At 35.9% G+C, this 72,089-nt stretch overlaps 4 protein-coding genes, 1 long non-coding RNA gene and 1 other non-coding gene across 6 annotated transcripts; 4 read left to right on the top strand and 2 right to left on the bottom strand.

The window, feature by feature from the left end:
- The first annotated feature begins 32,186 nt into the window (after positions 1-32,186).
- Positions 32,187-35,370, top strand: LOC142610392 (small ribosomal subunit protein uS11x). The gene is made up of 6 exons (XM_075782203.1): positions 32,187-32,316; positions 33,289-33,408; positions 33,539-33,584; positions 34,122-34,207; positions 34,509-34,638; positions 35,013-35,370. The coding sequence occupies exons 1-6, from the start codon at positions 32,314-32,316 to the stop codon at positions 35,078-35,080; spliced, it is 453 nt and encodes a 150-aa protein (XP_075638318.1). The 5' UTR covers positions 32,187-32,313; the 3' UTR covers positions 35,081-35,370.
- Positions 35,371-37,998: 2,628 nt separating this feature from the next.
- LOC142610652 (ubiquitin-ribosomal protein eL40 fusion protein) lies at positions 37,999-42,500 on the top strand. Its single transcript, XM_075782527.1, has 5 exons — positions 37,999-38,245; positions 38,327-38,413; positions 38,518-38,620; positions 42,092-42,158; positions 42,280-42,500. Exons 1-5 carry the CDS (start codon positions 38,143-38,145, stop codon positions 42,304-42,306), a joined length of 387 nt encoding a protein of 128 aa, XP_075638642.1. The 5' UTR covers positions 37,999-38,142; the 3' UTR covers positions 42,307-42,500.
- Positions 38,887-38,988, top strand: LOC142611475 (small nucleolar RNA snoR99). Its single transcript, XR_012840058.1, has one exon. It is a non-coding gene; the product is annotated as a small nucleolar RNA snoR99 (small nucleolar RNA).
- A 5,966-nt stretch (positions 42,501-48,466) lies between the features above and the next one.
- Positions 48,467-49,347, top strand: LOC142608737 (uncharacterized). Its single transcript, XM_075780422.1, has 2 exons — positions 48,467-48,787; positions 48,952-49,347. Exons 1-2 carry the CDS (start codon positions 48,467-48,469, stop codon positions 49,345-49,347), a joined length of 717 nt encoding a protein of 238 aa, XP_075636537.1.
- Positions 49,348-53,713: 4,366 nt separating this feature from the next.
- LOC142611329 (1-aminocyclopropane-1-carboxylate oxidase homolog 11-like) lies at positions 53,714-58,266 on the bottom strand. The gene is made up of 3 exons (XM_075783443.1): positions 57,669-58,266; positions 55,748-56,095; positions 53,714-54,304 (listed from the first exon to the last, which is right to left on the bottom strand). The coding sequence occupies exons 1-3, from the start codon at positions 58,170-58,172 to the stop codon at positions 54,044-54,046; spliced, it is 1,113 nt and encodes a 370-aa protein (XP_075639558.1). The 5' UTR covers positions 58,173-58,266; the 3' UTR covers positions 53,714-54,043.
- A 5,711-nt stretch (positions 58,267-63,977) lies between these two features.
- On the bottom strand, positions 63,978-71,343 carry LOC142608573 (uncharacterized). The gene is made up of 9 exons (XR_012839545.1): positions 71,082-71,343; positions 70,889-70,964; positions 70,732-70,808; positions 70,207-70,266; positions 68,951-69,074; positions 67,174-67,231; positions 66,160-66,344; positions 65,972-66,029; positions 63,978-64,449 (listed from the first exon to the last, which is right to left on the bottom strand). It is a non-coding gene; the product is annotated as an uncharacterized LOC142608573 (long non-coding RNA).
- Positions 71,344-72,089: the final 746 nt, after the last annotated feature.

Here is a 72,089-nt window from a genome sequence, read left to right as displayed (position 1 = left end):
AAGCAAGATCACTTCTAGCTTTCAAGTTGTTTCCAGTTAAAATGCTGGTTCCTTCATCTACAAGACTGTGTTTGTGAGTTGATATTTTTGGGGGCGGCAAGGAAAAATGGTTAACATGGTAGTGCTTGGTTTTAGTTTGACTTATTTGTTTCTATAACTTGAAAGAGCACATTAAAAAAAAGTTTGTGATATCTCTATCAAACCGGTTGAGAGAGACGATCAAAGTTACAAAGTTTGTGATATTTACAAGAATCTTGCACGTGTTTTAAGTAATTCAGTTGATAGGATGTTTTAAAAAAACAAAAAATCTTGTAGCTCAATTGATATCTCTTATGGCTTATTTAGATTATAGAGGGAGGGAGAGTGAAGTAGAGTTGCCAAAAATTAGTGCAAGTTCTGGCTAACTCTACTTTGGTCCCCCTGCAAATTTTGGTGAACTCTATTTTACTCCCCTTTGAAATTTTTGGCCAACTTCCATCTACTCCCTCTCCCTCCCCTCAATCCAAACAAGCTATTAATGTTTCAAATGGAGATTTTCATAGTTCAAACCTCTTTTTCTCTTATGTAACTATTTAATTATTGAAAAAAAAAAAGTCCCAGAAGAAGTTGATAAACATTTTACATAAAATCATTATATGGTATTCTTCAACTAACTGACTAACTATCGTTATTAAAAGCGTCATGCACATAGGCATTTTGAAGCTTGGTGCAAAGTTTGTGCCTAACTGAAGTAAATAATACATTTTAAAGATATTATACATTATAGTATATAATAAAAAAGGCAATACAATAAAAATGGTAATATACTTTACCTGTTTGCTAATATGGTTTCAATTGTACAAAGTTTGTAAGTGGAAATTTTATATTTTAACTTCTTAATACGGTTTCAATTGTACACAGTTTGTAAGTTGAAATTTTATATTTTAACTTCTTAAAAGTTTTGTATATATAGTAATTTGAAAACAAATATATGTGAAAAATATTATAGTAATCTACTCATAGAAACATAACCTTTTTATATAGTTTTCTTATGCTATATAAAAATATATAATTGAGATTAAATGAGATATGGTTCAATCAAGATATATATGTCAAAAGCCAAAGACCAAAACACACCAGAATAGTAAATTATTCTTGTTCATGTTTTTTGATTTGTAAAACAAAAAACTTTTTTTTATATGTAAAAATATATATATTATTTGTTTAGCACAACACCTTAAGAATATTTTTGTATGCCAAATCGATGTCCATGTCATTCTTCAAGATTAATTGAGTTGTAAATTTTAATGATTCATATTTTTTTTAGCAAAAATAAAATAAAAACATGTGGCAAGGCATGCATTTTGCTTCTTCAAAAAGAACTAGAGAAATAAGAGCCTGAGGCACACTTCATTAGATGAGCTTCACTTCGGCCAACCGAAAGGCTTAGACCTTGTTTTGAGCTTTAAGTTTTATTACTTTAACAACTCTGCAACCAACACTTCAAGCAATCTTTTGAAACAATATCTTTTTACTCAAATAGGCAAATTATTGAAATATTCTTATATGTCATATTAATTAGCTTGTATCCCATCCTAGCAAACATAACTACTAAACAATAATAATAAAAAAAGAAAAAAATTTCAAGAATTTTGCTAATATTCTGTATGATTATGTAAATTATAATCTATTATTATTTTTATTATTCTTGAAAAAAGTATTGATTATTATTGATGGTAATATTATTTTTGTTAACATTTGTATAATGAATATGATACTATGAAACTCTATGATTAACAACAATATTTTTATATTCTAAAAAATGACAAAATTTCATTATTTTTTTATTAATTGGAATTAAAGACAAAAAAATTTTGAAATCATATTTAGAATGACTATATAAGTTATATATTGCAAACATCTTTTGCGCAATTTAAATGTACCAGCTTGCTTGCTTTTTAATTTTGCATGAACTTCATAATGTTAATAAGAAACTGTAATATTCATTGTGATGAATAAAAATAGTACTCAAAATTTTGAACAATTATAATAAGACCATTTTTTTGGGCTGTAATTAAATTAAATGATAATAAGATCATATTATATAGATAGTTTAAATAAATGCAAAATGATCAACTTTGGTCACGTTTCTCTAACTTGTAATTGTGAATGCAAAATAAAATAGACACCATGTATGTGCATGTGCAATGCACGGATATGCCCTAGTTAAAAATAATAATAATAAGAGAGAGAAAAAGTCGCATGCCTGTGTATGTTAGAAACAACTAGTCTCTTGGCATTATAGAAACATTACCTAGGGTTTGATATTACATTTAGGGTAACTGAATGATTGCACAACTAAATTGCGGGGCAAAACTCCTTAGGCAGTGAACATCTCCGCAGCCCTAGCTCTTTTTTTGTACTAAGATTAAAACAAATTCATCATGTTTTGATTGCTAAAGAACATTGGAAACTAAGAGACGGGCTGGTTTTTGGGGTATGAACTTGATTCCAAATGAAAAGTTTAATTCTCCATAGCCTTTTCAATCTTCTGTATATAATATTATAATTGTTTCTGCTTGCGGGGAGAGCTAACTCTGAGAACTAGAGGACATTATGTAAGTTAGAAGGTTGCAACCACCTTGAAGTTCAAGATTTCTAAAAACTATCAGGTTCTCATTGGTTGCAGTCTCATTATTTACTTAGAAATTGATAGGCTCCAAAACAACCCATTTCATTTATTACCCTTTTACTACAAGCCACAAACTATTTTACAATATTTTTACAAAATGTTGATGTGACCAACATTTTATTGGTTCACCATTAATATTACTTTTTTATTTACCAATAATCACTCACTACATCAGCAGTTTGTAAAAAATTTTATAAATTAGTTTGTATTTCTAGCATTATTCTTGCTACAATGAATTGTGTAAAGTTGTAATTTACAATTATTTTGTGTTGGCTTTATTTCCATGCCCAATTTGATTATAATTTTGTTCTATCTTTTGTACCCTGTATTTTATGTGGGATTTATTTGTAAGGGTTGTGTAAGAGGGAAAGAGTGTGTGAAGACTCAAGGCATTTATTGAAGTCAAAATAAGTTTTCGCAGGTAGCTCGCGACTAGGCATCCTGCGAAGTGATGCATGCGCCCAGCATATGACTGGAATGCAAAGAGTCAGGACAAGATGGAGACAGCTGGTTTTCGAGAGTGTCTCGCGGGTAAGGCCTTCCCGTGAGATACTTAGAAAACAGTCTATTTTGCTATTTTGTCCTATCTGCTCCACTTCATCCTCATACACACTATATATACCATCATTACCTATATATTGAGTAGAGAGCTTTTCTAAGAGAAAACCCTAGCCACAAACCCTTGAGAGTGTGAGATTGTCATACCCACAATTCTCTACACCATCCATTGTGGTTTTCTACTACTCCTACCTCTCCATTTCCAAATCCTTGAGAGGTTGATAACCCAAACACTTACCACACCCATACTGAGTGTCCAGTGAGTTTTTGGTGCTGCTAGAAAGCATTGGAAGAAGCCAAGCTTTGGAGGATGCAATCGGGCGCATTGTGGGATCCGAAAAACTAGACAAGACACGGTTCTGAGAAACCTTGTTGGAATAGGAGCTTGGAGGGCTTAGGTGCACTGGGTAGACTAGGATTGGAGGGTCTCTTGCTATTCGTGTATCCCAACTTATTGTCTAGTGGATCAATTTACCGCTTGGAGAGCAGCGGAAAGGTTTTTCGCCGAGTTCTTCTGCTTCCTCTTCGATAGCACATCGGCGTGTTATCTTGTGTTTGCATCTCTCTTCCCTACTCTTTTAGCTTTTATGTTACTGCTGTGATTTGTTGAATATGGCTTAGAGTAGTTGTATTGTTTGTTCGCTAGCATTTACTCTATTCCGCACTTAGTTTAAGTTAGAGTAAAATCAATCGAGCTGTATTTTATTAATTTGGGGTTTAAACAGCTCTTATATTTTTAACACAAATCCGAGCTTTCAAATTGCAATCGTTAAACATAGAAATTAATGTTTTAATTAAAAAGGTTCAATCACGCAAGAAAATGCTAACTTCATTTGCACACAAGAATTCAACTTAATTAGTTGCAACCTTATTACTATTTACCAATGCTGTCTTGCTATATTATTTTCTCCTAATGGCCTATGGAAGCCTAGACGGAACAAAAAACTACCCAAGACAGCACTCCTTTTACTCCGTTATTGCTAGAATTGTAGGCAACACCCCAATCATTTCCAATAGTAAGTAAACTAGAGCTCATTCTCATAAATTGCATTCTCATTGTCAAGGTGAGAGTGGGCTTATTAATTAAAATTTTTTACAGCATCACTTTTTTCCCCCTTATTAATAGCTTATTCATATTGGGGAATTATTATAGTTTGGAAGTGTAAAGTTAAATTTATTCAACTATGTGTTGGCTTTATTCCATGCCAAATTTGCTTGTAATTCAGCATTTAGAAATCCTGTATTTAGGTAAGAATAATGTAAGGGTTGTGTGTGAAAGAGTTTGAAGATTTGATCAAGTGTGTACAATAAGAAGTGACTCACGATTGGAACTCGTGAGTGGCAACTTGCCAAAATGTAGCACATGTGCGAAGCATGTAGGAAGTTGAAGAATTAGGACAGCTGGATCACTATAGGACAAAAAGTACAATTTGACCAGTCTGGTAACTAGCGACTGGAACTCGCAACTCATCACAGTCGCGAAGTGAGTCACCAGTGCACCCTGTTTTGCTGAAAACTGACTTTTCACATTCCATCCATACCCTACTATAAATATTCTTATACCCACGAAATGTATAGAGCTTCCAGAGAGAATTTTGAGAGAGAAAACCTAGAGAAAAACAAGATTAATTTATCCACAATCTTATATATTTGATTCTCCAAATTCTTCTACTCTCACTCTCTCCATTGTCATACCCATGAAAGGATTATAAACCAAATCCTTACTTAACCAAATTCAGAATAGTGAGAAGGTTCTTGGTGTTTGGGAAGCAATTCAAGAGAGAACCAATTTATATTAGTTGATGCAATGGGCTAATTGCGGGATTCGGTAAGTTAGAGAAGACATGGTTCGGTATAACCTTGTTGGAGCAAGAAACTTGAAGGGCTTAGGTGCATCGGGTCGATTAGGATTGGAGGGTCTATTGCTATTCATGTATCCCAACTAATTTTTTAGTGGATCATTTACTGCGTGGAAGGCGGCGGAGAGGTTTTTCGCCGAGTTCTTCGGTTTCCTCTTCGATAACACATGCCGGTATTACCTTGTGTTTGCATCCCTCTTTCCCTTACTCTTAGCCTTTAATTTCTGCTGGTTGTGATTAATTAATGGCTCTGAGTAGTTTGATAATTTGAGTATTGCTTATATTTCATATTCTGCACATGTATTGTTTGAATATAAGCTTGCTTTCGAAATGTTGTTTTTTGGGGGTCTAAACATTCACAAGTGTTTTATACACTAATGAGTTTTTCGGAAGCAATGCTCTCTCCTCTCACATGAGGGGTAGGCCCTATGATGGGACTAGGGACGGATTTAGAGAGAGGGCCAAGGGGGCCCACCCCCCAGCCTAAAGAAAAAAAAAAGGAAAAAAAAAAATTGGGCCCCCTAGCTTGAAATCCTAAGTCTGCCCTTGGGTGAGACCCACCCCCTCATATGAGAGGAGGAAACATTACTGTCAGACTATCTAATAATTATCCATTCAAATTATGAATGAAAATGGATCAAATTATTGTTTTTTGTTTTATTTTGTGTCAAGTTAACTTAAAATTTAAACATCAAAAATATATTTATTATTTAAATTTACACATTAGAAAATACTTTTACCCTAAACTAAACAATAATTATTTAAGACTGAAATATAGGTGCACTTACTTTTATTATATATAAAAACCCTAGTTTTTGTGTAGATAAATTTAATTATAGATGGAGATATTTTAGTAATTTAAGTAAATAAATAGGTCAAATTTAGGGAAAATTTAAAAACCAAACCCAATTAGCATAAACCCATTTAAAAAATCTCAAACCCTTATTGAATGATTTTAGTTTGATTAATTTATTATTCGAACCTCACTTATGAAAGCTCTAAACAAGCACCACTTTTAGAAATAGACCAAACAAATACTTAAATCAGTAATGCCAAAATTTATGCTCTACCAAACAAATACTTAAATTAGTAATGCCCAAATTATTTTTTGAACCTAAGATTTATTTAAGAGCCCAAAGTTCCAACACCAATCTCATTGTAGCACGACAAGAGCTAGCCGTTACTATAACATGGTTTATCGAAAGTTTGAAGTTTCAACATAACCACTACCAGAATTGTTATTTAAACAATGGTGTGATATAGGAGGCGGTATATGGTGTACCCGGCATATATGCCGGGTCACTCACACAGGGGTGGGTCCCATACACTGTGGGGCCCGCCCCTGTGTGAGACACTCGGCATATATGCCGGGTACAAGATATATTTTTCGGTGATATAGACCATTCGTTGCCACTAATGTGTACTGTCATATGAAATCTTTGAAATGATGAGGAAAATTAGGGAAGCATAGGCACTAGACTCAATGGTGATTGATGGGTGACATATGGATGGAAGGGTAAGAAAGAAAAAAACAAATAAGAGAGTACCACACTCGTCTCAAAGAGAGAGAGAGAGAGAGAGATTTTTGACCAAGAGAGTGTGGTGCATATGAAAAGTAGTGCCACACAAAAAATATCACAATTTTTATTACAACTCGCTACATATGATAGAAACGTGAGTCTATTGAGCTTCATCTCTACCATTTACAACTTGCCACATAGTGAGCTACGGCAAAAAATGTGATGCTTTTAGTGTTGCAATAGCATTTTTTTAAAAAAAAATGAAAAAAAGAAGAAGAAGGAAGAAATAAATATATACCCTGACATCAATCTAGTCCCACCTGCCATGCTATACACTTTTTTGTTCTAAAAAATTAACACCACAAACCGTTAAACATAATAAATAAATATTCTTTTCCATAGAAAACCAATAAACATAATAAATAAGTATTTGTCTGTGTATGAGAGTTTTAGGATATAGTTTTTTAACTATTTGTTGGTGTATGAAAGTTTGAAGATTTATTTTTTCAGGTTGAGATTGAGTGGCTCACAAAGCTTGAGTACCCAAACATCATTCGTTTGACTGGACATTGCCAAACAAACACCAACTACTCTCTACTTTACGAGTTGGTTGAGATGAGGTCGGTTGAAAAGCATTTGAAGGGTAACATATCTCTAATGCTAGCAAGTTATTGTAATGCTTGTTGTAATTTATGTGGTTGAGACAAACGGCCCACGGAAAGGTTTTGGTGTATATTCATTTATTAATTATTTTTTTAATATTTTGTTACATGTTTATAACATGATTTAACATGTAATTGTAATTGATTAACTGAATCGGCCCAAATTTGACTGTATTTGGCTGAATTGGTAAACAAAAAGAAAAGAAAAAAATCGTTTTGGACACGCGTCCAGCCGCGTCCACAGCCGCACAGTGCATCCGCACATATCAAACTCAGGTGCATCGACCCAATCGGCGCACTTGTACTTTCCAGGTAATAGCTGCCATTAATTACATGCACATATTTCCTGGGCATGTTGTTCATGGAGAAATTAAACCCGGAAACATATTATTAGTATTGGTACTTAAAAAAAGTTTTCTTAAGTTTTAAAATGTACTTTAACGGTATTCTAAATTTTATTTAACATACAATTCTTTTTCCCTTAGGATTATGAATCCAAACTTGGTGACTTTGGTTGTACAAGACTTGAAAGAGTTGAAGGATATTTCATCCCATTCCAGACTGATAGTAAGTTATTAACTTACATTATGAGTTTCTTTTCAATTTATTTTTACAACTCTCTTGGGAAGAATTAACCCACTATTCCAAAAAGGTGAATATTAAATCGGATAGACTGGAACACTTGCAATCACCCAGCAAAATATAGTATTTTATTCATTTATTTACTATGTAGTAGGTGCAAAGTTTTAATTATGTAGCCAGAGGAGAGAATTTAATATTTTATTTTGTGTAGAGATAAGGGACAAGGCAAACAATAGAGTATTGTTTTTGAATTAATTCAGTTTCATTTCGTTTCTCTTTTTATTGTTCTGCTGTTAGATTTCATGGCTTATATAGAAATTTTTGGTTTTTCTTTGAATGACATCTAGCATGAGAGGTTTATATGTATGCTTGAATTGGTTTGGTTCTTTTTAGTTGAATTGGTTTGGTTTTTTCTTGTCCTAACCCCTTGGCACCCATAGATTGAATTCTCCTTCAAATCCAGAGTAACTTTTGTTATATGTACTTTGTTATCTATCTCTCAATCTTTTAATCTTTTTTTTTTATAGATAAGATAATGTCAAACAAAAGAATGACACTTACAGATAAGATAATGTCTTTTTGAAACTTCTACTGTAAATTGGTATCAAATAGTGTGCTCTCTCTATTTCAGCTAACTACAATACTTTAAAAAAATTGTGATATTTTTAGTATTGCATTAGCATTTCAAAAAAAAAAAAAAGAAGAAGAAGAAGAAGTAAATATATACCCCGACATCGATCTAGTCACACCTATCATACTTTACACCTTTTTGTTCTAAAAAATTGACACTACAAACCGTCAAACATAATAAATAAATATTTTTTTCCATAGAAGACCAATAAAATCCATTCCTTTTTTTTTTTTTTTATAATGAATCTCCATTCCTTTTGATACACCCTATTTCTAAAAGAAAGAAGAAACATACTAACGATACTAGTACATAGGTCCAAATTAAACATGACCCAAATTATATAAATAGATTGGAGTAGGCTAGTCATATGATTTTTATTAATGGAAGATATAATAGGCCAAGCGAAAAATCCACACAAAATCACAAATGTTATCATTGAGTCTTTATTCCCTTGGACTTAAATGAGTAAATAAATAAAAAGATGCATTTATTATCTTCAAACACAATTTAATTCTACTTCAAGTCCGCTATCACACTTTGTGTCATTTTTTTGTCTTTCTTTCACTCCGCCATGGCAACCCTCTCACTTTCTTCCAAACCTCCCCGATAAGCTTATTCCACCTCTCACACTTATAATCCTTTTTTGTCTTTCTTCCACCACTTATTTTCATTGTTTTTCTTTCTTCCACAAACTCTAGTAATCTTAAGTCCAAGTTCCACTTATTTTTGCACTGGTTCTCACAATACCATTAAACCTAAGCCTAGCTCTCACTTTAGAACAACAAAATGGCTCCTATCTCCTACAATAAAGATGATATTACTAGTTTTCTTTCAAACTTTAATGAAGACAATAGATTAGAAACTCGGTTTAGCTCGTTTGGCCATGTCTACAAAGGATCCATTCCTGAAAACAATAGGTACTCTCTTCTTGAGCAACCTGTTGCTATCAAAAGGTCCTTCGACTTGAAACTAGAAAAACAATTTAAGGTATGATAAAAATGATCAAATGTATGTCTTAATCTTCATTAGCTGACTGATCAAGTATTTGACTGTGTATGAGAGTTTTAGGGTTTAGTTTTTTAACTATTTTTTGGTGTATGAAAGTTTGATGGTTTTATTTTTTTCAAGCTGAGATTGAGTAGCTCACAAAGCTTGAGCACCAAAACATCATTCATTTGATTGGACATTGCCAAAAAAAAAAAACACCAACTATTCGTTTGAGTGTTTCATATTTTTATTACAATAGATTATAAAATAATTGGTATTAGATAATTGTAATAATATATTAATTGCAACTTCATGTTTGTCATTGCAATAGATTGTAAAACAGTTGAAATATAGTTATTGCAATGATATATTGCTGTAATAAGCTGTCTTTTTGAAATTTCTACTGTAATATATTGCAAAATAACTTGTATCAAATTATTACAACAATTTCTTCAATTTAAGTTATTGCAAAAAAATTTTCTAAATTCAATTTAGTATTAAAGCCTCTATTGCAACTGAAAATTATAAATTATTGCAACTAATTATTATTAATATAATAATTTATCACTTTTAAGTACTATTCCAACAACTTTTAATTTGTAGATGTGATATTATGTTTAATACCACTATACTAATTTTGTTATATCAACACTTGATGTAATAGACTTATTTTAATGTAGTGTAATTGCAAGAAGAAACATGGAGAAAGACCTAAAGAATTGGTATTGAAGAGTCTTCCAACTGTATATATGGCAGATTATGAATTTACAACTTCAGGGGAGTGGAGCTTATTAGTAAATTCACTAAATATGGACACATTGAACAAATTTAAGGACCTAATTAAAAAAAAATCACTAAACATGGACACAATTAAAATCACAGTTTGAATTTAGGTTATATGTAATATGTTTCTCTTAGCATAGGATTGTCTCATGGACTTGCTCTCTATTTTAAACTTTTTTTTTCTGTCCTTTCCCTTTTGTTTTGTTTCAAAGCAAGCTAAATTGGGCAATCTAGGGAGGTTCATGACAGTGTATTCATCTGTGTAAGAATTTGGCTTGTTCTAGTTAACCCATAAAGTTAAAAAATTGATCTTCCTTTTATTTGTCTGTTTTTTTTTTCTTTTCTTTTTTCATTCCTTTTTAGTTATGTGATTTGTGTGGATATCAAACAGTTGGTAATGACATTTTAATAGTAGCATATAAGCATATTTCAATTATACATGAAATTAGTGTTAGAAAATGGCTTGAAGTGATTGTAGCCACTATGGAATTGATGATTGGAAAAGTGCTATAAGCCAAATAGTACTTGCATGTGATCACTTCTCTCATTTGCATGCATTGTCAACCAGTGTAGTCGATACTGTACCAATACTGGCCGTACTGGTACGTATACCGGTATTGAAATACCAACATTTCGTACCGGTTTAAATACCGGCTGTATTGGCCATGTACCGGCCGATTTCGGGCAGTATTGGCTGGTACAGAAAAAAAACTTTTTTTTTTTTAAAGTTTTGTAATTTTTGAATTTTTGTAAAGGCAGAATGATAACTTATTTACATAATTCATTAGTATTATTTGTTTTCTTAGTATGCAATGAACAATTAAGCTTTCTATTTTTTATATTGTGTTTTTTTCCTTTTAATTGATGCTAAAGCCTAAAACCATGAATAATTTGTTTTGAATTGAGGTAATGTTTTATTGTAAACTTTTATATTTATTATAATACACACACACACACACACACACACACACACATATACATATATATATATATATATATATATATATATATATATTTATTTAAAAATTTAAAAAATAACGGTAAACCCGAAACGGTACACTAGTATTGACTGATACCGAAATATATCGTTCCATTAGTCAAACTGGTACAACTTCTGGTACGAAATTGACTCCCTTGATCTCAACCAACTACCTAACTAACGGGATTACAACAATTATTTCATATTTTTAACATTTCCCTCCCCTTGAAAACACCTTGCCCACAAGGTGTTGTTGTGAAATGACACCTTCATTAAAGGAGATCTTCCAATGGACCAATACCTTAGTGACATTTTGATCACCATATTCATACATTTCTCTTTGACAAGTGGTCCCATGCACATGAAGGTTTCTTCTTTGAAGATCTTCAAACTTTGGTCGAATTCTTGAGCCTTCAATGGTTCTTCAATCTTCAAGGTCTCATTGGTTGTTTGAACCTTGGAATGTTTTTGTGTCCTTAAGACTTTATTTGATTCTAGAACCATTAAAATTTTTGGTGCTTGCATCTTGGATTCTTGGACAGACACTTGGATTGCCAATTCTTGAATCATAGACTCTTGAATGGAAGCCTCCATTGGTGCATCAAGAATTGATTCTTGGAAGATCATCATCATCTTCTTCATTGGTTCTTTGGACTAAACTTCAAGGGCAGCATGTACATGGATATCATCATCCACTTTGACACAAAAATCAACGTCCCAACTTGCAACAACAATAACATATTCTTGGAACTTTATTTGTTCTTCGAGTTCCATCGAATCAAGAGATTGTAACTCATCTTTCGTCATATTCTTAAGATCTTCTTGCAATCTTGAGAGCTTTTCTTTCATGACATTTTTAGATTCAGTCAAGGCCTTGACTATCTTTGAAATATCATTGACATCCTCTGAGGCTTTATTCAACATTTGTTATATTTTTTTCAAAAGTTTTCTTTGGTCACAATTGCTTGTCTTAAGATCGAAGGCTCTGATACCAAATATTAGGAATCCGGTAGTTGCTAATGGAAATGGATAGGAATTATAGAGGGGTTGATGGAAATCGTAGGGAAATTGACTTAATTCGAGGTAGTCACCTTCCATAGATTAAGAAAGAGAGAGAGAGAGAGAGAGAGAGAGAGAGAGAGATATATATATATATATATATATATACTAATGCACTAAGAAGTTGGTATATTCTTCAATTGATATCTAATGTTGAATTACAATCATATATTTATAGGAGACTAGCTCTAATGTCATTCCTCCGCCCTTCACCTCCCCCTTGCGCACGTATTTAGCCCAATATCTGATTCAATTCATATTAGCCCATTAATCACCACAGTTAAAAAGAATAATATAGTCTCTCTCCTTTTCAATGTGGGATTAAACATTTTCATTAATTCCATATCTTCCATATTCACTCTCACATCTTTACATTTATGTTGTAATATTTATTCATTTTAATTAATTAATATTAAAATGCTCCAACAATCCCCCACTCATTTTAATATTAATTTTTTTTAGTTAAAGAGAGATTACCGGGCAAAGATGGGTCACTATGCATCATGAAGGTGTGCTCTGCATTGAACATTCACTTAGTTAAACAGCGATGTCAACTCCAGAGTCGTAGTGGTCTCTGACTTGAATTATGATTGCTTTAGGGAAATTAAGCATCATAACAACCCAGGTGTTGACATGAGCTTTTATAGCTAGCACTTTACGGTCGTGTGCTGATCCCAGTTTCATGAGTGTATTTGAGATTAAGTCCAAATCTCATAGAGAGCAGCCCCACCCCCACACTCACATAGATGAAATTTTGTTAAGGGTGCTCATGTAATTCTAACACCCCACTTGTGGGGAGTAAAAGAACCCAAGTGAGCATACGGGCCATTAGGCTGCGATATAGAGGGCCGACCTGCTCCAGGATTAGGCTCTATGATTTGGCCCATACGCCGAGGGTCCGGGGATACAGCCGAGGACGAGTCTTCTCCTCGGAAAAGCCCTAGAGAATTCAAAGTTTCATTATGAAGGTCAAAGCACAACTCTGGAAAGACCAGTGGTTAAAAGGGGACATCCTGAATCTTCTAGATGCACCAGTATTAAAGAAAATATCAAGAGTAAAGGCTGCCACCTTCGCATTAAAGGCTCTGCACCTACCTCCCTGGCCGCATTTATGGGGAGGTGACCCCTGAACAGTGAGGGGGAAACTTCTAGTCACTGTTCAAAAAGTATCATGGAAGGAAGTATAAAAAGGGGGTAAAGGCCAAAGAAAAAGGGGCGGTAACTAAGAAAGAAATTGAGAAAGTGTAATCTTTAAGGAAGAAATAGAAATAATAAAGAAGTAGTCCTCGGCTCGAGTCTAAGGAGATTCATTTGCCTTTATCGTTCGTTATTTACTTGTGTTTATTTATAAAAGTTTGTTATCAAGCTCCCAGTACTTCTAACCTAGGTTTCAAGCCCACACTCTACAAATTTTTATTGTTTAAGGCTCATTGGGCCTGAGCCCGTGATTGTCTTTGGGTCCAGGTGCAATTGTGCACTTACACCACTCATACGAGTTACAAATTTCATTAAGAATTTTTTACTCAACCTCTCCACATTACAGGATAAATGCACTTACATCATAGGGATGAACAATTATAAAAATTCTTTTAACAGCATAAATAATTAAAAAAAAATAGTGCATTTCTTACAACAATTGTATGATCATTTTTCCCATTGAACCCAATTCTCAAGATCTCTGGTCCTTAGGTTAGGTATCCTCATACATGGCTTATGATTCTATGGACTTTAGTCTCATCCTCCTCGATGTATTCCAAACCTTATCTTTTGCCAAGGCCTTAGTAAATGGATTTGCAATATTATCATTAGATTTAATATAATCCATAGTTATGATGCTACTACTCAAATAAGATTGCATGGTATTGTGCTATCACAATGAATTAATGTAGGTGAAATTGGTTTTTTCCAAAGTAGAATCTCATATAACAAGTCTCTAATAAGCCAATTTGCCTTTTCACTAGTTGAAGTTAATGCTATTAATTCAGTTTCCATTATTGAATTAGCAATTATTATTTGCTTTATAGATTTTCAACAAATAGCACCACTACCTAAGGTAAAAATATAACCAATGGTAAAAATATAACCAATGGTAGAGAGATACTCATCTGACAAAGTATTCCAATCAACATCACTAAAAGTTTCAATCACAGTAGGGTACTTTTTATAAAATAAGCCATAATTTTTTGTACCAATTAAATATCTCATGACTAGCTCAATAGCTACCTAATGATCTTTATTAGGCTTGCTAGTAAATCCGCTTAGCACTCCTACTGCATATGACTAGCTCAATAGCTACCTAATGATCTTTATTAGGCTTGCTAGTAAATCCGCTTAGCACTCCTACTGCATATGTAATGTCAGGTCTAATACAATCAGTAGCATAACGCAAACTACCAATGATACTAGCATAATCTTTTTGATTAAAAATCTCATGATCACTATTCACAGGAAATAAATGAACTCTAGAATCAAAAGGAGTAGCTACACTTTTGTGATCATGAAAATTATATTTTCTCAATATAATGTGATTGATCAAGAAATATTTCATCACATGTTTTTGTAATTTTCATGCCCAAAATAAAATTAGCCTCACTAAGAACTTTCATATTGAAATGACTTTTAAGCATATTTTCTATCTCATTTATAACATGCATATTTGAGCCAAAATCAACCTATCATCCACATAGAAGCTAATAACAACATGTAAATTATTCCATGATTTAGAATAAATACATTTATTACATTCATTTGATTTATAGTCATTTTAAATCAAGCAGGAATCAAACTTTTCATGTCACTGCTTAGGTGCTTGTTTTAAGCCATATAAGGGATCTAGTTAGCTTACATACCTTGTTTTCTTGTCCAGACTCTACAAAGCCTTCGGGTTGATTCATATAAATCTCTTCCTCTAGGTCCCCATTTAGAAAAACAGTTTTTACATCCATTTGATGAATTTTCAAATAAAAAATTGTAGTAATAGCAATTAACAATCTAATAGATGCAATTCTTATTACCGGAGAAAAGGTATCAAAGAAATCAAGATCAGCTTTTTGTTTATAGCATTTTGTAACAAGTCTAGCTTTAAACTTATCTATTGATCCGTCCAGTTTCAATTTTTTTCTAAGGACCTATTTATAATCTATGGTCTTACAACCTGGTGGAAGATCTACTAATTTCCAAGTTCTATTAGAAATTAGATATTTCATTTCATCATTTACAGTTTCTTTCTAAAATATAGCATCAGGAGATGTTAAAACATCTTTTAAATTTTGGGGATTTTTCTCAATATTAAAAACATAATAATCAGGACCAAAATCCTTTTCAACTCTAGCTCTTTTACTCCTTCTAAGTTCCATTTCAAAATTTTCTTGATTTTGTAGATGTCAACTAGAAGAACTAGGTTGTTACAAAATATTTTCTTCACCCCCACTATTTTACAATTTAAAATGAAAATTTTCTTCATGAAAAATTGCATCACCAGATTCAAAAATTATTATGTTTTCAAGATTAAAAAATCTATAGGCTGCACTATTAATCGCATAACTAAGAAAAGCACAGGTAGTAACTCTTATACCTAATTTAGGTATTTTAGGGTCAGTACGCCCTAAATAAGCAAGACAACCCCATACTCTCAAATATCTCAAATTTGGCTTATGTACTTTTCACATCTTAAAAGGTATTGTATGTGACTTTTTATGTGACATCTTATTCAAAATATGACATGCAATTAAAATAGCTTCACCCGAAAAATGTAAAGGTGTACTAGATTCAATTAACATGGCATTTGTTAACTCAATTAGGGTTCTATTTTTCCTTTCAGCCACACCATTAGAAGCAGATGAATATGGTGCAGTAGTTTCAAGGATAATTCCCAAAGATTGAACAAATGAGTTGAATGCACTTGATTCATATTCACAGCCTCTATCACTTCTTATTCTTTTTATTTTCCTACCAAATTGATTTTCAACTTCTTTTAAAAAATCTCAAAAATCTTGAAATTTTTCAAAAGTATCACTTTTATTTTTCAACAAATAAATAGTTGTATATATTGAGAAATCATCAATAAAATTGATAATATATCTATTTCCTCCACGAGTTAAAAGTTCCTCAAATTCACATAAATCGGAGTGAATTAACTCAAGCAATTCGGTATTTCTTATAAGATTTTATAAGGCCTTTTTATAATCTTAGCTTGACTACAAGTTTCAATTTTTTCAAAACCTTTTGACAGTCTTGAAATTAATCCTAAACTATTCATGATTCCCACATATCTATTATTTATATGACACAAACGAGCATGCCAAAAATTAATAGAAGAAAACATATAAACTGAACTGGTAGATACTTTATTATTCTCAACATTCAATTTAAACATTCTATCACAAGCATAACCCCTTGTCCACAACTAATCCATTTTTAGTAATTACATAATTATCAAATTCCATAATTTGCTTAAAGCCAGCCTTGTTAAGCAAAAAATTTTACATCAAATTCTTCCTTATGTACGGAATGTAAAGTACATCTTTCAATGTTAGCACAAGTCTAGAAGTGAATTTCAAATCAACCTTACCACTCCCAAGAACCTTGGTTTTGCTAGAGTCACCAAGCATAACCGTTTTTTCTACTTCAAAATGAGTGTACAACTTGAACTAATTTTTGTCATAGCAGATGTGCATATTAACACCAGAATCTGCCCACCACCCTTCAACATATTGCACCATATTGATGTCTATAATCATAGTCACTACAGACTTTTCGGTTACGTTAGCCTGTGGGACAAATTCACATTTCCGAAATTTGCAAAATCGAGTAATTTGCCCACTCTTGCCACAAACAAAACAAGATCTATTATATTGATCTTGTGAAGGGGATCTTTGGTTCTTATTGTAATTTTTATTCGGTTTCCCCTTCCTTGAGGTCTATTATTATTTTTAAAGGCTCTTTTTTTAGGCTTCAATTGACCATTTCTAGGAAAATGATTTTTGGGCATATTATTATTAGCTGAAATAAGGTTTACCTTTGTGGTGATATTACCATTACTCTCTTGTGTCATGAGTGCATCTTGTCCTCTAGCCTCCTCCTCCACACGGATGCGTGGGATCAAAGTCTCCAAGGATGTCTCATTTTGTTTGTACTGCAAAATCTTTTGGAACTCCCTCCAAGATTGTGGTAGTTTATCAATCATGCCAGCTGATGGGGTACTGATTTTGCCTATCTCCATGTCGTCCATAAAGGTCGTCCATGGCCAGTTTGGAATTGTGTACACCTTTCTTGACCTACCTTCAGCTACCTCGTCCAGGTAGGAAGAACTCTGGACGAGGTAAGCACCACCAGTGATGCACTCGTCCATAGTGCCGACAGCCTCGTCTTGAAGGAATTTTCCCGATAGATGAAACAGCCCCCGCGCGCGTAACAAAGCACACCCAACTGAGGAACTCCAAGATGAGGGTATCACACTTAGGAAAATTTCCGAGTAAGATGTGATAATCCCTTATCCCACGCATAACCGCCAGGTATCCGTTGTGGAACAAGAGCATAACTTCCAAGCGGTTATGCAAGTTACGTTTGATTCCTATCTCTCCTCGTCGAGAAGTTCCAATTTTGGTAACCACCCATGCGAGAACCCTATGAAATGTTTTCGTACAAACCCAAGGTATGTTTTTATTTTCTTTCTACTTAAAAGTTGGAACTCGTATAATATAGGAAAAACTAACTTTGCCATCGGAGGATTTTGGCCGTCATCCCGTCGCCTTTGCTTCGCTTTTCTTCCTTTTCCGTGCCGCAGAAAAAAAGCGGGTCCTTTGAAGTCCGGAAGCATCCAGCCGCTACTGATCTTCTTGGCATCATCCGGTTGGCGCCGTCCGTGGGAAAAAATGTTATTCTATCCCAAACAAAAGGCGGAATGGTTCGAACAACATCAAGTGGCTACCCCACCACGGGAGAGTAGGGATGCTTCCCAAAGTGATCCCCTTCCCGATCGCAGATCGGCACTCGTAATGCAACCGCCTTCTATTCAAAGACATACAATCCATGGCCGCCGCTATGCGGCGTAACCGACACGTCAGAACCAGGAGTTGAATAGGGAGATCAACCTCAGGAGGCAGCGTCAAGGACACATGGAGGGAAGGGCCCCAAGTCAGGAAGGAGGAGGGGAAAATGTAGAGTCCGAAGATCAAACACGGGGTACCGCTTCGAGAAGGGTGCCGCACTTGGAAAAAGAAATGGACCAGATGAGAAAAGCCATGGATGAAATGAGGGAAAACATGAGGCGAGGCGAGCAAACCCGCCGATGATATGGTCCATCGAACTCGACTCCCTTTCACACAGCTTCCATCAACAGTCACCCTCTACCCCCGAAATTCAAAATGCCTTCTTTAGACTCGTACGATGGAAATCGCGACCCTTGCGATCATATTGCAACTTTCAAGACGACCATGCACCTGCAGGGGGTCCCAGACGAGATCATGTACAGAGCTTTTCCCACCACACTCAAGGGACCAATGCGAGTGTGGTTCAGTAAGATTCCCCCAAACTCAGTGGGATCATTTGAAGAACTGAGTAAGCTGTTTGTCAACAACTTCATTGGAGGACAGCGTCACAAACGTTCCTCCTCTAGCCTGCTGACCATAGAGCAAGGGGAGAATGAAAGTTTGCGATCTTTTATCACCTGGTTTAACAGGGAAGCCTTAACGGTGGACGAGATGGATGACAAGCTATTGCTGGCCGCTTTCCACAATGGGGTCAATTCTGACTTGTTCATTCATAAGCTCTACGAGCAGGAACCACAGACTATGGCCGAGCTTGTCCATTCGGCCCAGAATTTTATGAATGTTGAAGACGCCATCATAGCTAAGAAAAGAAAAAGGGCAGAGCGCTCGGAAATAGGCCACCATCGTTACCCGGACCAGGGACCTCGTCCGAAGAAAGTTCGGGTAGACGAGAGAAAAGATAAGGATGGTAAGAAGGCCAGTTCCTCTGCAAGGAATCAGCAATACACACCCCTGACTATGCCATTAGAGCAGGTTCTTATGTAGATCAAGAATGATCCGTCCTTGAAGTGGCCGGACAAATTGAAGGGAGACCCCAACAAGCGTAATAGGAGCAAGTACTGCCGTTTTCACAGGGACCATGGGCATAATACGGACGAGTGCTTTGACTTGAAGCAGCAGATAGAAAATCTCATTAGACAGGGAAAATTGAGGAACTTCCTTGGACGAGACCGTAGAGATGAGAAAATGAAGGCCAAGGTGGAAGAATCGTCACGCCCCCACTAGGAGAAATAAGGGTAATTATGGAGGAAGCTCGACGCGCATAGCCGTCCAAGTCAAGGAAGACATACCTCGAAGGTAAGTGCAACATCCAACAGTGACGACCTCCTAGGACAACGGAGGTGACCAACAGCCGTTACCTTCACGGACGAGGAGCGGGACGAATTCACCACCCACACGATGACGCGATAGTCATCACCCTACTCATCTCCTCGATTACACGACCGGGAGGGTACCGATAGACAATGGCGCCCTGCAGACATTCTCTACTACCCCGCATTCCAACAAACGAGGCTAGGACGAGACCGGCTTCGACCGGAACTCGTCGTTGGTAGGATTCGGAGGAATGAAGGTGCACGCTGTGGGCACCATCACGTTGCCAAGTGGTCGTCGGGAACATATCCGCAAGCAGAGCAACCAAGGAGTTGAATTTCCTTGTTGTTGATTGTGCATCGTCATACAATGCGATTATTGGAAGGCCAACTTTGAACACCGGAAAGCGGTAACCTCTACCTACCACTCGTCCATCAAATTCCCGACCGAGCATGGAGTAGGCCAGGGGTCCAAGGAGACCACGGCTGCCGCAGAATGCTACTTAGCTATGCTCGGCCATGGACGAGCACATGTGCGATGAGTATAGACGGGAAGAAGGGTCGTGGCCGAGTCCACCGAAGCATTGTAGGACGTCCCTTTCGGACGATAACCAGCAAGACGAGAAGTCTACCAGAGTTGGGGCGAGCATGGAAGAGGGGGCAAAGCACGCTTTGATTCGGTTTCTGAAGAAAAACCTCGATGTCTTTGCATGGAGTCATGAGGACATGCCTGGCATCGATCCGAGCGTCATTACCCATAGCCTGAACGTGTGTCCCTATTCGAAACTAGTGCGTCAGAAGAGAAGAGTTTTTGCTCTCGAGCGAGACAATGCCATTAAAGAAGAGGTGCAGAAGTTGGTTGCCGCAAAGTTTATCCGAGAAGTTCATTACCCAGACTGGTTGGCGAACGTGGTCATGGTCAAGAAAGCCAATGGCAAGTGGCGGATGTGCGTGGACTTCACTGATCTAAACAAAGCTTGCCCCAAGGATAGCTACCCGTTGCCGCGCATTAACCAGTTAGTGGACTTGATGGCAGGTCACAGGATACTTAGCTTCATGGACGCTTTCTCGGGGTATAACCAGATTCAGATGAATGAAGCGGATCAGGAGAAGACCTCATTCATCACGAGCCAAGGGTTGTATTGCTACAAGGTTATGCCCTTCGGTTTGAAGAACGCGGGGGCGACCTACCAAAGGCTGGTTAACCATATGTTCCGTCCTCAAATCGGGCGAAATGTGGAAGTCTACGAGGACGACATGCTGGTGAAGAGCCAGGACGAGGATAAACATCTTGACGACCTTCAAGAGACTTTTGATACATTGCGACGGTACCACATGAAATTAAATCCGAGCAAGTGTGCTTTCGGGGTTTCATCGGGTAAATTCTTGGGGTTTATGGTGTCGCACAGAGGAATTGAGGCGAATCCGGATAAAACTGTGCGATATTGAACATGGAGCCTCCGAAAAATATCAAGGAAGTCCAAATTTCCGGACGAGTCGCCGCCCTCAACAGGTTCGTATCGAAAGCTACTTACAAATGTTTACCATTCTTTAAAATCCTTAGGAAGGCTTTTGAATGGACGGACGAGTGTCAGAAGGCCTTCCAAGACTTGAAGACATATCTAATGACGGCACCACTGTTGAGTCCGTCTGTACCTGGGGAAGAGTTGTACTTGTACTTGGCAGTGTCCCCACACGCAGTAAGCTCAACGCTAGTCAGGGAAGAAGGGAGAGTCCAGAAGCCGGTCTATTACACAAGCCACGCGATGAGAGGGGCAGAAGGACGATACCCGATGATGGAGAAACTAGCCTTCGCATTAATCATGGCTTCCAGGAAGCTAAGACATTATTTTCATGCACACATCATCAACGTCCTGACAGACCATCCCATAAAAAAGGCGATGAGCAAGTTGGAAGCTGCTGGACGGCTAGTACAGTGGGCCGTTGAGCTCAGCGAGTTCGATGTCAGGTACCTCCCAAGGACCACGATAAAAGCGCATGTGCGTTGGTAGATTTCATTGCAGATTCACCCCCCCCAGACGACACCGAACAAGGACGAAGGAAATGAATGTGGGTGGTTAATGAGACGGTCGTCCACACCGTATGCGTGTGAGGGGTTGGAATTGTACTGAAGTCCCCTGAGGGTGACAAGCTGGAGTATGCAGCCCGTTTGCAGTATCCAACTACCAACAACGAGGCTGAGTACGAGGCTCTACTCAAGGGGTTGGAATTGGACAAGTCCTTAGGGGCGTAGTCGTTAACAATCGTAGGAGACTCTCAACCGGTCATTAACCAAGTAAATGGGATGTGTGATGTCAAAGAGGATCGGATGAAGAAGTACCTTAATAAAGTGAAACGCCTTGCCCGGAAATTTTCAGCCATAAGTTTTATTCAACTTCCCAGGGAGGAGAATGCTGAAGCAGACGCCTTGGCAAAAGCCGCCTCGGCGAGAGCCATACGAGTTCGGCGACATCCAAGACATGCCGAGCATAGACATCCCCGACATACGCATATAGGAGGAGGAGAAAATTGGATGAGTCCGATAATAATCTACCTCAAAGATGGGAGGCTTCCGAAGACAAGGATGAAGCGAGAAAGTTGGTGGTCGTCGCCAAGTATGTCCTCATAAATGAGGTGTTGTACAAGCGAGGCTTTTCCCAACCCTACCTAAGATGCCTGGCTCCTGACGAGTCCAACTATGTTCTGAGGGAAATTCATGAAGGATCGTGCGGAAATCATTCAGGGGCGAGGTCCCTTGTCCATAAGATCGTCCGTGCCGGCTACCATTGGCCAATAATGCAGGCAGACGCCAAAGCCTATGTCAAGGTATGTGACCAATGCCGCCGTTATAGCAATGTGCCCGTCGAGTATCGGGGATCTCAATGACAAATTTCCACGACCCTTCGCACAGCCGGGGATCGGATATCCCGGGTCCTTTTCCCATAGGAGTCCCAAATGAAGTTTTTGGTGGTAGGGATAGATTACTTTACCAAGCAAGCCGAGCTCTTGCAACAATCACTCAACAGAACGTGAAGAATTTTGTATGGAAGAATATCCTATGCAAATGTTCGAGTACCCAAGTGGTATTAGTATCTAACAACGGACGTCAATTTGACAACGCACCCTTCGTGGACTTCGCAATCATTTTGGCATCAAGAATCACTATTCTTCACCCTCCCATCCACAGCAAATGGGCAAGCAAGTAGCAAACCGATCCCTCGCCGAAAATCATCAAGACTCGGCTTGAGGGGGCAAAAGGGATATGGCCAGACGAACTGCCAGGTGTTCTTTGGGCCTATAGGACGACTACACGAACTCCGACAGGAGAGACCCTTTTAAACTAGCCTATGGGAGTGAAGCTGTTATACCAGCGGAGGTCCATATGGCAAGTCACCGAGTGATGAAGTACCAGGAGAAAGACAACGGGGAACAACTTCGCCTTGACCTCGATCTTATTGATGAGGTAAGAATGGATGCGGAGCAAAGGACGGCAAGGTACGAAAATCTCATGGCCAGACAGCATGACGCCATGGTAAAACCCAGACGGTTCAGTCTCGGGGACCTGGTCCTCAAAAGGGTCTCCTTGGCGACTAGGCACCCAGCTCATGGAAAACTGGGACCCAATTGGGAAGGACCCTACAGGGTAATCAACTGCAAAAGGCAGGGGTCCTACTACCTGGAAGCCCTAGACAGACGGAAGTTAGAGCATCCTTGGAACGTGGAACATCTACGAAGGTACTATCAGTAATGAGCAGGGACGAGGGAAGTCAGTGGCAAAATTACAGTTGTGATTTGCGGGTTTGTTTATATTTACTTTTGCTTTTACTACTGTTATGGTGTGTTATGAATAAAAGTGCACTAGTTCTTAAACTTTTGCACTACTTACAGACTAGCTTATGAAAGACGATGCTATGTACTTGAGTATTTTAATAAGGCACTAGCTTGTAAGCATGTGCCAAGTTTGTGAACAATGTTCATGTAATAATATGGTTTGGATCTCTTATGTATTTGAATTCCAGTTTCCTTGATAATACCCATGGACGAGGCAAAAGCCTTAGACAAGTAAAATCTCTGGACGAAGACAAACTCGTCTAAGATTTCCTTTAAACGAGGATAAAGCAGAGAAAAAATGCCAAGGCATGCTCGTCCAAGCTTTCCTTAGAAAAGAATGAGGATAAAGCAAAGAAAAAATGCTAAAACATGCTCGTCCAAGCTTTCCTTAGAAAAGAATGAGGATAAAGCAAAGAAAAAATGTTAAGGCATGCTCGTCCAAGCTTTCCTTAGCCAAAACCCACTCGTCTAAAAAGGAAAGTAGGCATTAACGCATGACATCCCAACGACGAGCATATGGTCAAGACGATTACAAACTCGTGAAAATACGAGTAATAATAGCCTAAAGGGCAGGCAAAATGATCATCATCGTCCTAAACGAGTCGTCCATGGGGGAATTGTGTGAACGATCACCCAACACTTGGGAATATTGCTTAAAAGGCAATGGAATAAAACATAAAAATGCATAAACTCGTCCATGGAACAACAATAATAATCGAAAATAAACATTCATTAAACGTTAAAGGGTGGACGACCATCGTCCAAAAACCCTTAAGAAATAAGCCTTGAAAGGAAATTGTTTATAAACTCGCTAAAAGTACTCTAGACGAGATAAATGTATTATACATCTTTAAAAAAAAAAAAAGAAAAAAAAAAAGAAGAAGAAGAAAAGAGACAAGCAAAACACTTGGACAAATAGTAATAAAATCTTTCAACAACAAAGGGCATCAGGCATCAGGGTCGTCTTGAGCAGGCTTGGTTGAGGCATCGTCTTCAACATTGACATCTTCAGAGCTAGTCTGAAGAAAAGAACTGGTAGCACCTCCCATTGAAGGATGGGGCCGAAATCAACTTCTCGGAAATTTTTCTTTTCGCCTCCATGCGAAAATCTTCAAATCCAACCGCATAGTTGGCGTCCGAAGGTCGAATTGCTTCGAAGCCCTAAATTCCTCCACGGCCTCGTCTTTAGCCCTCACAAGGGAATTGCTTTTAGCTCGTCGATCTTCCCCTCGAAAGTGGTCAAGACGAGAGTCTTTTTCCACTATATCGGCCTTTAGTTCCTCGACGAGGTTCAAACTCCTTGGCCGCGTCCTTAGCCCGCGGCACTGCCTCAAATGCCTTTGCACTCATCTTTGACCTCCTCGATCCTCCTCTCCAACATCGCCTCGTCCCGTCCAGCTCGCAGCCCGCCCGGATGCAACCTATAAACTTGGACATGGCCTCGCACAAACAAATAAGAATTTTTGTATCAAGCAAAGTAAACAAGCATAAAAAACTAATGACGAGAACGTATTTGTATCGCTTACCTTGAAAAGATCGTGGACACCCGAGTGCTCAAAATCTTTCGTGGACATGTTATAGCATGCAGCCACGTCCTCGTCGACACACTGCTGGAACCTCTCCCAAGCCAAGCCCTCACTCTCGAAGGTTGGGCACAACGTCAACGGGAGGTCGGGACGAGGCAGAACGCCGGTCTTGGACGCGGGGTGGGAGCAGCTCGTACGACTCCACGTCAAAGATCCGGACGGACGTGTGGGAAGAGGAGGAACGGGGAACGGAGAGAGACGACCCCAAGTGCTTGGACGACTTTCTCGTGCTTGGCTCTCCGCCGGGGAGGTTTTCAAGATCGATGGCCTTTGGATGTGCTCCTCTTATCGCCCACAGCAGGACGAGCCCTAGCCTCTGTGTCTTGCTTGCCACGTTCGTCCGCGACCCCTTTGCCTTTGTTTTCCTTCAGGGTAGCCATCCCTAAAATAAACAGCGATAGTAATGAATGTAGGTAAGTCAACAAATGCGTCTAAGACGACAAAAAAAAAAAAAAAAAAAAGAGAGAGAAGAAGAAGGGGGAAATGCAAGACGAGAACTCACGACGACGAACTGTGATCTCGTGGGCTAAGGCTTCCGGAGAGGGCTCTAGGCCAAGTCCCCAAGTTGCAAGACGCTGGAGGGTAACCAAGGAATGGAAGTCCCTCTCTAGATGAAGACGAGCCTTCTGAACGCGTCCTAGATAAAATTTGCTCAGGGACGGCCTTCTAACACCTGCGACAAGGACGAAGAGATTAGCTCAGAAAGATATGTAATAAAGGTGATGCGGTAACGGTGAGCATACCTTCAGGACGAAGGTTCCCTAACTCCCCTATATATGGAGGAAATGAATCCCTGCTCACATCAACAGGGCGTCCTGCCCAAAAACCTGAGACGAAGAAGAACTCTGTCTTCCAACTCCTATCTGAGGTAACCAGAGATTTTATTATCCTACAGTCTTTTCTCCTGGCCGTGAATTGATAAAAGCCACGAGATTGACTAATTTCGGAGGGTTTATAACAAAAAAGGAATTCGTCCACGGTAAGAGGACAATCCCCTTCGAAAACCTCTCTCCACAAAACTTGCATAGAAACAACTAGTCTCTATGCATTAGGATTTAGTTGACATAAACCTATACCTAACCTAGTAAGTAACTCCCTAGCAAAAGCGTTAAGAGGAAGCCTAAGACCCCCAAGGAGATAGGCTTCGTAAACCCCAATACCAAAATGAGGTTGGCAACACCATTCATAACGGACGGCCAATCTAGGATTTAGCTCGTCTAGAATTTGGTACCAGCTTCGAAGAGATGCTAATTTTCTCTCGTCCGTCCTAGCCGGGACCCCTACAGCACAGCTGTATACAGTCTCAATCTTGTCCTTCTAAGTGGACGAGGGAGCACTAGAAGGGCCAGCCTTGGACCCTGACATCACTCTCGTCCTAAACTCTTCCTGGAAAACTTCTAAGGGAACCCCAGGAACCCCAGAAATATACTCGTCCGTAGTATTGCCACCGCTACTACTGTTATCACTACTAGAACCACTATAGCTAGTTGTGTTGCAATACTCGTCTATCTCCCTATTAACACTATTGCTAGACGAAGAAAAAACCTCGGACATTGTGGAAATGTAAGGGAAACCTAAAGACGAGCGTAGAGAAAATACCTGGTTCTAGACGACGGAAACTAGGGACGCTAGAATACTCCTAGACGAGGCAACGGACGAGAGATGTCAAACAAGGAAATTTGAAAAATGGAGAGGGTATGGGAGGAAATCCACTATTTATAGGCGTTGAAAAGTAAGGCCTGAAATGAAATATCCAATCAGGGAGAGCCGCGTGGCAACTTCCTCAAAAACTCAAATCGACATGACGGTTATCCAAGTAAATGATGACACATGGCACAATGTGGTGGCCGTTAAAGCCCCACCCTCTACCTTGAGGCACGTGGGATAATATGTTGAAGTGTGTCCAAAAACCGAAGAACTTTGGACGACCCTTAAACAAGGGGGCAACTGATGGGGTACTGATTTTGCCTATCTCCATGTCGTCCATAAAGGTCGTCCATGGCCAGTTTGGAATTGTGTACACCCTTCTTGACCTACCTTCAGCTACCTCGTCCAGGTAGGAAGAACTCTGGACGAGGTAAGCACCACCAGTGATGCACTCGTCCAGAGTGCCGACAGCCTCGTCTTGAAGGAATTTGCCCGATAGATGAAACAGCCCCCGCGCGCGTAACAAAGCACACCCAACTGAGGAACTCCAAGACGGGGGTATCACACTTAGGAAAATCTCCGAGTAAGATGTGATAATCCCTTATCCCACGCATAACCGCCAGGTATCCGTTGTGGAACAAGAGCATAACTTCCAAGCGGTTATGCAAGTTACGTTTGATTCCTATCTCTCCTTGAAGCCAGGAGAAGTTCCAATTTTGGTAACCGCCTATGAGAACACTATATAAAGGCTGTTTCAGACAAACCCAGGGTATGTTTTTATTTTCTTTCTACTCCAGAAAAGTTGGAACTCAAATAATATAGAGGGAAAAACTAACTTTACCATTGGAGGATTTTTGGCCGGCAGCCCCGGTCGCCTTTGATTCGCTTTTCTTCCTTTTCCAGGCCGCAGAAAGAACCAGTGGTCCTTTGAAGTCCGAAGCATCCAGCCTACTAATCTTCTTGGCATCATCACCAGCTACCACCAAATTGTCTCTAATCTTTATGCCTTCGGATCTCAATTTTGCTACAATCATTTGGAAGTCTTGTGCTTGATCCACCGCCGATTTTCCATCCACCATTTGGTAATGAAAAAATCTACTAGCAACATACTTCTTTCAACCAACCTCCTTGGTATCATACTTGCTTTGTAAAGCTTTTCAAATTTTCTTGGCAGAATTATAAGTTGTATTATAATAATTATAGAAATGATCGGCAAGACAATTCAAAAGATAAGAGCAACAATTATATTCATCTTTTGTATACTTATTTATTTTTTCTTGATGGAGACTAAATTCTTCCTCACTCATCTCATCGGTATAAACTTTTGATGGAATCTTGTCAGTGAGGATGTAGGCGACTTTGAGAAGACTCAAGCAGAAGAGGACATTTCCTTTCCACCTCTTGAAGTGGGCTCCCTTAAAGCGAAATGGCTTGTTGAGATCTCCAACTAGCTTATTTGATTTCTCTTCTGTAGGCTCCATGTATTGAATCTCCTTAAAATTGTTGGTGCAAACACAATAATAATGAAAATAATATAACGAGAAACTAAAAAATACTTCTGAATATTATTAATTTAAATAGAAAAAATTACACAACACTATTCGAACTGAGGTGCGGCACTCGCTCTCTTTAAGGAGATTCAAGCCTTTGGTTGATTAAACTTTGTAACTGGTGCAAACCTTCTCTGACTTGTTTCCCCCAAGATACAACAGCCCAACAAGAGTCGTATGGCTAGAACAACCTCTGCACAAAGTGTTCAAGCCTAAAGCTCCACTAGAAAAAGCACCATTCCTTGCCAAGAACCTCTCTATTTTTTTGTCTGTGTATATTACTGTAACATGGATTGAGTCTGAAATAGTCTATCTATAGGCTCAATGGGTCTCACGAAATTACTACCGAAATTAATCTGATTAATTAGGTCTATTATTATGATGTAGTGGGTGTTACAAGATTAATTACTGGATATTAATCTGATTCATTTCCATTTTTGATACCTCCACTATTCATCTCTCCCTTGCGCACGTATCTAGCCCAATATCTGATTCAATTCATATTAACCCATTAATCACCACAATTAAAATGAATAAAATAGTATCTCTCCTTTTCAATGTGGGATTAAACATTTTCACTAACTCCTAATCTTCCATATTCACTCCCATATCTTTACATTTATGTTGTAATATTTATTCATTTTAATTAATTAATATTAAAATGCTCCAATAGTTAGTTAGAATTTGAGTATATGTAGCTCATATAACACATGACTTAATTCATAGAGCATATGTTGAATTAACTAACCAATTATCTTGAGCCATGTGGGCCAATGATATTAGAACTAGTCTCCTATAAATACATTATTGTAATTCAACATTAGATATCAATGAAAAACAAACCAATTTCTTAGTGCATTAGTGCATCTCTCTCTCTCTCTCTCTCTCTCTCTCTCTCTCTTTTAATCTCTCTATTTCTTTATGGAGGGTAACTACTTCAAATTAAGTCAATTTCCCTACAATTTCCACCAATCCCCCTACAATTTATACCCATTCCCGTTAGAAACCTCAGGTTCCTAACAAGTGGTATCAGAGCTGTCAATCTTAAGACAAGTGATTATGATTGAAGAAAACTTTGGAAAGAAGTACTGCAAATGTTGAACAAAGTTTCAAAGTATGTTAAGGATATTTCAAAGATGGTCAAGGCCTTGGCTGAATCTAAAAAGGCCATGAAAGAAGAGCTCTCAAGATTGCAAGAGGATCTTGAAAACATGACGGAAGATGAGTTACAATCTCTTGATTCAATGGAATTTGAAGAGCAGATCAAGTTCCAAGAATCTACTGCTATTATTGCAAGCCGGGATATTGATTTTTGTGTCAAAGTGGATGATGATATATATGAAGACACAACCCTTAAAGTTCAGTCCAAAGAACCAACAAAAAAGGAGATGATGACTTTCCAAAAACCAATTCTTGATGCACCAATGGAGGCTGCCATTCAAGAGTCTATGATTCAAGAATTGGCAATCCAAGTGTCGGTGATCCAAGAATCTAAGATGCAAGCGCCAACAATTTTAATGGTTCTAAAATCAATTGAGATCTTGAGGATACAAGAACATTCTAAGGTTCAAAGAACTAATGAGACCTTAAAGATTGAAGAACCATTGAAGGCTCAAGAATTTGAGCAAAGTTTGAAGATTTACAAAGAAGAAACCTTCAGGTGCACGAGATTTCTTGTCAAAAAGAAATGCATGAATATGACGATCAAAATGTCACTAAGGTTTTGGTCCATTGGAAGATCTCCTTTAATGAAGGTGTCATTTCACAACAAAACCTTGTGGGTAAAGTGTTTTCAAGGGGAGGGAAATGTTAGGAATATGAAAGAATTGTTGTAATCCCTTTAGTTAGGTAGTTAGGTAGTTGGTTGAGATTAGGATTAAGATGAGTTAGTTACGATTTGAGCACATGTAGCTTATTTAACACATGGTTTAATTCATAGAGCACATGTTGAATTAACTAGCCAATTATCTTGAGCCATGTGGGTCAATGATATTAGAGCTAGTCTCCTATAAATACATGATTGTAATGCAACATTAGATATCAATGAAGAATAAGCTAATTTCTTAGTGCATTAGTACATCTCTCTCTCTTTTAATCTTTCTATTTCTCTATGGAGGTTGATTACCTCGAATTAAGTTAATTTCCCTACAATTCCCACCAACCCCCCTACAATTTATACCCATCCCCATTAGGAACCTCTCTAGGTTCCTAACATGGTTCACTTTGGTCCAATCGGTATAATTCGGTCCATTTGGGTCTATTTGGTCTATTTCAGTCCCTTCGGTCATTTTGGGTCCATTCAGTACTTTCAAAGTCTACTTCAATACATTTTGGTCCATTCAATCCATTCTGGACTTATTGGGATTTAAATTGGTTATTTTTGTAGGTTGTCTTTTTAGTTTTAGACTAAAAAATTTAGTTTTTTCCCTTTAATATTGGGTTTAAAAAGTATGAAATTTTATTCTAGTTAGGCTTAAAAATTCAAATAAAATAGGCATTAAAAATTAGATATATGAACTCTAACAAAACAATAAAATTATAAAAATGATAAATTTAAGCAGTCGGAAAATAAAAGCCCAAGCCCACTAAGAACAATAGTGCATTATCTTATAAACTAAGCCCAAACAATAGAGTTTCTTGAAAGAGAGTGAGAAAACACTTCAATTGCAATCTCATACTAAGTCTTGGTGTACAACCAATCAAACGAGAGTGATAAAAAAACGAAATACAAGTGATGATTGAGAAAAACACTCTCCTCGGGGAAGTCCAAAGATTGATTTCTTATATGAATGTTAATGGTAGTACACTACTTAATTCCTCGTTCTTTTTCCTTTCCAAAAAAAGTCCCCCTCCTTCTAGGAGGTTCCATCCCTTTTATATTCTCCCTTCTTGCATCATAATTCTCCATTTGTATGCCTCTAAGCATTCCTCAAGGTACTTGTCCAATCACAGCTCTGCTGAAAGTGGTAGAAAGGACTGCTAACTGTGAAGTTAGTGTTCATGTGTCATTTCCATATTAATACAGCTGATATGGTTGGCATGAAAAATTCAATGTGGAAATAAGGAGCATATCTTTTAGGAAATCTCTTGCCACGTCCCTTATTCCCTCCATGGTCCCTTTTTCCTTTCCTAGACATTCATAAGAGATTAACTACCCTATTTTTGCTTTCATCCTAGAACAAGAGGGTTCCTTGGACCTTACTCATCTCCTCGAGCTAGCTTATACAAGCTTTTCGTCGATCTGATCCTTTTCGTTCCTTGGACCCCCCACAATAAAGATTCATAAGATTACTTAAAATTCAAGTTTTAATAACATAGGCATTATTCTTATATTTGAAAAGCAAAAAAAAAATATTACAATTCTAAACTTATATAATTATTTAAATTTAATATAACATGTTACATGTGTTCCATGGAATGAGGTGTGCACTTAAAAAAAACCAAAATTTTGGATGTGTTCAAATTAGTCAAAAAATATTGTATATTAAAAAAAAAGAAATTTTAATAACATTTTCTCCATCTATATAAAACAATATTATAATTATGTAATTTAAATGTTTTTATTAAATTTTATATGTATATACGTATGTATGTATGTATATCATTATTTATTTTTATTGAATACAAAACACATTATATGTTCCATTACATAAAAATATAAAATAATTTTAAATAACACATGCACTATTTAATATACAAAATTTTTACTTGTTGCATTGGTTTGCACCTAGTTAAAATAAAAGTGCAACACTAAATTTTACTTTTAACCAATTCTTAAAAAAAGAAAAGAAAATGTAGTGTTCAAATTTTTTTTTGTTTTTGTTTTTGTTTTTTGTTTTTGTTTTTGTTTTGGACTCTCAAGCTTATAAATACAAGTTACAGAAGAAATAGGGGCATTTACGTTATTTCACATGCGCTTCCCATTCAAAACCCTAGCTATAAAACGGCAACGAAAACGTCTTCTTTAACCTGCTAGTGATTTTCGAAGGCCGAGTCTAGCTCTCATTTGCTCTCTGCACTCGAACTCGCTTTTGCACTCGCAGCAGCCATGGTAAGAGACTCTGATCCTAGATCTCATCTCCCTCTTTTGATATCCATTCTCCAAATCTGAAACCAGCATTTGTTCGAAATATCAGTTTGTGTTTTGCTTAACGATCCGAAAATTAATTAATTAATTTTTTGTTTGAATGTGCTTAAACGATTGGTTAGTTTCTGTTACATACTGAGAATTTTTGAGAAAAGAGAAGAACTTGTGAAAATCGAAAATTATTCAACTCAATGATGCATCATATGGTCATGTATGGTTTATAGGATTAGACAAGGTTGGTTTGATTTATTTTTGTTTGTCTGTGGATTATGTAAAATAAAATGAAAGTCATTTGGGTTTTTTTATTTTTTATTTTTTATTTTTAATATTAGTTTCTGGGTTTCGAAATGGATTTTTATGTATAATGTGATATATTTTTGTAAGCTAATTGCTAGTTTAGATTAAAGTAGAGATGCATTGTGTTTAATCTAAGTCTAGCTACCCTTTAAACCAACAAGTCTGGATTCAAATTTAAAGAGCTATCTCCAATGACATACATTTTTTTTCAAATATTATGGAGAGAAAAGGAAATGGGTCAATTATTTTTTGAAGATATCCAAGAAAAGTAGATATTTTTACCCATTTGTAGTCTTTAGCTTTGTGTGATATTTTCTGAAAACAAAATGGATCAGAACTCGAATTTATTGTGAGGAAGAGCATTATGGTCAAATGCATGAATTAGACTTAAAACTTTCTAAGTGGGGTCTGCATGTGAGACCTAACATGTGATTAGGGGAATGTGTCTTAATTCACATATTGGATATATAAGAATGATAGAAAAAAGGGGGCACATTGTAGCTTTCTCCTTTCAAATTTGAGTTAATTAATGTGTATGAATATGCTTTCCATTTATGCATCTGCTATCTTTTGCATTAATTATTTCTTGCTCTTCAGAATTTTATATTAGTAACACTTATGAACTTGTATAATTTGTAGTCTAGAAGGAAAACTAGGGAGCCCAAGGAGGAGAATGTTACCCTAGGACCTGCTACACGCGAAGGAGAGCAGGTTTTTGGTGTGGCCCATATTTTTGCATCGTTCAATGACACATTCATTGTAAGTATAACTACTCAATTTATATATGCATTTTTGGTAGTTCCATCCTATGACTTAGTTGATTAACATTCTTCTGGTTCAATTAAGTATTTTTTTTACTTTTCTAACTTTTTTTTTGTTTGATTTGCAGCATGTAACTGATTTGTCTGGAAGGGAAACACTTGTTCGCATTACTGGTATGATACAGGCTTTCTCTTTGTCCCGTGTTTTTTTTTTTTCCTGTACTTGCATCATACACAAGCATATTAACAATCCTTTTAACTTTAAAGTTTGGAACTTGCTTAAATAGTGCTTACCAAGGAATAAAACTGCTTAAATAGTCTTGATGTTCGCTGGTTATCTCTGCCTGGTTGAGACTCTCTTGGGAATTTGGTTAATCCATGTATCTTTTATATTTGAGGTTCTAAGATCAGTTTGTCTAAGTGACTCTTTAACCTGGGTTTAGGATATTTTAGGAAGTTCTGGCTTTTTTGAATCCTACCACGCATTTCAACATATATACATCTTAGCTCTACTATAATTCGATTCTTTGAATCTTTGTTGTCCTACTTTCTTTACATTTTCATTTAGATAGCAACAGATTAACTATTTGATGGTTGGGTTTTTGCGCCACTTAGTATGTATTTTCAATCTGCTTTATTTAGAGTGCCAGTGTTTTTTAGTCTTGTCTTTTATTTTTTCTGTGACACGATTATCTCCTTTCCGAATTACAGGGGGCATGAAGGTGAAAGCTGATAGGGATGAATCATCACCATATGCAGCCATGCTTGCAGCTCAAGATGTTTCTCAAAGATGCAAGGTTTACTCTCTTCTTTGGTTCTTCCATAAGTCATTAATTGCTGCGCAGCTACAGAATTATAATTTATGTGAATTTGGTGGTCCTGGTTTTCTTTTTTCCAATTTTACGTACAGTTTGGCTTATGTCATGTGTGTAAGTTTTATTAAAAGAAAATTATACATGCATACATACATGTGTGTGTGTGTGTGATCTCAAGATTGTGTATTTTTGTAATTACTTGTCTTTTAATCAAATTTTTTGGTGATTAATTTTGTTCTTTTGGTCTTGAAATGCTTCCTGATTCTTTAGTGCCTGTATGCAGGAGCTTGGCATCACTGCTCTGCACATAAAACTGCGTGCTACTGGAGGGAACAAGACTAAGACTCCTGGTCCAGGTGCCCAGTCAGCACTCAGAGCCCTTGCACGTTCAGGCATGAAAATTGGTCGCATAGGTAAGGTTTTTTATCTTTACATTGCTTCAGTCTTATTCTCTGGTCTCAGTCCCACTTTTTTTCACCTCCTCATAAGCTTGTCATCTAAAATTTACTATGATTTCTGTCAGTCTTTTTCACGTATTCATTAAGACACCCCTTTTCTTCAGTTTTATGTTTTATGCCACTCTTGATTTATACCTCCTATAAAGCCAATTTTTGAATATAAGTTGGAAGTTCAGCTTTGTCTCTTTGATATCTATTTGATTTAAGATTCCATTATCCTCCTGATTTATTGTAACTTTTGCATACATTTCTTGGTTTAAAATCCGGTGGCTCCTGTTTTTTTATGGCTTAATGTGAGAATGCTTATAATGTTCCTTTCTTTCTGTCAGAGGATGTGACCCCAATTCCCAGTGACAGTACTCGCAGAAAGGGTGGCAGAAGGGGTAGAAGGCTGTGATTCCTTGTCATATCAGATCAAGTTGATTCAGCCTCTATGTTTGCTTGGACTATGTTAGTCTAAATGCAACCATATTCTTGACTTCCTTAGACAACACTTTGAAGTTTTGAATTTTGATTTGTTTGCATCTTATCATTTAGTTGAAGCAAAAGAGATTTTTTCTCAAGTTCCATTTAATATTTTACCATATGATTTTGTGAAGCAAAGATCGATATGCAACGTACAATTTGTGTTGTCTTTATGACTCCTTTTTCCTTGTTGGTCATATCCTTAAATGATTTTGTTTGGCAGACCAGATGAGCACCTTTCTTCTAGTATTAATGTCTTGGTGCAAATTTATTTCATTAAGTGGGCAGTTTTCTCTCTAATCAGCTTTTGTCATCAGCAGTCAGTGACTTGTTAAAAAAAATCGGCAGTCAGTGATGGTGTAGAATTAAAAGTCTAGGTATGTTTGCCTTTTGCTAGGTTTGATATTGCTGATCTAGAACAATTGAGTAGAACGCCCAAATGACTAGCAGCCCCTGGTTAAAATTAATTTCATAGTCACAGCAATTCGTGCCATCTGTATACTCTTTTATCTTTGTCCTTTTTGTCTGACGTGGTATCTCACCATGGATGGGCCCTTTGGAATCACTCTTGGGAGTAAACCAAGAATACGTGAACCACACACCCCCCCCCACCCCCAACAAACACACCTGATCCGTGTGGTAATGTAATTCACGAGAACTCTTGTACATTTTGGTCATGCAAGTAACAAGTGCAGGATTGAATGTAAACCACGAATACATTCCCCCACTCTTGTATCTTTTGGAGCATGCAAGTAACAAGTGCTGGATTGAATTATTATAAATTGAAGGATGAAATATTGTTACCCATTTCTTAGAAGTCATTCAGAAACAAATGAGGTTAGATTACAAAGTGGTTCAACTTTCGCCATAACTTACACAAAGTTTGAAGGAAGCCCACTGCCAACAAATCAGCCCTCAACTAGGAGAAGTTATTCTGTGTTACGGTTGCATGTTTCTTCCCCCTCACATAAGGGTAGAATTTACAAGCAGGATGTTTCTTTTCTCTCACATGAGGGTGGACCTCACACCCCCATAAACATGCAACCGTAACATGGTGAATTTTTTCCTCAACTAGGGGTAAAGAAAAGATGGAAACGAATTGCATGTTAGAGCATTCAGGTGCTAAATATTTAGCTTTTAGCACTTCAAAAAATTACTTTATTTATTTTACAATACACAACTTCAAAAGTTATAATTATTATTTTTTACTACTTCATTTAAAATAATATAAATAACTCATTAAAAAAAAAAAAAATCATCACAAAAAGAGCCACGTCCACCTCTACCACCTGCAACCACAACCTACCATAGAAAAAAAAAAATCAACTAATCACTGCCAGCCACAACAATCCACCATTATAGCCAAACCCACAACCACAGCCAAAATTAACCACCAAAGCCAAAAATCCACTAAACACGCACCACAACAAAAAATCCAAGAATCCCACACCCAAAATCAGCCACCACTACCAAACCCATAGAGATGGAGAAAACATGAGAGAGAAAAAGGAAAAAGAAAGAACCGGTGAAGAGAGAGAGAGAGAGAGATTATTTTATTTGATAATAGAATAAATAATAATAATTTGTTATAACTTGTGAGCCACAGTAGACTGCTATTAATGACAGTTTATTGTAACTCATTTGCAATAAATTTAAGAGTAGCACCATCAATGTAGTGTGTTTTTTGTGGTGTGGGTTGTTAAAAATATATTTTTGGCAATTTAAGAGCATAATTGTGAATGCAGTAATGACATTATCATTATAAATCTTATGAGAATAAGATCTCTTGTCAAAATTGAATATCTCTACACATCTATGATATATATAAAATTAAATTAAATTTTGGCATTTTAGATGATATACTCATATACTCTTATTATTCCTCCATGCTATTGGAATTCATGTACGTTTCAAAAAAAAAAAAAAAAAATTCATGTAGAATTTACTATTTATAATGATGATACTCCATGCTTAAAAAACTTTAAAAATACACTTATAATTTCAAGTCATTCTTTTAAACAAATTAAAATGAATTATATTCATGTTAATTCAACCTAACATGTTTATTAGATAGGTTTTTCATTCCTTCCTTCACTTCCAAGAAGGTCCCCAACATATTGACTCACTGAGTCAATGGAAATCCAACGTAATTTGAAACTTTAAAGTGTTTCATAGAAATTTTTTTTTTTTTTTGTTATGAACTTGTCAAATAATTATTGATAATCAAATTCCCAACAAATTGTGCAAGAGATATTAATAAAACCTAAATAAATAAAACTTTTAATTAACAAATTTGTATCTCAAAAATTAAAACAATGGTATCTTATAAAAAGTTAAAAAACTAACAATTAAATGTTATTAAAAAAAAATCTCACTACAAATATCACCTTGGCCGCAAAATTTATTGTTGACCTTGACAGAGAGAGAGGGCTAGTTTTTGAAAAGAAAATAATAAAATGTGTTTTGCAAAGCAAAAATATATCTTATATTGAGTTTCCAGCTAACTGAATACTAAGATATCAAGAGCTTGCAACTCAATTGGTCCTCTGGCAGGAGGTGTCATACAAAAAAGAATGGCTACATTTACAACATTTTTACAATATTTTCATTACAAATCATAGGTGGTTAGTTGTTATTGGTTCAAATTTGAACCTACTACTGAGATTATTTTTTTGCTCCAATAATAAAAACTAGTAACAACCTGTTACCTATAATTTGTTGTAAAAATATTATAGACATACCATTTTTGCATAAAAAATAATGGTATTTCTTAAGGAATTGTTAGCAAAATTTTGGAGGGAGGAGTTGTACTCTATAACCAAACCGACTTTAACAGCCCAATAAGCCCAAGCCCAAAATACAATCGGGTCAGGTCAAGCTTAGCAGCCGCACAGAGATAAACCCTAGAAGCCTATATAGTACTGCTATAAAACCCTTGCCATTTTCACTCTCTCCGTTTCTCTATACAGAGTGTAGAGAGGCAGAGAGAGAAAGATGCAGATATTCGTGAAAACCCTAACAGGGAAAACCATAACTCTCGAGGTCGAGAGCAGCGACACAATCGACAATGTCAAAGCTAAAATCCAAGACAAAGAAGGTATTGTATAATCAAACTTAGCTTTCTCTTTCACTTTTTCACAATCAGAAAATGACTGATATGTTATCTCTTTTTGAGCAGGGATTCCACCGGATCAGCAGCGTTTAATCTTTGCTGGAAAGCAGCTTGAAGATGGCCGAACCTTAGCTGACTATAACATTCAGAAAGGTCTCTCTTTCTCTCTCTCAAAATTACTCTTTTTGTTTTTATTGGGTGTAAAGTGAGTTTCAGGATTGTTGAATTTGAATTTGTTTGTTGTCTTTGTTATTCAGAGTCGACATTGCATCTTGTGCTGAGACTTCGTGGTGGGATCATAGAGCCTTCTTTGATGGCTTTGGCTCGCAAATACAATCAGGACAAGATGATTTGCCGCAAGTATGTATTTTTTTATACTTTGTGTTTTTGCAGTCATAGCATTTTATCATTTGGGTGTCGGAATTTGTGATTTTCTGAATGATTTCGTTTGTGGGTATTGACCCAATTAGTGGATAAACTAGTTTATGTTGTTTAATTTGGCTGTATTGGTAATGAAATGTTGTTTTCAATGTCAAATTTTATTTTTGATTGATTGCTCTTTGATTGATTGATTGGTTTGTTTTGTTATGTTGACGGGACAATAACTAGCCTCTTCTGCTGTTAAAGTGCAAAAATGGTTAAACTTGCTCCCAATATTGATTTCCATTCTTCTACTTTGTCAGCTGGACTCATTATTACGCCAGTTGATTTTCATGAATGGTACATAATATATTTGGCGTAAGAAGAATTTAAAATCTGCATAATGCTTGCTTCTTCTTTGTTTAGATAAATAGTGAAATGAAATTGGATGGAAAGTGCAGGTGATGCTTGTTTGAACTAGTCACTCTCACTTGTTATTTTGAAGGGCGTTGTTAAGTTAATAGTTCACTTAATAATAAAACATCTCCTCTCACTACAGAATTAACTTATTGTGATCACTGTATGATTCAAAGTCTGAGCATGTCCTAACGATTTGGAATCTTGATCCAAAGCCTGGGTGTTCAAAGAAGTAGCCAATGGTTATGTTCTTTTACTGATGGGACATACTTGGCCTCTTTTGATATCCATTTTCCAGCTTTGTCAGCAGGACTTGAGCAAAAGCAAGCATAGTAGCTAAACTGCATTCCATTACTTGCAGTTGATATTCATGGGTGGGACCTCATAATTTCCTTTTAGAATATAAGGGTGACATGTTGTTGTTGTCTAGACTATGTTGGGAGAGATTCAATGTGAGAGACAATTAGATCTTGGTGGTTGGGTGTGGTTAACTATTTGTATGTTCTTATGTTTGCGGGACAATAACTAGCCACTTCTGCTGTTAAAGTGCAAAAATGGTTAAACTTGCTCCCAATATTGATTTCCATTCTTCTACTTTGTTAGCTGGACTCATTATTACACCAGTTGATTTTCATGAATGGTACATAATACATTTGACATAAAGAATCATTGAAAACCTGATGCTGCTTAATTCTTGATTCTTCTTTATTTGGATAAATAGCGAAGGAAAATTGGATGGAATGTGCCGGTGATGCTAGTTTGCACTGACCACTCTCACTTTTTATTTAGAAGGCTTTGTTAAAGTTCACTTAACAATAAAACATTTCTTCTCTTACTACAGAATTAACTTGTTGTGATCATTGTATGATCTAAAGTTTGAGCTTTTCCTAACAATTTGGAATCTTAAGCTAGTTTTCTTCTCTCTTGACCATGACTTTATATGTGTCTTGGAATATTGATTTGAATTGAGAGGTACATTTCTCTGTGTTCAAAGAAATTGACAATGGTTATATAAGTTCTTTTACTGATGGGACATACCTGATATTTAGCCTCTTTTTATGTTGAAGTACACATGAGGTTGTGCCTTTTCCCAATATTAATTTCCCCTTTTCAAATTTGTCAGCTGGACTTGAGCAAAAGCAAGCATATGAGCTAATCGGCTTAACATTACTTGCTGTTGATTTTCATGGGTGGAACATCATAATTTCCTTTTAGAATATAAGGATGGCATGTCGTTGTTGTCTAGACTACTTTTTTGATAGATTCAACGTGAATGGCAATTAGATCCAGGTGTTTGGGTGTGGTTAGAGGTGTGTTTATTGTAACAAACTCTTCTAGGTATTAATTTTTATTCCAGTGGCAGAGCTGTTTTTAAAAATTTTTTCTTCACTTTTTTCTCTGATATGTTTTGTTCATATACTGATGGGACAATAACTTAGCCACTTCTGCTGTTAAAGTGCTGAACTGGTTATTCTTGCTCCCAATATTGATTTCCATTCATTTACTTTGTCAGCTGGACTCATTATTTCAGTTGATTTTCATGGGTGGTACATAGTATATTTGTCATAAGAATCATTGAAAATTGCCCATGAGGTGATCCTTCAGAATGCTTGAGAGTGAGAAGAGAATACAGGCTATCAGCCTTCCGGTGGAGATGTGTCTAGGATCATATGTATTTTGTAAGAACCACTCCCAAATCTTGATCAAAATTTACCTTAAATGCGATTTGTTTCTTGTTTATTGCTTTAATTCTCTCAAAACCAACTCTACTGGACTTAGAATGTTCTCATTGTTGGGATCGTTATATGTTCTAAAGTTTTTTCATCCCCGACTAACAATTTTTAGGATCTTAACCAATATAATTATCTCTATCATGATTGTGACTCTGTTATTAGGATTATTATTATTATTTTTTTGATGACATAGGAGAACTTCACTCAAATTAGTTGCACGTTGCAAAGCATACTGTACAACAATCCTCACTGTTAATCAAACTCCTACGGGCAACTGACCCCACTTGCTAGAACTAGTTACCGGGTAATCCAGGGGCTTTTCACCCCTATCGGGCTAAGCAGTTTATCCTCATGCCCAGGAGGCTGTTATTAGGATTATTTGGGTGTTTCAATATTTTAAATCCTAATAGTTTCAGCTCATTATCATTTTTTATATTTCTTCAATGGTGATAAAAGCTGATATAATGCTATGCACTGTATAAATTTATTTTTAACCTTTTGATGGGTTCAATAATTTTAGTGTTCTTCACTGGAGCTATGAACTTTTGATTGTTCTGATTGTTATATGATCTAAAGTTTGAACTTACCCAACTTACAATTTAGGATCTTAACCTAGATGATTTTCCCCATCACTATTGTGCCTGTTTAATGTGGTTTTTCAATTGTTTGTCCTACATCAGAATAATATCAAGTTTTATATTTTTTTCACTGTTGATAAACACTATTCTAATTTTATGAACTTTATAAACTGGTGATGGGTTCACCTCTCTTGAACCCTACGGAAGTGGTAGCTTTGTGCAATGGGTGAGACATTTCTGTTTTTGAGGTGTTCATGTATCTTTAGTTTTCTACTGGTGGGACTATAAGTTGAACCCTCTATTGCTGTTTACTTTTAAATGCAAAGGAGGGCATCCTAGCTCCCTATAATAATTTCCATTTTTTCAACTTTTTCAGCTGTACTTTTCACTACAGTTGATTTGATGTGTGGTATATCTCCTGTATATGACTATCTTCTGGGTGATTGCTTACATTTATTCTGTAAGCAGCATGCTCACTGCACATGATAAGTTATTACAATATAGGGAGAGGTGCTAATTGGAAGGAGAACAAGAGGAGGTAGAGGGGAAAGTGTTTCATAGAGAAGGGGGAAAGAAAGTTAGTTGAGTGGTAGAGGAGCACTCATGGATTTTTGTGTTGGATTATTAATTTTTTCTATAGAAGTTTTGAAGTGATGCTGATATTTTACCTTTTATTCATTTTTCAATATTTTAGTAATAGGATTTTCAAGTAATCATTATCTTTTCAATTTTTGATGTGTTAGATGTTATGCACGTCTGCACCCAAGGGCTGTAAACTGCCGGAAAAAGAAGTGTGGCCATAGCAATCAGGTACCTTTTAGTTGTTTAACAATTGTCATCTGTACATTCCAGTAGTAATTTGCTGTGTAATTCTTGACAGCTTAACATCTATGGCTTACAAAATTGTAATCCTATTTTTACCTAATTGCAGTTGAGGCCAAAGAAGAAGATTAAGTAGACTCTGGACCATTATTGCGTTTAATGCCTCAGATTGTAATTGAAATTTTGATATTAGAACCAAGATATCCAGTATGTGGTTTATATCATAATGGATTTTTTTTCCTATTGATATTAATGAATGTATTCCAATTTTGATATCACAAATATTATGATGATTCTTTTTAGTTATCAGATTCAAGATAATGTTGGAAAGGTTTTCTTAATTGCTTCATAGGACAAACGGTCTTATTTATTTATTTGAAAAATTTTCCTCTTTTGCGTCCAATCCATCTGAGATAGATGTTTGTTGGATAGAATTTATTGCTGAAAACTGAAAACACTGTAGTAAAATAATTTTTAAATGTAGTAAAATAATTTTTAAATGTGTGAATAGTGATGCGAGACTTATTTTTAATAAAAAATTGATGAAAAAGTATATAAACAGTGCACGCACAGTATGCGCACTGTGCATATGTCCCCCGCAGCTGCAGCAGAAACCAAAAAAAGAAAAAAAAAAAGAAAAGAAAAGCAAAACGTGAAAACATAGCAAATATAATCTCTATCCAAACGCCACCTTAGTTGAACATGTTGTACTAGTTCACCTTAGTTCCAGTCTTCCAGATACTACAATGAGTTTGGCTTTCTGAATTGTGTAAAATATTGAAGAAAGTCCTTGCAAGTAACTATTGATTGTTTGAGCAATAATTATTTTTTCCTATTATTGACATTATCTATATATTTGGTATATGGATAATGTCTTGCACACAATATGTTGTGAGGGAGATATATACGCAGGATACACAATTACACGAGATACTTCTCCAAATTCATGTACAGCTCTATAACTTTTATGTTTAGCCGAAAATTACAGATATAGCTATAGGCATCTTCCAAATGCAGCAAAGGATCCAATATTGGATTGCATGTTTGAAATTCCTACACCATGCACACCTTCGTCCAACATCTTGCGTCACCTTCTCGAATTCATTGCTCCTCATGCCACAGACACTCGAAGGTGTGGTTTGTTTCCTTTAGGCTTTGGTATAGCCCATCTCACTTTATGAGCCGAACCACTCACCTTTCGGCCATTAGACAGTTATTCAAACCTCCATTCATAAACAAGTGATCTCTACTTTCCACCTTTGAAAGTACACATCAGACGCCTTAATACCCCCATGCTGCAAGTGCAGAAGTCTATCCTTTGTAGCATCTTTAAGGAATGTTTTCTGCAAATCAAATCAAAGTACACCATGGAACGTCGACCTTACAAGATCTTAGAGCTTTTTCTTAGAGCTTTGCATGTTGCATTGCAAGAATATGGCTGATTTGGGGACGGCAGAACTGTCCTTATCTTCAATTGGGACTTCAAATAACTTTTATTGGACGTAAGCCAACATTTCAGACCTTGCTGGAAGGAAGCACTGGCTGAATTTGATCTGAAAACCCTACCTTAATTTTCTATGGCCTTACATTGCCAGCATGGCAAAAGGTATTCGGTATCAAAGGAAAATAACAAAAAAGACATATATTGTTGTAACGTTGTCCTTGCATTTGGGCTCATATCGGATTCAAGATGAAGCTATTTTTTGAACTTCCAACAGGACCAAGGATTCGGAACCACCGGAGTAAAGTACTTCATTTCTTTTCTTTTTGGCTGAATAGGCATACAAACTGTTTTTTTTCTTCTTGTTTATAGGCTTTTGGTAAGAATCATGATAAATTATTAATTGTTCAAAAAGTTTAAACTATCTAAAAAATGGTAAATCTAATAACTTAGTATTTTAACACTAATTTTCTCGAGTATAAACGAGTCCTAACATATAAATTATTATTTTTAAAGAAGAGGTAGAACGGATATACAATTCAAATTTTAAGATACTAAGAAATTGTTATAGTTAGAGCATTAGACACCCCCTCCCCCCAAATTGCTATTTTAGCAATACCCGCTTAAATTGAGCCTTATTTGGGTGTGTATTGCTAAAAAAATTTAGTAACCATAAACAATAAGTTTGTATATATATATATATATTTTCTCTCTCTTCTCAGATTTATCTACTAAACTCTCTCTCCTCTCCTTGGTTTGATGTGATTTTCGGTGGCTGTTCATGGTTGTGGTGGTGGGCTGTGATTGCTGTGGGTTGGTTATGTTAGGGAGAAGAGAGACACTGGATTGAAGAGAGGCACTGGCAGTCATGAGTAAGAGAAGAGAGTGAAAAAAATATTTTAAAAATGAATAGTGTTAAATGTGATTATAAAAATAAAAACCGACACGTTGTGTGAGTCGAAATAAATAGTAATTTTTTTTTTCGTTGCTATAAAATAGATTTTTTTTTTTACCATCTAGAATGCTCAGGCTCAATATTCTAAAAGATCACAACCAAGATTATTGTGTCTACGAACACATAGCTAGGGTGTACTATTGCCCGACTACCTGTATATGTAGACTATTAATGATTCTATCGAATGATAGCTATGCATGTTTGGGGAAATCATTCACCTTCAGACTTGTGAGGCCCACAAGTAAAGTTAATGCCATTATTGTGCGAGGTGGTTCTAGTGTCACAATTTGTCCACGTAGTTGGTAAAGGAGTGATAGTGGGTCTATGTGAAAACACTCTTTCACTAATCACAACTCGTCACATGGGCAAGTTGTGGCACTAGACTTTATCTTATTGTGCAGGTACACCTTCAGACTTGTGAAACCCACAGTCATTTATTTATGATAGCCTATTGTATGATTTTCCCTATTATACATGAGAAAATAATCAAATACAATCATTGAAAATAGGTTTTATTTATTTTGAGAAAATTTTAATGGGGAATTGAAAACACTACCATAACAGTTAATAAATTACTTTTACATTTTTCTATAAAAATTTTTCTAAAATAATTTACTAATGTCTGTCCTAAGGGAATACGTTAATAAAATCCTTGAAAATATAGTAATATATTGTATTTGAAATAAAAAAATTTAATAAAAAAATATACAATTTTTGCCATAACTTTTTATGTGATAAAAAAACAAAAAATTTTAGGTTTATGTGAAAGTAATAAAATGTCAGTTACAATTTTTCTAAAAAAATTGTGACAAAAGTTATGAATTTGTTCGTTGTAGGAAGAATTCACATGAAAATACAGTCTTTTGTATTATTTTTTTTGTTGTGCATGTGAAAATACAGTAATATTGTGCATGTTAAATGCCTACTATACATTACTAACTTCCTGGGAAAAACCAATGCCAGTAGAGTCACATAATAGGAGAAAATACACTATTATCGTGTATGTTTCCTCCCTTTACATAAATGTGAATTCTATAATTTTTACACGTGTGGAGTTTACCTCCATGTAAGAGAGAAAATACATGCGAATGCATGGTATACCTGTTCCACATAATAGCCATCATAATGTGTTAACATAGCTGGTTGCGGTTACTCAAAGGAGTTCGCCGACACCATAAGAGATTAGGTACATTTTCGTAAAGTGCATGTATCTGCCGACATGAATAAAGTGGAAAGGAATTCAGACATGGTTGCTCTCTCAAGCTCCGTTACTTTATAATGAGAAAGGCAATCTTTTCAACTAATATATATATATATATATATATATATATATATTGGTAAAGTTTCAACTAAAATATTGCTTCTGCCCAAAGAATGTTTACTGTTTTGGGAAGTAGGTGAAGCTGAATGATAAACTTTTGACTCATTGTCATTCATTGAAAAAGAAAATATCAGTTTTTATAACGCAATAATGTGGTTGAATTATGTGAAAGATATCAAGACGACAAGACCTAATGCCTCACGAAATGCTTATACATTGCTGCCGTCCAAGGCCACCAGATGAGTCACATACTAACCATCTCCCGCAGTCCAAGGCCACCAGATGACTAGTTGCGGTACCTTAATGGCCTGTTTGGATGTTTAAAAATGGAGGGAGAGTAGAGTAGAGGGAAGGGGAGTAATTTAATTACCTTGTTTGAGAGTTTTTTAAGGAAGAAGAGGGAGGGGTTTGAAGGGGTTTCAACTACCTCCAACCCCTCATTTTTAATTCCTCTAAATTGGAGAGATTTGGAGAGAGTAGAGCACATAAAATTATTGATAAAGTAAATTACCTAATTTACCCTTGTTATATTTATAAAATTACAATGTTAAAAACAAGGAGAATGGCTAATTACTCCCTTTCCTCTTACTAATTATAAAAACATCCAAACAAGGTGGAGGGTAATCATTCTCCTCTACTCTCCTCCCCACTACTCCCCTCCCCTCTACTCCCCTCTACTCTCCTCCCTCTCTAAACTCCCAAACAGGCTATAAAGGAATTGGCTGATGACAACACCTTTGTCGTCTCTCAAGTCTCAAGTTCCATTACTTTCATCGGCTTAAAGTAAAACTGAAGGAAACAAATCTTCGGATTTTTCTGAATTAACACAATTTTGCTCACATTTTCCTCAGTTAGCATATTTTTCAAATTATTTAAGAAATTAGCATCTTCAGTCTCTTAGACTTGAGTTTAAACATTGATGAGGATAATTTTCAATTGAACAAGACATGGGGGTGCCGAACCTTTCTAACACTAAAGGGGGATAACTCACCCCAATGGGGGGATGACCAACCCATAGGCCGATAGGTCAGGTAGCCCCTGATCCCGACGACCCATCCCCCTAGGGTTGGCTTGCATGGGGCCCACTCACACATCCTAACTTGGGGATTACTTGCACATCATGACCAAAAACCCTACCACGCAATCAGATCTTCCATATATGGAAAGGTGATTCCACGTATCTTGGGACCCTTCTCTCTACAAGGAAATTCCCCTATATCAAGGGATTCGTGGCGGTTCCCTACCACTATATAAACCGTAAACCTTACCTTTCTTAAGGTATGCAAATTCTCTTTGAAGCTTGCACTCTTGAGTTCTTGGAGATTCTTTTGTCACTGACTTAACTTTCGGAGGGTCTTTGGCCGGTATCCCACCGGTCCTCTTTGATTGGTTCTCCTCTTTTGTTCTTTAGGTACACCCATTGGCGCATGTGTGGACGATCAACTCACTAGTGATTTTTGTGCATCATCAAACATGAAACCTGAGTTCCAAGTTTTGGCATAGTTGACTTGAAAATGTTAGCAAAATTGTGTTAATTTGCAAAAAAATCCCCAAATCTTGTCATTTTATTTGATCTAACAACTTAACAAAGTACAAAGTTTTGCATTTGGATCTCCACTTTGTATCCCACACCTCCCACTCAATAATTTATATTTATTTCATGTTTGATGTGCTCATTTTTATATCATAATTATAATAACTATGAGTATGTTTAGCATTAGTTTTTAGTTTTTATCTTTTATGTACAACATTTTAAAACTTTACTTTTTTCTCACTTTTGTTTTTTCAAATTTTCTCATTTTTATCACTTTTTTCAAGATACAAGTACACTTTAGCATAATTTCAATAAAAACTTTGAAGCAAAAGTTAGATAAGTTATTTCAAACAGACACAGATTGTTATCTCTTTTATATGTCAAAATTCATTTGTGCATGCATCACAATATTGAATGCAAGATTTTGGAAGGAATTCAATTTGATAATAACATAGACCAAGCAAAAACAACAAAATAAAATTGAATGAAAAAATTGTGCTTCGAGCGAGATGAATTAAATTTGATCAACTTATTCTTTCATTTGAATATTTAGCAGACATTTTAGGAGAAGAGTGTATTTGATGTTGTCAAGATTCTACAAAGAAAGATAGAAAGGATCATGACAGAAGCAAGGATCAAGTGAAGAAGAAGACTCCCAAGTTTGCTGCTTAAACGACAATACATATACTATGTACACTGTGTTAGTTTTATTTTTATACTACATGTAGCTTTGCATCCCTTGTGTTAGTTTTAGTGAGCACGTGGATAACACGTGTGTGATAGTTAGTTTTATTAATCAGGTTTAGAGGGAAATCTGGTAGATTAGTTAGTGATTAGTTAATCCGTTTCCCCTGTTTTCCTTTCCTTGTATATATATACACTTAGCCTCTATAATATTTGATTAAAAATGCAATATACATCTGTTTTTCTCTGTTTTCCTAATATGGTATCAGGGCAGTTTTTAGCTTTCGCTTAAATTTCTCAATTCCTTTTCTTCCCAAAAGTTAGGAATTTTCTTCCTCTTTATAATCTCGAAGCTTCATCAATGTTTTCCTCTGATCAAGCTTCTGCAATCATCACCATTAATGAATCTCATCCATTTTTCCTTCATCATGCTGAAAATCCTGATGCGATATTAGTCTCACAACCACTGATTGGAGGTGAGAATTATCCTACATGGGCGAGATCAATGGAGAGAGCTCTTAGGATCAAGAACAAGTTTTGGTTGATTGATGGATCAACTTCTTTGACTTCAACCATAGAGAAAATTCCTCTCTTGGTTCAAAGCTGGTCACGATGCAATGAAATTGTGGTTTCTTGGATTGTTAATTGTGTTTCTCCTAGAATAGCCACGAGCAGGTGTATCGTAAGACTGCTAAGGAAGTCTAGAAGAAGCTCCAGAGCATGTTTTCTTAGGGTAATGGACCTAGGGTTTATCAATTACAAAAGGATCTTGCAAGTTTTTCTCAAGGTGAGCTATCTGTGACTGAATACTTCACCAATCTTTCAATTCTATGGGATGAATTACAGATTTATGAACCTCTTCCTACATGTTCTTGTGAGAAGTGTGTGTGTCATATAAATGAGAAGATCTCAAATATTCATCACAGAGAAGTTGTTATGCAATTTTTGATGGGTCTCAATGACTCTTTCTCTCACATTCGAGGACAAATTTTGTTGATGGATCCTATTCCATCTGTTGAGAAAGTCTTCTCCTTGCTGATTCAAGATGAGAAGCAAAGATCAGTTGGGCATGGCAGCAACAATGGTCCTTTTGTGGAGTCCACAGCACTTGCAGCTAAGACCATGAATCTTGATTCCAAAACCTTCAAGAAAACTAAAGAAAAGCCTACTTGCAGCCACTGTGGATTGCGTGATCACACCTTGGAGAAGTGCTACAAACTCCATGGCTACCTTCCTGGCTAAAAGACCAAGCCAAGGGCTAATCAGGTTTCATCTTTTGATGTTGCTCAAGAGTCTGTTGCTGTTACCACTCAACAAGCATTTCCTTTTACAATAAAGCAATGTCAGAAATTGCTTGCCATGATTGGAGGGAATGATGCTCAGGCCAACACTGTTGCCATGCAAATAATGTTGCTTTCAATCAAGCTTCATGCTCTCAATCCACACCCCTAGCAAGTAATCTCAAGCACTCCATATTTTCTGCTAAGCTTGTGAATAGAACTGCCTTTGGTGTTGATACTTGGGTCATGGGTACAGGAGCAAGTGATCATATTGTCTGTTCTATTTCTCTTTTTCAGTCTTATAATACTGTTTCACATTGTGTTGTTGAATTGCCAAATGGTGAATCAGCACATGTCACTCACATTGACATTGTTAAACTTTCTAATTCTCTTATTCTTGAACATGTTCTGTGTGTTCCTTCTTTCTCATTCAATCTCTTGTCTGTCATTCAACTTACTCAAAGATTGCCTTTGTGTCTTGTGTTTTTGTCTCAATACTGTTTCATTCGAGACCTTTCATGTTGGAAGATGATTGGAATGGGTGAAGTCCATAATGGTTTGTATCTACTACAAAAGAGTACTTCCAGGACTACACCTTCTCTGTCAGATCATCTTTCCAATCACAAGTCCTTTAAGTCAGCCTTTTCCTCTTCTATTTCTTCTAAAGACATGTCAATCTTGTGGCATTTTAGGTTAGGCCATCCATCCTTGAGCAGAATGTCTGTTTTACAGAATGTTCTACCTTCTTTTTCATCCAAATGTATTGATTTTTGTACCATTTGTCCTTTGGCAAAGCAAAAGAGATTGCCTTTTCCTTCTCAAAATAATTTGTGTAATGAACCTTTTTCATTAATACATGTGGATGTTTGGGTTCCATATTCTGTTTGCACTCATGATGGTTTTAAGTTTTTCCTTACAATTGTTGATGATGCTGCCAAGTCTACTTGGGTGTACCTCATGAAAGCTAAGTCAGATGTTAAACATCTTTTAATTTCATTTTATAACATGGTTTACACCCAATTTGACACTGGTATTAAAGTAACCAGGTTAAACAATGCTTTTGAATTCTCTTCACTTGATTTTTATAATGCTCATTGCATTGTGCATCAAAAGACTTATGCCTATACACCACATCAAAATTCTGTGGTGGAAAGGAAACACCAACATCTTTTGAATGTTGCAAGGTCTCTTAAGCTCCAATTTAATCTCCCTTTTGCTTATTGGGGTGATTGCATCCTTACTGCCACATACCTCATTAATAGGCTGCTTGTTCCTTTGTTACAAAACAAGTCCCCTTTTGAACTTCTTTTCCATAAACCACCTTCATTTAATCACCTTAGAGTTTTTGGATGTTTGTGTTTTATCTCTACTTCTCCTGTTCATAGGTTGAAATTTGATTCTAGAGCACTTCCTTGTGTCTTCCTTAGTTACCCTTTCAATGTGAAAGGTTACAAAGTCCTTAATCTGCATACTAGGACAATCACTATCTCTAGAGATGTTATGTTTCATGAATCAATTTTTCCTTTCTCTTTCTTATAATTCTTTGTTATTTGAGACACCTCCATTGTCAATTCCTTTACCTGCTCCTTGTAATCCTGTTTTTGATGATTCTTTTAGTCCTAGTGCTGTTTTTGCAGACACACCTTTGAATCCAGGGACTCCTTCATCTAGTCCCTCCACCATTTTGGTTGGTTCTTTACCGATTCCCTTGCCTACTGATCCTGATTAGTCCACTTCCATGTCAGTTGATCATCCTGCTGTGTTGCCTAATCATCCCTCTTCCATGTCTGGTGATCAACCTCTTGTGTTGCCTGATCAGCCCCCTTCCTTGTCCAATTCTGATCAGCCTGTTACCCTTAGAAAATCTACTAGGGTCAGTCATAAACCAACTTATCTAGATGCTTACAAATGTAATCAAGTGTCTTCCCAGTGTCATTCAAATTCCTCTAGTACTGCCCATCCTTTGTCTTCCTACTTGTCTTCTCACAGGTTGTCCTCTAAACACTTGCACTTCTGCAATATGATTTCCTCCATTGAGGAACCTAAGTTCTATCACTAGGCAGTCACTGATCCCAAGTGGAGAAAAGTTATGGCTGCTGAGATTTCTGCCCTTGAAGCTAACCATACTTGGGTTCTCACTCCTTTGCCTTCTCATAAGAAAACTATTGGGTGTAAAAGGGTGTATAAAGTGAAATATAGTTCTGATGGGAGTGTGGAGAGATATAAGTCCAGGTTGGTTTCCAAAGGCTTCACTCAAAAGGAAGGCCTTGATTATTTGGAGACTTTTTCTCCTGTTGCAAAGTTGGTTTTTGTCAAAAGCCTCCTTGCAGTAGTTGCTGTGCAAGGATACTTTTTATGTCAGCTTGATGTAAACAATGCCTTCATGGTGATTTGAAGGAAGAGGTATATATGGACCTTCCACCAGACTTCCATAGCAAAGGGGGGGGGGGGGGGCTTGTATGCAAACTTGTCAAATCCTTGTATGGTCTGAAACAAGCTTCCAGACAGTGGTTTGCTAAGTTTTTCACTGCTCTACTCATGCTGGGTTTTACTCAATCTAGAGCAGACTACTCTTTGTTTACTAAGAAGACTTCTACCTCATTCATTGCTCTTTTAGTATATGTTGATGATATTTTACTTGCTAGTGACAACAAGCAGGCAGTGGATGAATTAAAGGTTCTTCTCGATCAACAGTTTAAATTGAAGGACTTGGGTGACTTAAAGTTCTTTTTGGGTTTTGAAGTAGCAAGGGCTGCAAGTGGCATTAGCTTGCGTCAAAGGAAGTACATCCCAGATCTATTGAAAGAGGCTGGCATGATGGGGTGTAAACCAACCAAGATTCCAATGGATCCTAATGTCAAGGTCAGTAAATATGAAGGTAAAGCTTTACAAGATCCTAGTTCCTATAAGAGGCTTATAGGAAGGCTTCTATACTTAACCATAACCAGACCAGATATAACCTTTGCTGTGAATCGTTTGAGTCAATTCATGACATATCCTAGAGAACCACACTTACATGCAGCCAATAAAGTCTTGCAGTACCTCAAGGCAACACCAGGTTAGGGTCTATTCTTTTCAAGAAAGTCAGACCTGCATTTGAAAGCCTTCACAGATGTAGACTGAGCTTCTTGTCCTGACACTAGAAGGTCTGTGACAGGGTTTTGTGTCTTTCTTGGTAAGTCTCTAGTCTCTTGGAAGTCTAAAAAGCAACAAACAGTCTCAAGATCATCAGCAGAATCAGAGTATCGAGCCATGACAGTAGCTGTTTGTGAGGTCATTTGGCTTCTGTATTTGCTTAGTGATCTTCAAGTCAATCACCCTTAAGCAACACTTTTGTTTTGTGACAGTCAAGCAGCCATTCACATAGCTGCAAACCCGGTTTTCTATGAAAGAACGAAGCATATTGAAATAGATTGTCATCTAGTGAGGGATAAGGTTTTGGAAGGGTACATCAGAATGTTACATGTTAAAACTAATTCCCAAATTGCAGATTTGTTGACAAAGGCTTTAAATGCTCATCAATTCTCATTTCTTTTGTCCAAGTTGAATATGGTCAACATTTATGCCCCTCTTCCACTTGAGGGGGGGTGTCAAGATTCTACAAAGAAAGATAGAAATGATCATGACACAAAGAAAGATAGAAAGGATTATGATAGAAGCAAGGATCAAGTGAAGAAGAAGACTCCCAAGTCTGCTGCTTAAACGACAATACATATACTCTGTACACTGTGTTAGTTTTATTTTTATACCACATGTAGCTTTTCATCTCTTGTGTTAGTTTTAGTGAGCATGTGGATAACACGTGTGTGGTAGTTAGTTTTATTAATTAGATTTAGAGGGAAATCTGGTAGATTAGTTAGTGATTAGTTAATCCGTTTCCCATGTTTTCCTTTCCTTGTATATATATACACTGAGCCTCTGTAATCTTTGATTAAAAGTGCAATATACACAGAAATTCTCCAAGTCCAGAATCTGTTTTTCTCTGTTTGCCTAATAGATGTCCTATCACCTATATGCGCTATAGCTCAAAACTTAACTCACCAATCCCAAGGAGAACTCGTCACACGAGGCTCCTACTGTACTCTTCATGTAGCATTACACTATCTTCTTCTTGTTCTTCTTTATTTTTATTTTATTTTTTTGAGAAGATGGCATTTCACTATCTTGATTCTTGACAGTCATTTTCTTTACATGTCGCTTGAAGAATTAAGAATCACTTCCTGGGAACAATAATAATAATGTAATACGTTTTATAGGTAACTAAAAATTGAATTATTGAATATATAAGTTACTAGTGAGAGCAGAAGTAACAGAGAGAGCCTTAAAGCAGCAAGAGAAAAGTATCTAAAAATTAATATTTCTTGATCAAATCAGCTGAGCAAGAGCACTGCTAAGCATGACATAATTTATATACAGTGGGGCCTTCATTGATTTCTCTTCTTAGTGATTATATATTCAAGCGTAGCCAATGAGCAGTGAGGCCACTCATTCCCCTCTAGCTCTATCATCCACTTGCACACAAAGTGAAGATTTTATTTTACATGGTACTGCAGATTTGATTTAATGGAGAGTGAAATCCCCTTTTATTCTACCAAATTCAATATTCCCATACGTGCAATCTTATAGGTGCAATTCTTTACATGGAATAATATGAATTTCTAATTTTGTATTTTAATTTTCTCTATTAGAGACTTGGTATCTATGCCCTTGCCATAAAAATTCTCGATATATTCTTGCGTAGTGAAATTTCGATAAATAGCTGGTTTTTCGGGTGACAGCAATTCTGGCAAAGGTCCATAGTAGTCATTTTCTTTCCATTTGGATAAATTGAAAAATATGACGATTGAGATTCGTGCTTCCTTAGATGAATTGGCCAGTACTCGATGTTGTACACTTTTGTACTCTCCATTAGAGATTATCTAAAAAAAAAATGTAAAAACAATAACATTGAAATTAATAATTGACATATATGAGCAAATGTTACTAAACGTTAAATAAATTGAAGATACTAGAAAGTAGAAGCATGGAAGAATAATACAAGAGAGAACACCGAAAATTATGTAGTTTGGGCTCATGACTTACGTATATAGAAGAAAACCCTTAAAAGCTACATCTTTGATATATGAATAAAATACAAATTAATCTAATGTTACAATCAATCCAATTTAAGTATTTATAAGAGTATTAACCTTAAACTAATCTTATATTAACTATGATTATTGGACATGTTGTACAAATAATATTCTTGAATTGCACACCAAGTAAGATTGGGTTTTGGCACTAACTACTTGGAAATTTTGCTATATAAATTATACGAACTTACATGTTGAATAGTAACTTTGACACTGACTTTGTTGTTTTCCCTAATTTAGCATCAATAATCAAGAGGAAGATGAAGATGCATGTACATTAATTCACTCAATAATTTTAGTTTTCTTCTAATTGATGGTTGCTTTAACTTTACAAGAAATTCTTTGTTGGCAAAGTAAAAGCTTCAGATTTTGATTTAGCAAAAGCCATATTTGACATATAAAAACACTACTATAGTACTATAAAGCAATAATGATTAAGATCAAGTTTAGTAATTAGGGTATTGTATTTGATATAATATTTATTAACAGTTGAGATTAAGAATTGAAAAAAGAAATTTCAATCTCAACTAAAAAAGAAAAAGAAAATGTTAATTAATATTAAAAAGTGAAAATGTTGTAAAGTGTTTGTGAGTTGGGGACGAGGTTAATTGCAGCGGGTGCAATACCCTCCCTTGTAAAGAGAGATTCCTAATTTGATTACTGTGTATATGACCTAACCTCCCACTAACAAAATGAGGTGGGTTTCACATGTCTGATCAAATACATGTGAGTGGGGTCTAATCAAATCTAACAAGGAACAAGGTTAATGATTTGGAGAATGGTCGAGAATAATAGAGTAAAATACAAATAAATAAATAAATACAGTTTACATCTGTATCATGTTTAATATGGTAGTTAAATTTCTATAATCTATATAACTATTTATTTATTTTGTTATTAATAATTACTATAGATTAATGGGGAATTAATTTTTCTTTTAATCTTACCCTCCCAAGACTAAGACCGGCATTATTAACACAAGTGTTTAGAATGGTAGGCGAAATAGTGCATTAAGGACAACACACATCATATATATATATGCATTACAACATGCGTTTAGCTGCTTTGGTTCAAGATTTTCAAGTTTTAACACGTGAAACCTCAGCAGTCCAAACTCCAAAGAAGCAAATTTGGAATGTGATGTGATTATCATTATATTGGTCACACTTCAATTTGTAAGCTTGAGTAAAATTTGTAATATGCCTAACATTAATTACTCACGCACTTTACCTGAAGAAAGTCTCCAGCATTTATGATCAAACCTCCAGGCACTGGCTTAACGTTCACCCACTCATCACCATGCTTGACTTGCAACCCGGGTACATGATTCTGCAACAAAACTGTAATCACACCTGGATCTGTATGCGATGTAATCCCCACCGTTAGATCTGGCTGTGGACAATACGGATAACAATGACCCACAAGAACCCTAGCATCCAAAAACGTTAGTTCCTTAAACTTTCCAGCTTCCAATCCCAACCCTTCACACAACAACTCCATTACAGTCTCTGCTACCTCTGTTGCACTCTTATCCCATGCAACCACCTCGTTCCTGCAAATCTCAGGTAAATCCGCCACCTGTGAAAAATTAAAACATACCTCTTGTCATTTTTGTTTAAGTGATTGACGGAAAAAAAGTCAATTTTAGTTAGTACTGTATTAGAATTCTTCTAGCCTATGAGGCTATGACTCACATGTCACAAAAGAACAAAGAATATGGGTTTTTCTTATCAAAAGTTGGACTAAACCTTTCAAAGTGTGACATCTATTCAAAGATATAGAATTTTAGGGTGAGTTTAGTTCAGTTTTTGATATTGTGCTTTTTGAAAAATGGAGGTCTTAAAAAGTGCGGTAAGAAACTGGGATTTTCATAAAAGTTGAGTTTTTGAAAAAAGTTGTTAAAAAATACTTTTTGAAAAAACTGAGTGTTTAGTTAGCACTTATAAAAGTGGTAGTTTGAGAGGAAAATTATCAAAAATGACAATCTATATATAAAGAAAATTCTTTGTTTTAATTACCTCTCTTAATGCAAGTTATGGACACAATATTTTCACAAAAATTTCACAATAAAGTCTATTTGACAAGTTGTTAATAGTAGGAAAAAAAATGTCACTAGTGGTCTAGATGAGAACTAATAACAACTTACTATGTAAACTTTATTATGAAATTATTAGAAAAATATTTTGTCAATAGTACTATTTTTTTAAGAAAAAAATAGTACTAATTTAAAAAGTTTAGAGAAATAATAAAATGTCACAATATTTTCACAATACTAATTTAAAATTAATCTTTGTAAAATAAAATTTTATTAACACTTATCTTTTAAATGAGTTGTTCTAGGATTATACATGTACCCACAATTTTTTCTCTACTACATACTATAACATCACAATTGTGAAAAAGAAGTTGTGAAATAATCTATGCTCCTACTTCCTATATTTTCTTCCACGTTGCTTTACCCAAACCCAAAAACTCTTTTTTTTTTCTTTCACTATTTTCTCATCCACTTGTTCACTTCTTCCTCATCTTCTTATTTTCCTTTTCTTTTACTTTCCTCCACACAAAGCCCCCCACACACACAAGTCTCTCTCTCTCTGTCTCCTCCATATTTTCCATTTATCAAAAACTCTACCAAATTCAAAAGGTTTTTTTGAGATTAGCTATGTAATACGTAAATCAAAAAAAAAAAAATAGAGAAGAGATGAAGAAAAAGCAGCACAGAAAAAAGAAGAAGAAGAAGAAGACGAAATGCCGCAGCACAGCAACATAAATGAGCAAAAAAAACTATGGGCAATTTAGGAAAAAGAGAAACCCACCATCAATAATATTTTTGTTTTGAAAAAACTCATTTGTGCGTTTTGCAACTACAACTCAAATGCCATGCCAAACGTAGAAATTCTTTAAGTTAAAAAAATGCACTTTTGTATAACGCATTTTCGAAAAAAATTTACCAAACACATGTTTTGAGTTTTGGGCTAAAAAACAAAAGTTTTGGCATCTTAAAAGTCAAACCAAATGGACACTTAATAAGATAAGTTTTTATTTATCACACCTTTATTATAATAAAAAAAGAAAAGAAAAGAAAATATATAGCAATAATTAAACCCGTGGAAGAATGAATATGCTAGTAATAGAGATAATCTTGAACGACCTTTAATGGCTCTGGTCCCATCCAAGCTTGCAACGAGTCATGCCACGCAGCCGATTTGGCTCGGTACAGGTCATTGTTGCTCGTGTACATAACACCTCCAATCTCGTTTTCTCGCTTATAGAACTTGGCTTTCACCTCATGAGGTTGGTCATGGAAAGCTTTGATGGCGTGGATGGTTTCGTCTAAAACTGATATAGGCACACCATGGTTGATCGCTTGGAAAAAACCCCATGTTTTTGCTGCTTCTTTGACTTGCTCCACTATTTTGAGTCGATGATCAGTGTCCTTGGAGTTTATAATACTGGAAAGGTCGATGATGGGGATGTTAGTGCATGTAGAGGAAGATTTTTTGAAGTCAGCGAGAGTTTCAGGAGGGTGAACAAAGAAGCGTGGGATGGAAGTGATGCCTGAGTCAGAGAGACCCTTCACACCCATCTTGGACTCATCGAATTCTTTCAGCTCCTTCATGCGGTCATAGCCAGAGTTTGCATCCATGGCTGCCATAAATGTTTCTTAATTTAGTGATTTGGGTTTCAGAGAATTTAGATTGTGTACTAGTGATAGTGTTTTGGTTTGGACAAGAGGTCAAGAATATATACAGATTAATAATATGTATGATGAGTTAGCTTTTTTTTTTTAATGTTAATTAAAAATTTTAATATTATTTTATATACCAAATCAGCTTCAACCGTTCGAGACTGGTAGTGGTGTACTCCTTGTGCCCTTGTGCCACGTGGGTGCTGTCGAGATGATAGTAAAGATTATGGTAAAATATAAAATTTACCTTTAAGTTTTTTCAGATTTCATTTTAGTCTTTTTAACATGATTTTGTTTATTTTAGTTCTCTAACTTTTAAATTTAATCAATTAAAGCTTTTCTATCAACTTTTGTTATAAGTTATGGTTAATTTTTCAATTTTATAAATTTTTTCTTCAAATGTTTTAAATCAAAAAAATTCAATTAATAATTGAAAAATATTTTCTAGATTTTTTTTTTCAAAAAATTTTAACAAAAGTGAATGGAAAGACTTTAATTGAATAAATTTGAAATGAACGAAAGTAAAGTTAGAAGACTGAAATGAAATTTGAAGAAAGTTAGAGGGTCAGTTTTACATTTTAGCCTAAAGATTATATTGAAAATAAGTTGAAAAAAATGTAAGGACCAAAATAGAAACTACGAAAAAGTAGACAAAAATAATAACTATTCTAAAATGTAAGGACCAAAAATGTATTTTAAAAAAATTTAAAAGATAAAGAGCGATAGATTAATAGTTTACTAATTGAATATATTGTAGGAGAACGTATTACATTCTCAGGCTCCTGTGACACTGAGTTGGGGGAAAGGATTTTTTGTATTTCAAATTTTGTCCATTTTATGTTTTCTCATGGTCCATATTAGATCCAACAGTGTACAAACATGACAGTGTACATTGTTAGATCCATATATAAGATAAAATTTAGATCACGAAATAGATGAAATTAACAGTTTTTTATATGAAAAGGATATATTGTTCTGGGTAATAATTTCTCAAGTTGTAGAGAGTAGTGTGTTTCCTATATGAAACGCTATATTTCACAAATTTTCTATGATATTTAATTGGTGATGTATAATGAGTTTTATAAACTGAATCGCAAAAATGATATTGATTCTATTTGTTTCGATATAAAATATTTGATCAAAGTAAAATATTTTCATTCAATCTAGGTAAATTTGTGTAAAATATTTTACATTTGAAATTTTGGTAAAACATTTTACGTTCGCTGTCTCCCTCTCACCCTGATACCTATTAGCTCTCTCCCTCTTAGGCTCTCTCTCCCTTTCAGTTTTCTTTCCATAACTGAGCCACTTCCAATCCTTCTCTCCTACCTATCATTGGCTCTAAGGTCTAATCGGCACCACCAACAATGAACTATGTTAGAAATATACTTACCATTCCGATTAGCTATTCGAAGTATTAATGAGATCAAGTGCTCATCATTTCCTTCGCCTTATAACCAAAAAGAATTGTCTTTTTGCGCTCTTCTAACCTCCACACACAAAGAATGAGAGCCAACATCAATAGAGTTTTTTTTTTTTTTTTGAGAAATAATTACAACATGCTGCTAACCCCGCAGCTCAAACCCTTTCCCTTCTAGAGCCCCAAGCACTTTATACATGGAGAGGTGCCAATTCAGCTACAAGACCTTTGACAACATCAATTGAGTTATTAATAGTGGTGATAACGGGTAGATTACCATCATTGTCAACATCTTTAATGATTTTGAATTTTGGGGCGGGTGGGGAGGGGGGGGGGAGGTGGTCAGTTATGTTTGGCATTATTATCTTTGTGTGATGAAATTGTTATTAAAACATTTTCATGTACGAGCAAAACTTAGATACAGTTTCTTAGGTACAGTTACTTAGGTTCTTCTCTTAATTTTTTGACACTTGTTACTTAGTAAATGGACGTTATCTCTTTTTGTTTTCTTCCGTGATTTTTTTTTTTGTTTCCCTAACTTGTGACTGGAAGAAAACACAAAGCATATGCTTTCTTCAGTTTAGATCTAACAACTTTGAACATTCATCATCCATCTCTTTTTGTACACTCTTCCGTTAAATTTTTTTTTTTTTTTGGTTTCCTGACCTGTGACTACAAGAAAACACAAATCAAATGCTTTCTTCAATTTAGATCTAAGAACTTTGAACATTGATCATACCAATGGCAGAGGCAGAGGCTTGTATGACGACGTTTACGGCGAGTCGCCGAGGTTCGGAGTGGCTGCTACACTTTTGCCATGCGTCGAGGACTACAGCGAGATATTCGAGAGCTTCCACGCCTCACACACCACTTCCATTTCGGTCCTGGATCTCCTGGCAGTCGACGAGGAAGGCTCTGAGGTCTTCTTCGATGTTCGGAGCTTCGGCTTCCACTACTCCAAGGTCTTCGGCGGCGGCGGTGGTGGTAGTGGACTAGATTTCGTTGTCTCTTATGAGGACTTACTTTTTGACATGTTCGAAGAAGATGAAGAAGCTTGGTATGATGAATGTTCAAAGTTGTTAGATCTAAACTCAAGAAAGCATCTGCTTTGTGCTTTCTTCCAATCACAGGTTAGGGAAACAAAAATAAATAAATAAATAACGGAAGAAAATAAAAAGAGATAACGTCTGTTTACTAAATAACAGGTGTCAAAAAATTAAGAGAGGAACCTAAGTAACTGTACATAAGTTTTGCCCTTCATGTACACATCAAAATACTGTTTTTGAAAATATTTTACATGTAAAATATTTTATCTTTGCAAATTATTTATGTCGAAAAAAATAGAGTAATAACTTTATGCCCTCGTCTGAGAGGAGGGAATGGAATGAAAATGATTGAAAAGAAGAATTTTAGAATATTCTTCTCTTCTCTTGTTTGAGAGTTTTAATAGAAGGAATGGAAAGTCTATTTCCTTATTTGGGAGTTTAAGTAGGAGAGAATGCAATGGGTAGGAGGGAACACTCATTTCTCTCTATTACCTTAAAACCTCAAATTTTCATTTCCCCCCAAAATTGGGAGGAATGAGAGCAAATGTAATCAAATTTAATGATTTTTTTACTAAAACTTCCAAAATACTCCAATATATTCAACCATTTATTTTAAAATAGAGGTCTAATGGTAATCTTGTCATAAAATGATTTCATTTCAGTCCTTTATATTACTCCCAAACAAGATTACTTACATTCTATTCATTTTCAAACTTTTATTTTAAAACATCCAATAAAGATTACTTAATTCCATTCCATTTATTTCCCTCGCTTAAATACATTTTATTCAATTTCATTTGTTTTCATTCCTTTATAATCATTCCATTCACTTATAAACTTCCAAACAAAGCCTATATAAAATTGTAAACTTTATTTACCCAAAAAAATCTATAAACGATGGTTGTTTATTTAGCCTTTTATTTTTATTTTATAGTTTCTTTGTAAACCCTTTGGACTAGGCTATCCCAATTTCATGTTATGGAGATAGGCACTGATGAGTGATAACAATCTCGAGCTATTTTCCATGAAGGCCTAGCAAATATGACAGGCTCACAAAGTCACAATTGTTTCAAGTTTGTACAGAAGTTCAAGCAGAACCAAATTAGGGATAGATTATCAAAACTGGATGTGATAAAGGTGAATTTTGATGGAGCAATAAATTAAGAGCAGATCTCCACTCAGCTGCGGAAGAAGTGTTGCAAGTGCCTATCCATGCTCTAAGATTTGTTTGGGATATTGGGGTACAGGACATGATATTGAATTAAGATTTGCTCGGGATATTGTGGTACATGACATGATATTGAATTAGAGGGACACCTAGCCAGTCCACACCGCACTACAAGTGAACGTAGAGGACAATTTTGGGCTGGGCAATATAGTTTACCTACTGAAAGTTTTTAGTTTTTGATGTTTTAAAGGAGCACTATTTATCTCTAAAGTTTAAAAAATGAGTGCTATTAGTTTTTAAATTCTTTATGTTGATTTTTGTCTTTAATTGTATGAAAAATGATTATTCACAACAATTTCAAATTAAGATTTTATCTCTTTGTTATAAAATGAAGAGGGATTATTTTATTGTGAAGATTTAAATTTTCATAAGGGAAAGATATATGTGTTAGCCCCTTTAAATTCATTTTCTATTTCAAACAAAAAATAATTCTAATTTAATTAAGGCTTTACTATTTCCACAAACAATTGAGAAATCCAAGTCCTATAGACTATCCAACATCAGAGCTTACTAATTTCTTGTATATTTTAAATCTCTAATTGCCACTGGTTTTGAGGGCTTAATAAGAAGTTAAATAGCAGGGATGATGTACCAATTATATGACATAGTAAATTCATTGCTGCCACTACATAATTAAGTGTGTACATAAAATATATTTTACTACTCCCCACTGGAAAAAGAGTGTCTGTGTCTATATCTGCTTCAGTGTGTTATATATGCTGCAGTAGGTGATATAGCATTTTCTTCATTGCAGAGAAAGCTCTCATCTGTCCAATTGGCAAGAAGTACATGAAACGCAAGTGCTACTTAAGCCATGATTCAGTTTTACAAAAAAAATTAAGAATAAGGTAAGGCTAATTCTCCCTTTAAAAACTTTTTTATTTTATTTTATTTTTTTATAAAGGGCCAAGAGACCAACCGACCCATGTCTCTCCTCCTAAAAGAGTTGTTGGAATTTTATTGTCAATTCAATTCTAGAATGAATTTGACGTATAGTTTTTGTGAAATGGACTGAGAGTCATTATCTATTCATTTAACTACTATGAAAAATATTATAAAATTTAGACCAAAACACCATTTTAGTCCCTACATTTTTGAGTTACGGTCAATTTGGTTCATACATTTTAGTAGCAGTTAATTTGGTCACTGTTATTTTCAGTTTGTAGTAAATTTAGTCCCTACTATTAACTCACTAACGAAAAATGCTTATATAGCAAACGGTCTGCCTCATTTGCGCACATATGGCTAACATAAATAATTTTACTATGTTAGCCACATGTGCACCAACAAGGCAGACCGTTTGCCACGTAAGCATTTTTCATTAGTGAGTTAATAGTAGGAACTAAATTGACTACAAATTGAAAATAACAGGAACTAAATTGACTGCTATTAAAATTTAGGGACCAAATTAACCGTAACCCCAAAATATAAGTATTCAAATGGTGTTTTTGCCTAAAATTTATTGTTTCTATATCATTACTCATTAGCAAAATGAGTTAAAACGCAAGTCTGAAATCGTAATTCCCCACATCTGATATCACAAGAATAATAATAATAATAATAATAATAATAATAATAATAATAATAGAACCAATTATAAAACATTCAATCAATTAGTAATGGTAGTTGCCACTGATTTTGGTTCGGGCCAATAAGAGGCCTGTTCACGATTGGTGTTAGGCAAATTACATTTGAGCCTCATCAATCATCATTTCATCACATGGGAAAGTACTACTAAATTTTGCACTAAAATGTGGCCTTTCATAGCCTTGAACTTGATTTGTCTCACATTATTGTTATCTTTTTTAAATGTACTTAAATCAATCACTTATTTTCAGTCCAGGTTTGTGGGCTCTTTGGCTTTGGTGACCACTTGCAGTTGCAGGTTTCTTATCAATACAGCTACAGCTGTGATGAACTTACCATACGTGACATGGATAATATTAGTGCACACATCCACGTGACATTTATGTGTACAAATGTATAATTGAATGTGTGAAGTAGACACTGCCACGTATATCATTGATGCACGTCAAGAAGTCACATTGAAATTGATTATAATAGTTTACCAAAAAAAGAAATTGATTATAATATAATATAATACTTGAACACACTTTAATTTCAATTTTTAGATCCAGAGCTTTCTGACCTAGCTGGAGCTGGAGCCCACTAGCCTAGACCCATTCTCCATTATTTAACAAAGCAAGAAAGTGCCAAAGAAAGTGACATGGTGGAAGGCCCTTTGGCAAGGCCAGAAAGTGACATGGTGGCTGCTGATGTGATCAGTGGCCAAGGGCAATGGTGGAACTGGGGTGCTGTTTCATTCGAGCTACCCCTAGCATCAAAGAAAAAATCAGAGCTATCCCATGTCGCAAGTTTGGAAGGGTAGATGATAACATTCTTTGGAAATTCTCTAAGCATGGTGAATTCTCAGTAAAGTCAGCTTATGATATTATCAATCCCCCTCTTGATCAAGATCTCCAATTTCAGGAGCAATGGATTTGGAAGTTGGATATGTTGCCAAAGATTGTACATTTCCTTTGGCTGTGTCTGCACAATAGTGTACTTGTGAGGGAGGTGTTAGCATCATGTGGGATAAATTGTTGTTGAGGTACAAAGAGTCACGATATCAAGGCCCAAAGTAGCACAGTGAATACACCCCATGGAAAATAACAATAAAAAGGTCAAAGCTCCCCACAACAGGAAATGAAGTAAGCCCCAAGTCCATTAAATAGGATTTTAAGCCCAAGTCCATTAAAACAGGATTTTAAGCTCAAGATTCATGGAGGGATAGGCCTTAAGGCCTAATAAACGAAAGGGAAAAAGAAAGAGGGCCCAGCTTATCAACATTAGAAAAACAAAAGAGTCTAGCAATAAGTATTGAGCCGGGATACCCAGAGGCCGTCAAAGGCTCGGGGTCCTCGGGATGTCACTACAAAAAAAAGGTTCTATAGCCGCGTTTTTAAAACGTGGCTATAGCTCCAAAAAACGTGGCTATAAGACGATTTGGTCTATAGCCGCGTTTTTTTAGGCCACGTTTTTAACCATGGCCTAAAATGCGTAACTATAGGATTCATGGGCCTATGGCCACGTTTTTTTAGCCGTGGCTATAGGCAGGACCAATGGCCACGTTTTTGTAACCGTGGCTATAGGACACACTATGGCCATGGTTTTAGAACCGCGGCCATAACCACGTTCTATAGCCACGTTTCAAACGTGGCTATAGGGCAATTGTTAATTGCCTGGAACCAAGGTTAGCCACGTTTAAAACGCGGCCATAAACTTCTTAAAAACGCAGCCATAGACCCTCTTTTTCAGTTTTTCCTATTCCTTCAGCCTGTCACCTAATAATCAAATATTTTAGTGACTGCTAAAGTATATCTGATGCAAGTCAGTCCTTTGTAAGTAGTACTGTAAGATTGGATGTAAGAAAGGGTGAAATTTTTTCAGACCACCGCTCTTAAACAGATGTCAGCTAATTACCTAGAATGGACTCTCTGTGACCTTTTGTTTGCCAAAATCATAGGGAATACAGTAACCCCAAGGGGTTGCACATTCGGCTAGGGACTACGCCTCATGAAGCTGAGCTTAATAGATTGAATCTCTCCTACCCCTCCCCTTGGGGCCACACACCCACTTATCAAAAAAAGGGAACATGGTTTACACAAAGCAAACAATTTGAGGAATCAGTCCTTCAAAACGACCTGCTACAAGAAATGGGATTCCAAGTCCTCCATGGCTCCACCATTAATATTGCGACTAGTTTACTAAATGCAACATGAATTGAGCTCTAGATTCCTTGGCAATGCATCATAGACATATTCTTTTTCAAAGATGTGTAATGCAGTGATAATTCATCATTTCAAATTGATGTATATCATACAAAATATATGGACTACTTTAAAAGATGATTGATCAGAAAATTCATCTCCGCAACGAAAATTCTCAGTGATGGATTGGAGTCTACAAAGTAGAACCAATTAGGCAGAAACTACTGAATTAAGCACCAGTTAAGTCATAAAAAAAATTGCCAAGATGTCCAATGATAAATTAATGAAGATAATAAACTTACCAGGCGATTGCTCCAGTAGCACCAAGGAGCAAAAAAATTGACAACCAAAATTGGATGCCTGCAAATATGTTTAGCACAAACCAAGTGAAGGCACCACCATAGTTATTACATTACAAGGAAAATCTTCAATAATCAGAATTAAAAAAACAATAAACTACCGGTCTGAAAGTCAGAAATGATCCACTTACATATGAGAATATCTATCAAAATTTTGAGCTGTCAGATCAACAGAACCTTCAACAGGTTCTTCATCAAATTCCTCCCCATGCTTAATGTCATGTGAAATTGGTCCTGAGTGAAACTCGGAGCCTGTGGGTCTTAAATTATGGTCTATAGAAAATTTGCGAATTGTTTTTGTTATATTCAACCTGTTCTAAAAGTAAAATATCACATAATCAGACCAAACTATAATTTGAAAAATAAAATAAATAAATAAAAATAACAATTGAGAGCATAAATGAGTGAAGGGTGGAAAATATTCTTAAAAGAATCAATCAGTACCCAAAAGGAGCAATAACACAAAACAGGTGTAATGTAACCCAAGGAACCAGGAGACATCCCTGAAAAGAGAATTACGAATGGAGTATACATGATTTTAAACATCAAGCACCACCAACCATTAACACCCCCCCCCCCCCCCCCCCAAAAAAAAGGAAGGTTTAAAGGGAAACTATATTTGGAACCAGAGGTGAAATCAATTTGGTGCAATACTCATTACTTTATTTTGGTTCAAGTTAGCTGATGTTGAGTAGGGAACTGCATTTTTGTAGTCTCCTATCGCAACTAGAAATAGACAAGTACTATGAAGAGTGCTAAGCTCTTGTCCTTGACAACTTTCCTCATACTTGTGTCAACTTTCAAAATTCTTCATTACTTCAACACAGAATTGGTGCTAACAACATATAATGCCCCTACATTAGTTTTTCATATGAATAATAATTACATATGTTAATTTCTTCAGACTTTTTGCTTGGTGAAAGAAGAAAAATGCCTGCTTTCTTTTCCAAAAGGATTACGCATACAGAATGTCCAAGGTATACAAATGTGTATTAAAAGATTGAAGAGAAAAAAGTTGAATGATAATAAGATAGAGTGACAATCACGTCTTGATTAGATTATTAAAAACCAATTTCTCAACCATAAGCAATGACTTTCATTTTGTAGAAGTAATCAATGAAACAATTTGGAAAATAGAAACTTACTGTTCCCAAGATATCACTCAGGTCTACGGATGCAAATTCACATGAGAGGGCAGGAAAACTACAAGATAACTGAGAAGAAATTAGTCAACCAAGTAAATATGTGAGAAAGATACTCATATATGTAGGTGTATATATCGAAGAATGAGCACCAAAAGACTAAATGAAAGACAAGAGATACAATAACATCATTTGCAGCAAATAACAGGAACCTTCTATTGATTAGTGATTAAAAACTCGATCAATTGCAGAAATATCACCAACAACTACCTTAGCCTCACCTGTCAATATGTGAGCCTTTCTTTTATTTTACTCTTTTTAAGTTACAAACTTTCAGACACTCTATCAGCAAACACAAAGACACCAAAACTGGGTTACAAAAACTATGATCGAGGAAACCACTTCAAACCAAACAATTGAACTAACACTCACAAATTAAGAAGAAAAAAGAACGAATACAACACATAAAGAAGAATTGTCCTTATGCAGATCTAGAGCAACTAATGTGGATGATATCATTGACATTCTTACTACAATAGTCAACTTTATATAACTTAACATTTACAATAGAGTTCCTCCAGTTTAGTCTCTCCAAGGATAAAATGGAACTCTAACAGATAGTTTTAAAATAGTTTCTAAGGCAATTCAATGTTCTTTTTTATTTTATTTTAGTTCATTTTATGAATCTAGACTATTTCCTATTTCATTTTATGAATCTAAAATGAAAATTTTATCACTGAGAAAAGGAAACAATTTTTTTTTATCAATCAAAATTAAACTTGTATGCGTTGGACCTTGGGGCTACCATCTCTTAGTTTTCTCATTGGATTCTTTCTATTGAAGAGGGAGATGGTGATGAGCTCCCCAAATACCCTCAATCTTTTGTTTATTAAATAAAAATGATCTATATTAAAAAAAAAGAATAGAAAAAAAAAATTATGGATTTAGCTGGATTGGCCCGACATGTAATTTAAGAATTCATGGGCCACAGTAAGCCCACTATCTTGAGAACTCGCCAAAATGAAGGACGGATTTAAACAATTTCAAGCAATAAACCTTAATGTTCACTGACCTGCTATGAGGGAGATGCAAAAACTATTTGATAAGAGGGGCACATGCAAATAATTCCCTAACAAACAACCTTTGGAAGATATTTACAACCTTTGTGCAGATATTTACATTGCCCAACTCACCTCTGTCTTGGCATCTTTAACTAAAATTTTCCAACAGAAAGCTTAGCAGATGAAAACAAATGGCCAATTACATTAAAGAGAAACTAGTAATCAAGTGTTCTATAACATAGGATGATCAATAGACTCACCTAAAGATTGGGATACTTCATCCTTCTGGACATTGAAATTCTTAGACCAACAAGGACCAAAGGCCAAGAAAAAGAGAAAGAAAAAAAAAGGGACTCATTAACATGAACCTTTGGTGTATTTTAGAGAGCCTGGCTTAATACGAACAATGCTATATACTAAAAAAAATTCACCACATTTTTTTTACAATAGTTGAATTTGCAAACTTTTACAAGTTCGCATATGAATCCACCTCTAAAATTACTTTATCACTTAACACTAACAATTTATCGCAACATAATTGTGAAAAATTATCATTTGTTATGTCTATAAATTTTATGCTTCATCATATTCAACCGTTGGGCCATTGATTTAACTGCTACTAAAATTATTATAAAAAAATTGTAAGAAAAGTATACATATATAACTAATATGCTAGAGAGCACATACATGCTAACAAACACGATGAAAAGCAATTCTACCTGAGTCAGAATACTTTTTCCAGACCTTCAATGACCAATCCTGCAGTGAGACCAATCATTGCCCATGCTCCATTAATTGCTTCAATTTCACGTCTTCATGTCCAACATGGGACTTCCAAGGTTCCTGCAGAGATTTAGGGAAAAGATTGATCTTGTGCTTTTGGAAGAAGTAAATGATATTACATGGAAAATCTATATCAATGGAATTAATAATTCCATGATTTAAAATCCCATCAATTTACTAATTTCATTTTTTGAATATAATGTACACTACGGAAATTCAATTCATCTAAACCAACAAAATTCCATAAACAACAGCAATAACTAATTAGTGAGCCCCTTCATTCTTCAAACTAAGTAGGCTTTCAATTTACTCTAGTTTTAAGTGCACCAAAATCTTCCAAAGGTCTCAAGCTACATTGAACTAGCCACCTTCTAAGGGCTGGAAATTAGCCATGTAGTAGCATCAATTTAATAATTTTTTTAAATATAACTCTGCATCAACAGGGCAGGGCAGAGAGAGAGAGAGAGAGAGAGAGAGAGAGAGAGAGAGAGAGAAGAGGTCAAGAGGATGGGGTTGGAGAGTTGGTTTGCTGCAAGTAAGCAATGGAGGGGTTAGGAAGAGGAGGTGGGTAAGATAGGGAGAAGTGTACCAAAGAGGTTGAAGCCAGATATTTCAAGGGAAGCCACAAATAGTATTTTGAGCCCTCAAATCTGAGTTAGCATTCCTGCTTGAAACTAAAATTTTTTCTTGTGAACACCCAAACAAAGAAATTTTTATGATAGAATTTAAAATTTTGCAATGTGCCTAAATTCAGTTTGCAAATTCCTTACCAAATATACAGTAAGTGATTAAGAATGTATCAAAAAATTCATTTAGAAGATTAAATATAGAAAATTTTGAGCAGAAGTACACCATTCTGGTTCTCAGGTGGTTAAACATTATCAGGAAAGTGGTAGTCAACTTTCTGATTACCACACTTAGGTTCCATGAAAATTTGAGAACAAGTTTAGGCAAGGGAAAGAGCCAAAATGATATAAGGGGAAAAAAAAAAGGAGTCAATTTGCTAATACAGCTGCAAAATGTAGACACATAACAAAGGACACAATGCTTACCAAAAATCATGTCTATAACTATTCATGAATGATTCCATTTTTAAGCGTGCACCATCAACCAAGCAATTACCACTGAATCATCTAACACACATCAAACATTTTGCTACCACAAGGAACTAATTAAATCACCAACAACATACCTACAAACCTTTGATCATATTCAAACCAAAAATATTGCCAATTGCTTCGGCTCAGCACCCCTGAGAAAAAAATAAATAAAAAAGAGGTAAAATTTACTCAAAATGACTTCAAATTAATTTCCTAATGCTAAATAGATCTAATAAATAAACTGATCAAATATATAACCTTGAAATAATCAAACAATAGTAGTACTAAAACTAAGATCAATTCAAAACTTATTTCTTTATGTCTGATTTATCATTGCCCAAACGTGGAAAATTAGAATGCACAAAAAAGAAATTAACTTTCGATAATAATTTTTTATTTTTGTTTTAAAAGATCTCTGAGCTGTTTCAACCGAAAATTCAATGCTTGTTGTCCCAGAAATTACTAAGTTTAAGCATGTGAAATGTACAATAACAACAAAAGAGTTACAGTAATGAGCAATTAAGCACAAACCCATTAAAATCTCATCAATTTCCAATTCAATTACACTAAAAACAAAACCCACTTCAAAAACAAATTAAAAGAGAGAGAGAGAGTACCTGCGTATGATTTGGATGAGAGGATCGACGACCGTCTCGTGGAACCAAGGACCCAATGCAAACCTTGCCATTGCCACCTTCACCAAAACCCCAAAAACATCTCGTCAAATTTAGTAATACCCAATCACTAACAACAAACGATGATTAATTTCATTACTTTTTCATAACCCAATATTCAAAATCCCTCAAAAGCTTGTGTGGTCCGATCAAAGGAGAGCAATTCTCACCACAACCTATCCAAAAATAGAAGTAAATATAAAATTTAAAAATAAAAATAAAAATCAGAAAATTTATTTACAAACACAAACCCTAACTCAAAAAATTTAAGGCTAAGCTCAGAAATCATGTACCTTCACCAGTGGATCTAGAGGAAAGCGACGTTGGGATCGGAGGGCGGAGTGTTCTCTGCGTTGAAGAAGAGAAAGCCTGTGAGAAACGAAAAACAAGATAAATTTAGAAAGTGATCAATATAAACTGGGTTTAAATTTATCTGTGGGGAGTGAGAGTGATAGATATGCGATGGTTAAGGGCTTGAGATCGGAGAGATGGAGGGTGAGGGTTGAGATCGGAGATGGAGGGTGAGAGCTTAAGAGATGGAGGCTGATGATGTGCGACGGGAGAGGGTTGGAAATTTTTTAGTATACTATTTATACAAAGCCTAAAGCCGCATTTTTAACTTGCGGCTATAGGCAAAATTTGAAGCCACGTTTAAGAAACGTGGCCCCATCCCAAACTAAAGCCGCGTTTTAAACACGCGGCTTTAGACTAAATTTAAAGCCACGTCTATAAAACGCTTTAGACAAGCAGGAGTTGGGGTTTTTTAAACATGGCCAAGGTTAAGATTTTAAAAATAAATAAATAAATAGGAAGTTCCTATGGTCGCATTTTTTAAACGCGGCAATAGCTCCACCCATAAAAATGCGGCTATACACACTAAAAAACGTGGCTCCAGACATGGGCTATAGCCGCATGTACAAAACGCGGCTACATATGAATAACTTAAGCTGCGTTTTTTAAAAATGCAGCTTTATCTCGTCTGTAGCTGCGTTTTTAAAAACGCAGCCTAAAAAAACGCGGCCTAAGACCCGCGTGTTTTGTAGTGTGTGCGGAATAGCTGAGCATGAGATTAAGACAGTTCAAGAGGAGTACCAAGAAACACGGGAAACGAAGAGCATAAGCATCCTTCCCAATCACTTGATGATGCAAAAGGGAACCAAAAGGATTGGAAAATAACAACTCATGAACAAGGAAGCTGGTACCTCGGGGAACCCAGGAAGAAGAACTATGAAGGGAAGTAGCTAGGGGGACTTTCAACCTGGCAGAGATAGAATTGGCCCACTTAGGAAAAATGACAAAAA

The sequence above is a fragment of the Castanea sativa genome, chromosome 9, assembly GCF_040712315.1.
Source record: "Castanea sativa cultivar Marrone di Chiusa Pesio chromosome 9, ASM4071231v1".
Lineage (NCBI taxonomy): Eukaryota > Viridiplantae > Streptophyta > Magnoliopsida > Fagales > Fagaceae > Castanea > Castanea sativa.
This window is presented reverse-complemented; position numbering and strand designations above follow the sequence as displayed.

Bases quoted from the DNA above. Each gene is read 5' to 3' on its own strand.
- LOC142610392 (XM_075782203.1), top strand. The intron at 33,409-33,538 runs GTAAGTATAACT...TTTGATTTGCAG, and splicing joins CGTTCAATGACACATTCATT to CATGTAACTGATTTGTCTGG. The intron at 33,585-34,121 runs GTATGATACAGG...TCCGAATTACAG, and splicing joins AACACTTGTTCGCATTACTG to GGGGCATGAAGGTGAAAGCT.
- LOC142610652 (XM_075782527.1), top strand. From the start codon at position 38,143: ATGCAGATATTCGTGAAAACCCTAACAGGGAAAACCATAACTCTCGAG. The intron at 38,246-38,326 runs GTATTGTATAAT...CTTTTTGAGCAG, and splicing joins TAAAATCCAAGACAAAGAAG to GGATTCCACCGGATCAGCAG. The intron at 38,621-42,091 runs GTATGTATTTTT...TTGATGTGTTAG, and splicing joins GACAAGATGATTTGCCGCAA to ATGTTATGCACGTCTGCACC.
- LOC142608737 (XM_075780422.1), top strand. From the start codon at position 48,467: ATGTTTTCCTCTGATCAAGCTTCTGCAATCATCACCATTAATGAATCT. The intron at 48,788-48,951 runs GTAAGACTGCTA...GATGAATTACAG, and splicing joins TAGCCACGAGCAGGTGTATC to ATTTATGAACCTCTTCCTAC.
- LOC142611329 (XM_075783443.1), bottom strand. From the start codon at position 58,172: ATGGCAGCCATGGATGCAAACTCTGGCTATGACCGCATGAAGGAGCTG. The intron at 56,096-57,668 runs GTCGTTCAAGAT...AATTTTTCACAG, and splicing joins TGGGACCAGAGCCATTAAAG to GTGGCGGATTTACCTGAGAT. The intron at 54,305-55,747 runs GTAAAGTGCGTG...TTTTTTTTTTAG, and splicing joins ATGCTGGAGACTTTCTTCAG to ATAATCTCTAATGGAGAGTA.